This window comes from Zingiber officinale, chromosome 1B (genome assembly GCF_018446385.1).
Source record: "Zingiber officinale cultivar Zhangliang chromosome 1B, Zo_v1.1, whole genome shotgun sequence".
NCBI lineage: Eukaryota > Viridiplantae > Streptophyta > Magnoliopsida > Zingiberales > Zingiberaceae > Zingiber > Zingiber officinale.
The window spans coordinates 88,959,128-89,031,216 of NC_055986.1; the positions used below are offsets into that span (position 1 = coordinate 88,959,128).

The 72,089-nt window shown below is 38.6% G+C and overlaps 2 protein-coding genes across 2 annotated transcripts; both read right to left on the bottom strand.

Annotated features, from left to right (window-relative positions):
* Positions 1 to 13,178: 13,178 nt before the first annotated feature.
* LOC121969400 (actin-related protein 7-like) lies at positions 13,179 to 18,326 on the bottom strand. Its single transcript, XM_042519498.1, has 7 exons — positions 18,164 to 18,326; positions 17,793 to 18,011; positions 16,958 to 17,097; positions 15,878 to 16,124; positions 15,577 to 15,760; positions 13,583 to 13,650; positions 13,179 to 13,502 (listed from the first exon to the last, which is right to left on the bottom strand). Exons 1-7 carry the CDS (start codon positions 18,239 to 18,241, stop codon positions 13,350 to 13,352), a joined length of 1,089 nt encoding a protein of 362 aa, XP_042375432.1. The 5' UTR covers positions 18,242 to 18,326; the 3' UTR covers positions 13,179 to 13,349.
* Positions 18,327 to 20,215: 1,889 nt separating this feature from the next.
* On the bottom strand, positions 20,216 to 23,012 carry LOC121977133 (cadmium-induced protein AS8-like). The gene is made up of 3 exons (XM_042529716.1): positions 22,908 to 23,012; positions 21,132 to 21,378; positions 20,216 to 20,638 (listed from the first exon to the last, which is right to left on the bottom strand). Exons 1-3 carry the CDS (start codon positions 22,956 to 22,958, stop codon positions 20,361 to 20,363), a joined length of 576 nt encoding a protein of 191 aa, XP_042385650.1. The 5' UTR covers positions 22,959 to 23,012; the 3' UTR covers positions 20,216 to 20,360.
* Between the last annotated feature and the right edge of the window lie 49,077 nt (positions 23,013 to 72,089).

Below are 72,089 nucleotides of genomic sequence, written 5' to 3' on the forward strand. Positions count from 1 at the left end.
AATTGATTAATTGGATTAGAATTTAGTTTGGCTAATTGTTGTATGATAGAATTAGCTAAACTAGACCTTATGTTTAATATACAGGACCTTGACGCGAGACGAGTATTTCGGAGTCAGATTGGACCTTTCTTTTTTCGGAGGCGGGTACTTTGACTTATGTCTTTTGATATGCATGATAAAGTGTCTAACATATAGCAAGAATTGTGTTTCCATTTGATTCGGTTGGTCACTACATGATCTGTTACATGTTGTTTGTTTATTTATTATGCACTGCATGTTATTATTTATCTGACCATACATGCTTTCGATAGTGACCCAACCATGTGATACATCATGTTCAGGACCTAGGGTTTATATGATACCCTATCTATTTGTGTACCTTCCATCCGATACATTGACTTGTGGTACACCTTTTATTTATGTATGGATCTTGCTATGCTATTCATGAGATTGGCATGCTTAGTATCATGCATCATGTTTGCATGTTGTGCGATTGTCGGCTCCACTATGGTTGAGCCCATCGCCAGTTACATGTACTGCACACACCACCACCACCCATGGATTAGTGGTATATCAGGCAGGTGTGTGGCGGTTCTGCTGTTTGGCTTCGTTGGTCAGGTGACTCAGCGTGGTAACCGGCAGTCAGTTTCGCTCTGTTTGGCTCCGTTGGCATTTAGTGTAGCAGCGTGGTAGCCGGCAGATGGTGGACTCTGTTTGGCTCCGTTGGTCAGGAGACTCAGCGTGGTAGCCGACAGAGATTTTTCCTCCCCGTCATTGTGTACCGGGAGATGAGAGCATTGAGCTCCCCCATTTATGATTTGGGGCCAGAGGACAGGAGTACTCCGACAGCATTCCGTCCACTCAGTCACTGTCAGGAGCAGTGATGTCCGAGTGCACGGTCACCATATGCATTTATTGCATTTTATTGTTGTGATTGCTGCACTTATATGCTGCATTTGTATGGATGCATTTGATTGACATGCATACAGGATTATGATTTTCTTCGGTCTGACGACCTGTTACCTTTGTACCTTGATCCCGATTAGTACAGTTATCTCCTGATTTCGTTTCAGTTGCATTTATTCCTTCTCGTATTCAGGAGACTGTACGCATGATTAGTGTTGTCTGTTATTTGTTTTATTATGCATATCAGTTGTACTTGACTGTTGGACTCACCCCGCCTCCATTGTTGATGTCCCGAGCAGTTCCAGTCGCTGGCCCCCCATTTGCACGTAGAGCCAGTTCTCTACTAGTTCGTTATTTGTTTTTATTTGGCCTTTTTCTATATCAGACTTTGTTTAGTATTGTCTTTGGATTTTTCCTATGAATATTGTATGGAGTGATACCTTTTGATGGATTTTTGATATGATATTAGATTTCATTTTACTACGTGCCTGCCTGGACGGCAGAAGAGGTGAGTTCGTTAGATTTGAGCTTTACGAGTGTAGTGGAATAGGGTGGATTTCGACTCAGAGTCCTATTGTTATTGATTTCTATTATTAACTGCGTGGTTGTGACAGCCAGATGCTGAATATCTTTATAAACTGCGTGATGTTTGTTTTAATTTGTGTTATTATTCCAGCCGCATGTGGCTGAGGTGTATAGTGCTTGTAGAAAAGTTTCAGATTGTCCGCCGTACAGGGGAGATGCTGCCGAAATTTCTTCGGACAGAGACTCCTCCGGGGCGTGACAATTTAGTGGTATCAGAGCAGGTATACGATACTTGCTGTGTGTTCTGGATTTATACGATCTTTGTTTTCGTATTATGGATACTTTGAATAATCTGATATCAGTTTATTGGGTATCAGCGCGCCAAAGTTTGGCGATATTTTTTTGTTTTCGTATGTTGGATGTTTGGGATAACCTGATACCAATTTATTTGGTATCAGAGTGTCGAGGTTGGCGATACTTGTTTGATTTATTTTCGTGTTACGGATTTTTGAGATTTGGCTGATACCAATTTATTGGTATCAGAGTGGGTTATGACACCTGCTTTAGGTATTCTGGATTTTTGGATTAGCCCAAGTTTGCGAGTCAAACTGGGTAGTTGTTTGAGTGACATGGATTTTTCCATTACGATTGTGTTTGGATTTCCGTTTTGGATTTATATGGATTTCCGGCGATTTTCTCGTTCGGAATTTTGAGGTCAGAAGTTGGGGACTGGACAGCGATGGAACATCTCCATACGGCATATAGGTATGATATTTAATTTTATAGTTTATGACAGGTATTAGCATTCTTTATTTAGTACCTGTCTGGTTGCTGTAGCACATATTACTTGTGATGGGTTAGCCATTGAGGATGGTTGACCTTAATAGAGATAAAGGATTATAATCTCTGGTGATTTTTCTTATCATACCATCAGTAGTGTTAGCTTCTGTTACTACTCATTGGAGATGGAGGCACATACTAGCCTCTGCTATTGTTAGCTGGGTAGTGGATGAAACCTACATATTCCTGTTGACTTAGCCAGGAGAGTTTTATACTCATATCTTTTGGATATTAGGGTACCAGGTACGATGGAAATTGATCATTGGGGGTTACCATGTTTGATCATTGTTGAGAATGGTTTGAGGTTGAGGGATATTGTGAGATCAGATATTATGATATGTTGATTTCTAATGATTTATGAGAGTAAATGTTATGTGGTTGTCTGATGATCAATTACTAGATATTTGTTTTGATGATCTATTAGTGGATAACTATTTTGATGATTTATATTTGGGTTGTCATTGATGGTGACATAGTGAGTGTCATTTATGATATTCACAGGTTTGATGATTATGGTTGGTGATCAGATTATAAATTGGGTGTTGGAGAGTTTATGGTTGAATGTGCCTATGAGATTTTAATAAATCTGGTTGGTTATGGATAGTTAACAGAATGAAAAAAAAATTGATATATGCTTCCTCTGATATGAGACTATGTGGATAAATAATGATTGATGTTTTGAATGCTAACTTGCCCTCATGGGGAGTAGAGATTTATTCATCTGATATAGTGTGGGCTGATGTTTTTGAGGATGAAGATGAGAGTGTCTTGATGTTCTTAAATTCTGATTTTTTTTTGGGTCGTACACATTTATACATATGATATTATGTGGTTGGATATACCTTAGTTGCTTGTGGAGGATTAAGGTATTCTTGATTAGTTAGTAGATGAATGATTTAGTTTTGTTGGTTGATCAGTAGAGGATTGCCATGATCTATTTTTAGAGGTTCGAACCTTTAGCTTATTTGTGCTTAGTTATGTATCTAGAGCACCTTTGAGTACATGTTTTGTACTGACGTGGAAAGGACTGATTTAGTCAGAAATCATTTTCAGCTTGGATAGTTTATAAAGGATCGATGTATCCTATTCCATGAAGACTTTGACCGTGAACTGTATATACCTGGTGGGATAACTTAGAGGGTGCATTGGAATATGCGACCCCGCTGATGTAAGGAAGTGTAGAGCTAATTGCTTAACACTTATGAGATACAATCGTTACTAGTGTAAACTGGGAGAGTACATTTGGATTTATGATGATAAAAAATTTTCCCATTGGATATAGTCTTGGTAGTGTATGACATTGACTGGCAATGTTGTACCACGGTGTGTATATTTTTCTTGTCTGATACCAGTTCCTTTGAACCTAGAGCAGGGTTGTTACTGGATGATTAGGCTGCTTTATTTTGGGTTGTTTTTGATTGATGTATTCATGCTTGATACATATGCATGAATTTTGTTTAGATATACCGGTAACCCATGAGTGTTGGTAGCATAAGGTTGGTCTCTTTGATTGAGCTGGTATGCTGATTTTGCATATATATCATGATTGTTTTGGGTTGTAGGAGTCCTGTGGTAGACTGTCCATTTGCAAGTAGTATATGTATCCATGTTCTGATATGATTTGAAGGTTCCTTGTGGATTATAGATATGTAGTTCGGTGTATGTATCTGGAGGTATTATTGAAGATAGCTTGTTGATTAAATCCGAGATGTAGTATAAGTACATCGGTGGTGTTTTGATGGAGGCATTTTGTCGATTTAATCTGAGTTGTGATATGTACATATGTGTTTGGTGTGATATCTGAGGTAACTTTTTGATTATGTTTGATTTGTGAGTGCACCTGAGTTTAGTATGCTTTATTGGAATTATATGTTGGTTATACTCTTGGCATAGGTGAAGATATGTCATGTGAGTGTTGTTTGTGGTGTATTGTTGATTTTACCTACATTGATTTTTGCACACGTGTTCGGTATGTATTGTTGGAGGTATCATACTGAATATACCTGAGTTGTGAGTATGTTTGGTGTAAATAATTGGAGGATTTTGTTGATCATACATATGTTGTGTGAGCATGTGTGCTAGGTGTATACATTGGTAGCAGTATGATGATTCTACTTATACTGAATGCAGAATGTGGAGTGACTGCATTATGTCATTTGTTGAATTAACCCATCAACTAATTTTCCTATCAGTGGATGACCCACTAGGATGCTGATAGAGTTAATGATGGATTTGATTAGTTACTAGGTTGTTATTGTTGGGATCTTAGATGCGGCTAGAGAGGGGGGTGTGAATAGCCGACCCCAATCTTTCGCGTTTCTTCCTACGATTAGGTTAGTGCAGCGGAAATACAACGTAGAAAGAAAACAGGAGAAGAAAGACAAACCATATAACGAGGTTCAGAGATGAACTCCTACTCCTCGGCGTGTCCGTAAGGTGGACGAAGCCTACCAATCCGTCGGTGGATGAGTCCCCGGAAACCCGGCTAATAGATACTCCTTGTGGGTGGAGAAACCTCACCACAATCTTTGCAACAGCAATAGGAGTACAAATAGGAACAAGAAAACAAGAACAGAAATGTAAACAACACTTGCTTGCCTTCTTGAAGTCAGCAGGAACCCTGGTGAAGCAGCAGCTTCTCGGATCCAAGCCTAGCTAGAAAACCAGCAACAGGAAGAAGCTCACGCGAAGCTTTAGCACCCAACGAGCTCAACAAAGCTCAGCAGGAAGAAGAAGCAGAAGCTTCAGGCAGGAGAGAACTTCCAGAAGGAAGAAGAAGTAGCTTTAAGAGGAAGCCTTCACCGAAGTCCTGTAGCCCTCTTTTATACCTGCGAAGAAGAAGAGCAGAGAACTAGCCGTTGCGTAGCAACGGCTAGAACCTGGACCGATCAGGCTTTAGCCTGATCGGTCTGGGGCTTGCCTGATCGGTCGCGGGGACCGATCAGGCCCTGTGCTGATCGGTCCCCAGACCGATCCCAGCTCTCCCAGCCGTGAATCTGATCAGTCCTCGGACCGATCCCAGCGTCCCTGATCGGTCCCGGGGACCGATCAGGCTCCATGCTGATCGGTTCCCAGACCGATCAGTAAGCCCACAGCCAACGTATCACTGGATCGGTCTGCAGACCGATCCAGAGCTTGATTTTTGCCCAAACCAAGTCTCAAACCTTCCAAACCAATATCCGGTCAACCTTGACCTATTGGTACTTCATCCCTAGCATCTGGTCACTCCCTTGACCTGCTAGAAATCCTCGCCAAGTGTCCGGTCAATACCTTTGACCTACTTGGACTATTCCACACCAGATGTCCGATCATCCCTGATCCATCTGGATTTTCCCTTGCCTGGCTTCACTCACCCGGACTTTCACCTGGCTTCACTCACCAGGATTTCCACACTGCCTAACATCCCAATTAGGACTTTCTCACTGCCTGGCTTCACTCACCAGGACTTTCCAATTGCCTAACATCCCAGTTAGGACTTTCCTACTGCCTGGCTTCACTCACCAGGACTTTCCAACTGCCTAACATCCCAGTTAGGACTTTCCCACTGCCTGGCTTCACTCACCAGGACTTTCCCGTGCCAAGTCTCCATACTTGGACTTTTCCAGTGCCAAGTCTCCATACTTGGACTTTTCCCGTGCCAAGTCTCCATACTTGGACTTTTCGCGTGCCAAGCTCCCTGCTTGGACTTTTCCAGTGCCAAGTCTCCATACTTGGACTTTTCTAGTGCCAAGCTCCCTGCTTGGACTTTTCGGTTGCCAAGTCTCCATACTTGGACTTTTTCCCGAATCCGGTCAACCTGACCTACGGTTGCCCCAATAATCTCCTAAACATCTATTCTTGTCCCATATCAAGAATACAACTCTTCCACGAGTGTCAAACATCAACATGCAACTCAACTAGGTCAACCTTGACCTAAGGTTGCACCGACAATCTTCCCAAGTCAAACATCAAAATACAACTCGAGTCAGGTCAACTCGAGTCAGGTCAACCAGGTCAACCTTGACCCAAGGTTGCACCAACAGTTATATCCTAGGCTAACCACAGCGAATTGTGGTAGAGAGATCTTGTACAGTCTCTAGCTGGATAGTTAGGTGCCTTGGGGTACTTAGGTATTGTTTGGTGGTGGAGCGTTGCTCCCACATATCACGGATTGTTGGTAGCGGAGCATTGCTCCTATATTATTTGCAGATACATATTTCAGATTATTTGTGGTGGAGTGTTGCTCCCACATATTGAGGATTTCTTGTGGTAGAGCGTTGCTCCCACATATGTGGTGTTTCCTGTGATGGAGCGTTGCTCTCACCCCGGAGGATTTATTCTTTGGTGATTTATGTTATTGATGATCAGATTTTTTTTGATTTATTATTGGAGATCTTATGGATAGGAATGTCTGTGATACTGACATTATGTGTATTGGCTTTTGCCATATAGGCTTACAGTGCCTTAAATATTTTCAGGAACTCGATGATCCTGGTATGTCGAGGATGTTTGGATAGGTGTCCATTATCTTTGTGGACGATGTTGTGATCTATTACGGATCCGAGGTGAGTCACGTACACTACCTTTGCATAGATCTAGAGATGATTCGACGAGAACATCTATATGTGATTATCAGTAGTGCTGGTTTGGATTGTCTTTTGTTATGATGTTTGGAACACACGGTCACCAGTAGGAGTGTACCGTGGTTCCACAGGAGATAGAGGTTGTTATCGTTGGGAGCAGCCGAAATCAGTGTAGGAGATCCGCAGTCTTTTGTGACTCGTAGGATATTACAGACCTTTCGTTGAGGGTTTCTTCCGCATAGCTATGCTACTTTCACGCGTGACCATGAAAGGCGTGAAGTTTACTTGGACTGAGGATTGCAAGACCAGCTTCTAGGAGCTGAAGCGGAGACTAGTGTCGGCTTTGATTTTTGGTTTTTACCTTCGGAAGAGGACGAATTTGTCCTCTACACCGACGCGTCTCTACAGGGTATGGGTGCTGTTCTGGTGCAGCACGGTAGAGTATTCTTATATGCTTCTCGATAGTTGAGGGAGCCTGAGAAGAAAATACTCAGTTCATGATCTGGAGTTGGCCGCTGTTATTTTTGCCCTGAAGATTTGGCGGCAGTACCTGTATGATATTACATTGAGATTTTCACTGACCATCGGAGTCTCAAATATCTGTTCACTCAGAAGGAATTTAATCTTCGACCGAGGAGATAGATGGAGTTCCTGAAGTATTATGATTGTACCATTAGCTATCACCTGGGAAAATCTAATGTGGTTACCGATGCACTTAGCTAGAGGTCCAGAGGGACTTTAGCTTGCCACCGAGTTGTGGTCACAGATTTGATTCAGGATTTCTCTGAGTTAGACATTGAGGAGCAGGGACAGACAGAGCAGGGTATTCTTGTTACCATAGTTGCTCAGTCGTCGATCAGGACGAGAATCCGAGAGACCCAGTTGTTGAGACCTCATAGAGCTCAACGTGAGGCAAAGTGGTCCATATTATCAGACAGAGGATGTCAGAGGCATAAGACTGTCAGACGTGTTATGCTAACCGGAGTCGGAGACCCTTAGAGTTCTCCATTTGCAACCAGGTATTTCTACGAGTTTCACCCACGAAAGGGGTGAAGAGATTGGCCTCAGATGTAAGCTAGCTCCGCGATACATTGGACCTTTCCAGATCTCGGAAAGGATTGGAGCAGTAGCTTATCGGTTGGCACTATTGCTGTCCTTGGCAGGCGTTCACGCCGTATTCCACGTATCTACGCTGAGGAGATACGTACCGGACCCGACACATGTGCTGACAGATGTCTCAGTTCCTATTCAGCCTGACGTCACTTATGAGGAGATTTCGGTACGGATTCTCGACCGGAAAGAGCGTCAGTTGCGGAACAAGACTATCCGGCTGGTTAAGTCGGATGGCAGCATCATTGGGATGAGGAGGATACTTGGGAGCTCGAGGATACGATCCGAACTCGATATCCCCATCTTTTCACTTGAGGTATGTGATATAATTTACTGTTCAGCAATTATACTTCTGTCTATTGTTAGTACTTGCTGATGGTAGATAACGAAATTTGGGGACCAAATTTTTACTTAGTGGGGGAGAATGTAAAATATCGAAAAATAGGCGAATATTAATAAGGGAATTTTTCGGAATTTTTGGAAATTTTTCAGGAATTTTTCGGAGCTCGTACGGACGAGTTAACGGGGATAAAAACGGGGTCTGGGAAAGCCTGTTTAGATTTCCCATTTAAGCGAGGAAATGTTTATATTTACAATTCCTTTTTCCGTTTCTTTTTCTTTTTATTATTTCTTCGTTTGTTTTTCTCCACTGCCGAAACCCACGCCCGCGCCTTCCTTCCCCCCTTGCGCCCGATCCTTGCCCTAACCGGCGCCGCAAACCCCACTGCCTCCCTCTCCTCAGCCCGACGCCACCACCGGCCACCCCGTGCCCTCACCGTAGAGGTCCCAGTGGCGCAGCCAGCCCCTCTTCTGTGCGCTGTGCCCTAGCGTCGACGCCCCATTTCCGACGCCACAGCGTCGCGGCCGGTCGCTAGCCACCCGAGCTCTCGTCGCCGGCTAATTCCCTGTGCCCTAACCGCCAGCCACCGAGAGCCCTCAGACTACCGCCGACTCATGAACCGAGCACCATCGCCGGCAGCCCGAGTCCCTCCCAGCAGCCGCCGAACGCACGTGCCCTAGATCTTTGGGTCCACTTGATCACAGCACCAGTTGGTCTTCTCTCGCCGTTGCTCGTTGCTTTGGTTCATCACCACAGTAGCGTTGGAAAGGAGCTTACGAATTTGGTTTTGGTAAGGTTTGGTAGGTACTAGATTAATTTCGTGTTCTATATGGATGTTGAGTGACTGAGCATTTTTGTCTCTTGCTCACCAGGGGTAACCAGTGTTGAATCTCAATCTGGTAGTGGTGAATTGTTGGTCTTTTCTTGATCCGAGCAGCGAGGTGAATTTCCAGCAGGTGAGGTATTGATTTTAGGAATTTAGGAATTTGATCTTGTTGTAGCGTATACAGATTTAAAGGTTAGGAAATGAAATTGGATTCGAATTTATTATGTTAGGCCGGATATATATGTATAGACCTTGATCAATTGAATGGTAGAAGGGTTAAGGGTAACGAAGTTAACCCTAATTGATTAATTGGATTAGAATTTAGTTTGGCAAATTGTTGTATGATAGAATTAGCTAAACTAGACCTTATGTTTAATATATAGGACCTTGACGCGAGACGAGTATCTCGGAGTCAGATTGGACCTTTCTATTTTCGGAGGCGGGTACTTTGACTTATGTCTTTTGATATGCATGATAAAGTGTCTAACATATAGCAAGAATTGTATTTCCATTTGATTCGGTTGGTCACTACATGATCTGTTACATGTTGTTTGTTTATTTATTATGCATTGCATGTTATTATTTATCTGACCATACATGCTTTCGGTAGTGACCCAACCATGTGATACATCATGTTCAGGACCTAGGGTTTATATGATACCCTATCTGTTTGTGTACCTTCCATCCGATACATTGACTTGCGGTACACCTTTTATTTATGTATGGATCTTGCTATGCTATTCATGAGATTGCCATGCTTAGTATCATGCATCATGTTTGCATGCTGTGCGATTGTCGGCTTCACTATGGTTAAGCCCATCGCCAGTTACATGTACTGCACACACCACCACCACCCATGGATTAGTGGTATATCAGGCAGGTGTGTGGCGGTTCTGCTGTTTGGCTCCGTTGGTCAGGTGACTCAGCGTGGTAGCCGGCAGTCAGTTCCGCTCTGTTTGGCTCCGTTGGCATTTAGTGTAGCAGAGTGGTATCCGGCAGACGGTGGACTCTGTTTGGCTCCGTTGGTCAGGAGACTCAGCGTGGTAGCCGGCAGAGATTTCTCCTCCCCGTCATTGTGTACCCGGAGATGAGAGCATTGAGCTCCCCCATTTATGATTTGGGGCCAGAGGATAGGAGTACTCCGACAGCATTCCGTCCACTCAGTCACTGTCAGGAGCAGTGATGTCCGAGTGCACGGTCACCATATGCATTTATTGCATTTTATTGTTGTGATTGCTGCACTTATATGCTGCATTTGTATGGATGCATTTGATTGACATACATACAGGATTATGATTTCTTCGGTCTGACGACCTGTTACCTTTGTACCTTGATTCCGGTTAGTACAGTTATCTCCTGATTTCGTTTCAGTTGCATTTATTCCTTCTCGTATTCAGGAGACTGTACGCATGATTAGTGTTGTCTGTTATTTGTTTTATTATGCATATCAGTTGTACCTGCTGACTGTTGGACTCACCCCGCCTCCATTATTGATATTTTCAGGTTGATGCTGTCCGGAGCAGTTCCAGTCGCTGGCCCCCCATCTGCATGTAGAGCCAGTTCTCTACTAGTTCGTTATTTGTTTTTATTTGACCTTTTTCTATATCAGACTTTGTTTAGTATTGTCTTTGGATTTTTCCTATGAATATTGTATGGAGTGATACCTTTTGATGGATTTTTGATATGATATTGGATTTCATTTTACTACGTGCCTGCCTGGACGGCAGAAGAGGTGAGTTCGTTGGATTTGAGCTTTACGAGTGTAGTGGAATAGGGTGGATTTCGAGTCAGAGTCCTATTGTTATTGATTTCTATTATTAACTGCGTGGTTGTGACAGCCAGAGGCTAAATATCTTTATAAACTGCGTGGTGTTTGTTTTAATTTGTGTTATTATTCCAGCCGCATGTGGCTGAGGTGTATAGTGCTTGTAGAAAAGTTTCAGATTGTCCGCCGTACAGGGGAGATGCTGCATAAATTTCTTCGGACAGAGACTCCTCCGGGGCGTGACAATGACCGTAGAGGCCGGGGTCCAATCTTGATGGAAGATTTCATCACCCTTTGCTAGACCTTCGCTCATGCATTTACTAGTTTGAATTTTTACACTTACCTCTTTCCATACCCGTAGGATCAACTCTAAGGGGCTATTGATGTGGCAATTCTGTATTTTTAGAGGTGAGTGAGGGTTATCTCCTGGGACAGAGTGTCATGGTTAGACTTTCCAGTGATAGATCAAGTATCAAGAGTTTGAGACTCAGTTGTGGCGTATTATTAGAATTTTTTTTCCTTAATAAGTAGCGAACCTGAAAATGTTGGTGCTTAGGATGAGTCTCCATGTATATTTCCTTAATTTACCTAGATAGCCAGTGAAAAACTTTCATAGCATCGGACCGGCCACTCCAAGTTCGATGTTACCTAGTTAATCATTTTTTTAAAGGTGAGTGAGGGCATGTGAAAATTTTCCATAAGATTGGATTAGTTGCTTCAAATTTGGTATTATCTAATTCATCAAGTTTCTTTTAGAGATGAGTGAAACATATCATCAGGGTTACAGGGTAGTCTCAAGATTCCTTGAGGCCCTAGGCAAAAAAATTTATTCAGTGTGAAAGGACAGGGTTATCATCCAGATACCTACAATTCCAAAGGTAAAATTTTTCATAATTTATTTTCTTATAAAGTATATAGGGTCATCCTAAAGGTGTCACTAAAATAGCTACTACATCTTTTACTACAATAGAGGTGAACGAGATATGAAATAAAATTAATCGTGTTTAGCATGAACTAAAATTAAGTTTTTATAGTTTAATTATTAAAATAAAATTGAAAAATTATAGAAAAATTTAAAAATAATAAATTATTATAAACTTTGATTAATTATAATGTTGACAGAAAAAATTGACATTTTTTATTTTGTTAAAACATTAGAAAATTTAAATTATTAAAATTTTCATTTTTATTAAAATTTTAAAAATATATAATATTAATAATTATTATAAATTTCAAATAAATAATAAGACATATCAAAAGGCTGCATCGAGCTCGATTGTAATCTTATTTTGATGTTTTTCCCCCAACGATAGGTTGATTTAATCGACTTTGATCAAATGTTATTTGGGAATAATTTTATTATTATAAAAGTTTAGACTGTAAGACGTTCAAGTTGGATAAACACATGTATGATGTATTTGTATCAAGTTATATAAATTTATTACAATTTAATTTCCGTCAAGCGGTTAACGCGTATTTGCCTGAATAGATGTGCTTACTGAACTTGTAAGTCAGCGGTTCAGCGGTTCGAGCCTCGCTGTTGGCGCGATTTATATTGAGCGATGAAGAGATACAGTGTGAAAGAGGGTCTTTCAACAACCATCTGACCATCAGATGATCAAAGACATCCGAGCTCAAATTTTTCAGTTTTTTTTTTTTTAACTTTTTAATGAAATTAGTTAAAATGATATTATCCGAGCTCAAATTTTCAGTTTTTTATTTACTTTTTAATGAAATTAGTTAAAATGATATTATCGTATTTTATATACTTAAAAAATCTATATAAATAATGCCATAATGTATAGATAATTTTTTAATGTTGATCTTTAAAAAGTTTAAAAATAACTTTAAGTTTGTTGGATGTAAATTCCTTTTGTACCACAACTACATTTGGTGATGCCACATTCTTTGATCGCTTATGTTTCACTGATTGGTACTGCCAATTTGTAATGCAGTGCAATTTGATAAAGAGGATCTCTCAGTCTGCACCATCAAAATCGTCTCCTCTTCGAAATACCAATTTTCTTTGGTTGGCTTTCACATCAGATATGGCAAGGACTCGAGTCATTGAGTTCCATTCTCAAGTTTTTACACTAATCATTCATTTATTCTTGTGCATATTTAGAGGATATTGTATTTTTTGCATGCAAATAAGTTGACTTTGTACTTAGGATTGTACAGATTTATATCTTGTCCAAACGAAGAAAAAAAAGGGAAATGACAAACAGTTCGTTCCACAATAGTTCAATGATAGATAGACTCTAATTCTACAGTACATTCCTCGTCGTTGCCAATAGTAAAATAGAGTTACAAACATAAATTATCTAAATTAATAGATGAGCCAGGTTAGAAGCAATTTTTTATGATCAGTTGTGGGTGGTCATTGTAATCTCCCTCCGTGATTTGCTGTTTCTAAGGAACTTTAGCCGATGATGCGGCAACAATGACGCTCACCCAGAGTGAGTTCAACCAGGCCTAGAAGCATTTTTTATGAATGATTGTTGGTCCCGTCTCATCGTAATCTCCCCTGGTTACGTGCTGATTCTGTGGGAAAACAACTTTAGCCAATATGGCACCGCCCATCCAGGCTGAGTTCTTTGATAAATTCTCTGGCATGTATTCTGGGGGCTGAAGGAACAAAGAAATGGTTAGTGGAGTGTCCAGATGATGGAATATCAAAATGGGAAGTGCAGATTGTCAGCAGATACCTTTATGAGAGATGGGCGGATGGACGAGGAGCACAAATTTGCTTCTTTCTGAAACCGTTCTTCAAAACCTAGAAATGGCAAATCCGTGGCTAAGATCCTCACAGCAATATATCGATCATTGAGGCTTACACGAGGCCTTCAGGTACATAGCAAGAACAGTTATTCCATTCCCTATATGTTTGTGCAAGTTGATGAACCAAGTGTATAGGGTTTTTTTAAATGAGCTGAGCGAACCAAAGAAACTAAATGGGCCAAACAAACAGAGTGAATTAAACGAGCCAAATAGACAGCAGGAACTGAAGGGTGAGAGGGGTAGCAAATCAAGTGAGCTGGATGGGCTTAACAGACCCAAGCAAACCAAGTGAGTCAGAGAGGCCATATGAATTGAGTAGCCTGGATGGGTCAAAGGACTAGGCATACCTAGTGTATCAGGCAAGTTGATTAGGCAAACAGGGGGGAAGGATGAACGGGCTAACATGCAAAACAGACTAAACAAATAAGGCAAGCTGGATGAGGGATCATATGACCCATGCAATGTTACTTATTGAATAGGTCAGATGAAGCAATATTTATTAACTAAAGTGATGTTTTATAAAAAAAAGGACAGACGGGTGTACAAAGCTCCGACTAATGTGGGATCCCGGAGAAAGATCTATTATACGCAGCCTTTCCTGCATTGCAAGGGGCTGAGCGACTCGAAGGCGTAACCACTATGTCACAAGGTAACAACTTTACCATTACACTAAGACTCCTTTCATTGTGAAAATTTATTCTTGTCTTCATCTCCATTGAAACCAACACAAGAATGAAAATGATCATTCTATTTGATTTCATCAACTGAAATTAAACGGATATATATAAGCAGAAGACGACGCCAGAAAGGTCTATCAAAGTTGATCATGAGGCAAGCATGGCATAACAGAGGTCAGCAACATCCATTGTAGTTGATTGTGAGGCACGAAGGCCATGATGAGGAGTCTAGTAAGGACTATACAAGCTTACCATGGTGGCAGTAACGGTGAAAGAGTGCAAAGCTTTGCGTAAAATTAGCAGATTTTGAGGTTGGCAATCAGGCTCAACTCCTACAAATCTGAAACATTTACCCAAATGGCAGTTTTGATAGCTGAAAGTGAGGAGAAATCACTAGTGCAATCAACTTCCTGCTTGGTAAATCTTGAAACTGGAATTTGATAGAAAATATGATGATGATTAATGAGGATTGAAAGCTCTGAAAGATGGAATCTGAAGGGAAAGGAAGATAGGGAAACAAGGAAGCAGAAAGAGAAGGTGAAAAGTTTTATTTGTGCCAAAGAAGAGAAAGGGAAAAGATGGAAATAAAATGAAATTACAAGATTACCCTCTTCATCAACCATGGGTCTCTTCATCACATAGTCAAGCAATCTCCCCCCATCTCTTATTCGGTTTTACCAAGTGATAGCTCTTAAATCCTGTTTATGTTCTGGCATTGTTGATTTTCTATCAAGGCTTTTTTTTGTTACCACCATCACTTCATTGTTATGATTCCATGCTATCCGGAAACACCATTAAGGGAAATCGTATATTATAGCGATTTATTCAAAAGAATACTGGTGTTTTATTCATACACCAGAAATAAGTTAAATAACTAGTAAGAAGATCGTCATAGGAAATTGCTGAAAATTTAAAATTCAAAGGCAGTTTTAATATGGAACAACAGTGAATATATTGAAAAACAAGATAGAAAATCCAAATTAAGAAATAAAGGACTAAAACATTAAGCAACATATTAATTTATCATCGATTCTTACAGAGACTAGAATGAGCACCAACCTGGAGACAGCAATTGAACAGGTGAAACTACCAGAATTAAAAATCAACTTGATTTTGCAGAAATAAATGATTCTTGCAATAATGTGAGAATGGAGATGCGTTGGCTCATAAGGTACCATTCTACTTAAGGTTAAAAGTATTCTGGAATAATGAGAACAGAACATCCAAAGAGCAGGAATGCATACCAGTCATAGATGTTGTACCACCACAAAGCATTGTATTTTCAAGCAATTGACGAAGGTTCTCAGAAGAAACACTTGATATGCTGTGAACCAACTGCTCAACTATCCCATACTCTTCTATACCCAAGGTAGATGGTTCAAATAGAGCTTCTCCAACAATATAGCCCTCTCGTCCAATAGTTATAGTCTATCATATGAAAGATGTTGAGAAACATAGTGTCTACAGAAGTGGTTAGGAAAGAGTGCAAAGGCGCTAAGAAATGGACATATCATCTCTATGACTGAAAATCAACTAGCAACAAACCTGTCCATCAGGTAGGGTGTGAGTCTCTGTTGGGCATTTGGTTTCTGTTTCTTCAAAGGAAGTTTGATCTTCTGCACAACAGGCATATTGCTCTTTCAGCTTCTCCACCTCAGAAATGTCAATCTTGACTAAGGGATTAGATTTCTTAAGTTTTTGTGCTAGTAAATTAGTCAAATCAATTCCACCAATCTGAAATCTTTTTGATGCTATGTGCTGGACAGCACCTTCGCAAACTAGTGCAATGTCTGTTGAGATTGAATGTTCATATTAACAACACAGTTGACAGATAGTTGAGAATCATAGAAACAAAGTGTAGATACCATTACAAACATTAAAAACAAAACAAAGAAATATTGAATTATCTCAGAATGAATTCAGATTGCTCCACAAGTCCATGGCAGGCACCTAAGAGGGTCTCACTTTCTCAATATGCATAATAATTAGTTCAGTTTGAGATTCAGAGGAATGATTTCAATCTTAAAATCATATTTAAATTCCTATATATATATGTGTGTGTGTGTGTGTGAATTCAGACATGAATTTGCACTTTGCAGATGACTTAGGAGACTTTCAGAATGGTGAATTATGGAAATGTGACCAGAAATATGAGAGTACATTAGTAGAAACTAAGGATCTGAATTCTGAACCATTATGGAAATTGAAAAAAAAAAACCTTTACAATACTCAAGGAAAGGTTAGCCAATAAAATGTACGAACAGACAGCATAGACTCCTCAAAATTTATCAGCCAAATTTGGGAGACTAGACATGTCGTAATAGCTTCCTTGAATCAGAATAAATTCAAAAACAAGCTACAAAAAGATGAGAAAAAAGGTCAATTATCCCCATCTAACTGCCATTGTGGCAGCACCGATTTGTTGCATAGTTACATCACTTATAGTGGTAAATAGTTTAGGGTGAGCAAGGAAAACAAGCTTAAGTTGTCTTTTTGCATAAGAATGGACTTGTTGATAGCCAAAAATTTTAAAAAACTAATCTATAAACCAATGAAAATGTAGTCCTTGCAACTATGTATAACAATAATCAGGCACTAGCAACTAGTTCACACTAATTGAAAACTATTTTCCCATGGCCAATATCAACAGTGCATCCAGAGATGCGTCCAACAGCATAAAGTGATAATACCACTTGTTCAGAGGCATAAAAGCCTGAAACATTGAACGTTTCAAACATTAGTTGCACTAGTTGTTCTCTAATAGCCTGCAAAAGCATGCCAATATGTACATGAGCAATAAATAAAATTAAATAAAAAACAGTTAGTTCATTATGTAAGTTCCAGGTGTGGCCAACTTGGATTCAAAACACTATACTAAAACTAGAGAATATTAGCTCATTTTCTCAATGGACGATATTAAACATACATAATATGTAAACAAACATGAAGAAATGAAGACAATATACCAGCATAAACATTTTCCCAATATATCAAGAAGGAAACTAATACAACAACAACAATAACAACCAAGCTTTATCCCACTAGGTGGAGTCAGCTATGTAGATCATTTTACGCCATTGAACTCTATCTCCTATTATATCATTATCTATAATCAGACAAGTATGCACATATGATGGAGAGTATTAAGTTTTGTCAATATTGTATCAGTTTCCATTGCATAACACATAACCTTAACATTAGAAGCAGAAGTACATGCAAAAACATAAAAAAACACTATTATAAAGTTTCTGTGTAGAAAACATCAAATTTCTAAATTGCATATAGCATGGTTCAAAGTCTCCATCTTGAACAGATACTGGTGTGAACTCAAAATGTACACTGAATACAATTCAATAAACTTGTGTACTGCTCCAATCTGTCAATTAATCAAGAATAGATGGTGAATAATCAGGAAACATACTTTCCTTGAAAACCGCACACAGTGGTTGCATTCACAAACCTTCGGGGTGAAGAGCGGCTCGGCGAACAGAATCTGCCCTTCATCTCCAACCTCCCAACCAAGGTCAATGTAAAGAACATGCCGAAGCAAGTCTTCCATGGCATCCCAGTCTCTGATAAAACCCCTGACCACAGGATCCGCCGTCACCTCCTCAACCATCGATACATCGCCACCACCATCTCCATCCTCCAGCACGCGCTTCATCTTGGTCGGCATTATCTACATCATGCTCCAAAAGAAATCCAAGGATGAGGATATAGTAAACCAACAAACCCACCCGGATAAATACCACCAAAGTCAGCTAAAATTGAATCAAAGCGATCATATGAAGAAGAAAACGGAAAAACAAATAGAATCGTCAAAATGCTAACCAAGGCGGGATCTTGATCGGGTGAAGCGAAGCCAATCTTGAGCAGCTTGGATCCAGCATCAACTATCACCGCCTCCATCGATTTGGAGCAAGAAATTTAAAGCCCAAAGCTTGCGATTCCACAACGATTCTTGGGGCAGTAAAACCCTAGTTCGAGATGCCCTCGCGTGTCACGCGTCGGCGTTGATCGTTTACTCCCTCTCATTTCAGCAGTTCACTTTTACAATTCTGCCCTCACATCTTTTAATCGTGCTTGCCCGTCATCCGACGTTTTTGCAACTCTACCCTTGCATCCGCCATTAGATTTCCAAGTACGGAATTTTTCTTTCAACTGCGGGATGCTAGCTTCGAGATCACTCACCATTAGCATTTCTCGAATTTTCATACCACTAAATCGATGGTCCATATTTAATATTATTTGATGTAATATTTTTTAAATATGAATTTAGTTATCCTTACCGGTATGATGCAACGGTTAATACGTAGACATCTCCGATCGTTAAAATTTTGAATGATTTTTTTTAAAATTCTAACATGTCACATCAATATTATAAAAATTCATTGAAATATTCTCAATCGTTAAAACTTTGAGTGAGATTTTTTTTTTATAATTCTCTCCACATGTAGTTACATGACTCCATGCATATTACATCAATTTCAATAAAAATTTACTATTCTCTCCACAATTAAAAAAAAAAATTACATACAATTTTTTCATTTAATATCTTTATATAATTTTCATTTGACATTTTAATTAATTATAATCTTTAATTTAATTTATTTATAATTAACAATTAATAAATTAATTAATTTATAAATTTTAATTTAATATAGTTTATCATTTTATTTAATATTTAATTATTTTATAAATTTAATTTAATTATAGTCATTTTTATATATTTTTTTTAACTTATCTCAAATATATTTATTTTTAAAAGAAAAAAAATATAATTTTAATTATTACTAATTATTTATAAATTGAAATATTATAATTAGCTCATCAAATAATTTACTTTTAAATTATTTAAAAATGATCAATCATATACATTAATTATTAGCTCCATCTTCAAAAGAAAAAAAAAATAAATTTGAAAATTCAATTAAAAATCTCAATCTCACCTACGTAATTATAAAAACTTTTTTAATGAGATTTTTTAAATTTACAAATCTTTGATAAAATTTGTATTGGAGATGCTCTAAAGGGGTGTCATGATTCAATGCTCGTTTAGAATATGTGCTGGTGTTGAATTTAATGAAAAAATTTAAGTTGCATGGTCGGAGGCTTAAGTACTCATTGATAGAAAAAGCCCGTTATTCAGTGTTAGACGGTCTTATAAGGATAACGAAGAGGCAGAGTCCACTGTTAATAACTTATTATATTATTTTTATGATTCACCGTGCAGATCAACGGAAAACTTATATAAGATGAGACTCTAGACTCATCGCCTTCTAGATAGGAGGTAAGAATGGACACCTGCATTATTAAAAAAATAAAAATTTAATATTGAACTAAATTACATATTCTTTAAATTAATTAATTAACTATTTACTTCAAAATTTTATTTTTAAAAAAAATAAATCTATTAAAAATATATATATATATTTATATATTAGTTAAATTCTGCACTCACTGTTTAGTGTAATCTTTAAATCCGTAAACTAATTTTTATGATAATTTTTAACAATCAAGAGTTGAATCCAGGAGACCAGGAATGAACATATAAAACATAGAAGAAGAATAAAAAGCATTAACTAATCTACTAAAAGTTAATTTAATTAATTTGAATAATCATTAGAGGAAAAAGATAAAAAAAAAACTATACAATCTATATGTAAATGACAATTTGAAGTGCACAAAAAAATTCATACTAAAACTTAATTTTAAGAAAATTGTTTAATAGAATTAAAAAAAAAAACTTGAAATAGGAAACAATGAACATGCATAACACATGCTTAAAAAACAGCTGAATTGCATCAATCTAAACTAAAAAAAAATAATAGATGTTTCTGTGCTTAATTTATTAAAGACTTCAGAATTTTGTAGGTCTAAATATCTGCAAATTAAAAAGAGAAATTGATGGAACATGTAGCTCCATCTTGAATTTTGCTGCCTCTACACTTAAAAATTTTCATACAAATTAGCCTTGTATACCAAAGATGAAGCACACACATCCAAAGATTGAACACTTGCAATCTGCTTATCGATCCTTTGGAGGCTGCCAGACATTCTGTTTGAAGGCTTCTAAACACTCTAAAGTAGACTGAATCTTCTTTGATACTACAGTGTTAAGTCTGTTTAACTCAGTTCCCTGTACATGAATATTTGACTTGAGCTTCGAGAGCCTCCGGCTAGTTTCTTTCCTCAAAAAAGATATATGAGGTGCAACAAAGTTCAAACTATCCTCTGCGACGCCCTTCATGACGATAAATGTGGAAGACTTTGCCATGTCGAAAGGAGCAGCCTTTGTTGTAGTAGCTGAAAACATTCCTCATCATACATTTCTAGTCCATGTCAAGTATCCATTCTTATCTTTCGTAACTTATACCATGAATTAAACAAGTTCCAATTGGATAAAAGATTACTGCAGCAGTTATAAAACATAATGTGGAATCGACATCTCAGATATTGTTCCTGTTCTACACTGATTGTTAAGTTACTAGGGAGGCCTTGAGAACAAATTGCTATTCTATGTTTGGTTAATGTATCGATTCCAAGATCATTTACTAGTAGAGAAAATATTATTACCAAAGGCTACCATGACCTATCGACTATTACCATTCTTACATATCCAAAGTGAGAGATTACAACACTGAACATACTAGCATAAAAAAGATGCACAAAATGGGTATAGGTTAGTTCTGTGGTGGGGGTTATTCACTTCATAACCAAAAGATTGATGGACTGTAAAGATATAAAATGATAAGGGGTTAGTTACACTTAGGAAAACAAGACAAGGATAGAGACATACCATTGTATAGGATTTGAAAAAGGTCATTGCGGGGAAGGCCAACACCGATACCAGCCAGAGTAATGCCCACGCTGAATCCTACACCACAGCCTGCCCCGACATATCCAATGACCTCAGGACCAAAACCAGGACCCCATCCCACGCCACATCCCACACCTATGCCCATTCCCCAAAATGTGCCAATAGTGGGGTGTACAGGATTCCATCTCTCGTACCTCCTGAAGAGCCCTTTAATTATCATAAGAAGCTGCAGGAAGAGTCAATTATTTGATGCTTGTCTTTCAAATAAAGAACCACAAAGGTGAGACATGATATTAATGCTTTTGTTAGGAGGAATCAAGTATACATGATAAGTCATTGACATGATCTATCTAAGAAGAATTAGTTATATATAATAACTGACATGGTCCAACTAAAGGTTCGATGTATGGATATGGAATTAGTTTGCAGCAATCAGAACTAATTGAGTTCCACCAAATTTATACTCATGATCAACAAATTTAACCAATATTGAGGCTACGCTTGATTGACTTAAATGTATTACTCTTTCCTTCCCAGTTTAGGTCCTTTTATGCCTCTTTGTTATTTATTTGGTGATGATTTTGTTTGAATAAGAAGGATGCAAAGATTAACTAACTCATACCATGGCTTAAGTATATGCCATTTTATTAGGGGTGCAGATAATTCATATGGATGTTTTTACACCTGTGTAAACACAAATTAATCCAAACACACAACCATGAGCTCCAGAGACATCATCTTTGGCACATTGCTTCACCTCAGATTGAGCAAGGACAACTAGAAACCTGAGTATAGAATCCATAAAAAAAGCCTTTGCAGACAATCTGTACAGGCTACCAATCGAAGGCACTGATTGACATCCAAAATGAAAACCACATAACAGTGATGTTCATCAGGGATCATAGAGCAAGAAGAAAACCATGTTTCATATGGTAAAATTTCTCCCATATTATAAGATTAAAGGGGAAGCTTCATCATCACTCTCTCCGTCATAAAACATATCATTAGAAACTGGGGCAATACAAAAAAATTTCCCACTCTAAGCAATTAGCTACAGTTACCCTTCTTCAAAATATATAAGATTCCAATGTGTACACAAACGACAAACAAATTCCACCAGTATATCAGAGAAGTCTTCTGGAGAAGTAATCTATCTTAATATACCACTTCGTAAATGATCAAAAACTACAGTCTTACAGAGCAAGAACATTTTTTTTTTCAAAAAGAATTTGCAATTTCGGCAAAGTACTTGTAACATTAGAAAGCTGGTAATCTGGTATCAATCATACCACCGGCACAAACTCATACATATGAGATGATTCCCAAACCTGAACTCAATGACATAAGGTTATAAATATGACATAACAATATAAATAATAAGGGATAATTTACTTAAAAATAACAATTATAAACAGAATAATCAATGTTAAGACAGAACAAGACAAATCTGTGTTAAGAAGAAAACACAAACTCAATGAGAAGGTTGTTAAAGGATAGGACATTATTCGTTCCCCATTGACCTCAAAGAATTAGGAATCGTGATATAACTATCATCTATACATTCCCCATTTGTATTATTAGTATCCTTCATCTGTAATAGTAATGGTTCTAGCAAAGGGAACAGGTAAAAATGTATTATCACAGGCTAAAAAAGTAACCTTGGAACAATTGAGATAAAACACGGATGCGGTTCACCTCAATAAGGAAAGAACAAATCAGGGTGAAGAAGAGAAGCAAGAGGGATCTACTGCTCACCAGACTTAGATCGACATGGAGACCTCTATCCTTGGATCGTACCTGGGTCATGCGAGAGAGTACGCATATCCAAAGGGAGGGATTGACAGAGGATCCCTTGCCGCCATTCTTATCCGGGGACACTGGTTGCCCTGGGGAGTTCCAGCTTCTTCCCTTGTTTTTCTTGTTCGGTAAAACAACCCTCGATCATCCTGTATTTTCTAAATTGCCCTCCACCTCGATTATATTATTTTTAGTAGTTTTAAAAAAATAAAAAAATGTCAGTTTAAATATTAAGAATTTTTTTTCCTATATTTTAGATGTTTTCTAAAATTTTATTTTTTTAGTTATTTTATAAATACTTAAATTCAAATTATTGTAATTCAATATTTTGCCTTTATGCAATTTACCTCAAATTTTATAGAGCATATTTTACCCATGATTCTTTCATTTTATTAAAAAGATGGTGATTTATTTGGTGTATAATTATTAATAAATGCACGTAATTTATTTTGATTAATTAGCTTGGTCCTTAATCTTGCATTTTAAGTTCTTTGAACTAAAATATTTTATTTATCGGCATGTCAATGCCCTCGTTGCCTTGCCAAGACGAATAAACAAACATATGAGCTAAATATTATATAATTCATAGATCTTAATTATTAAATAATACAAAACTTTCAATTATAATTTAAATGTAACCATTGCCCTACTTTGTTAAACGCGTCGTATACTTCAACTTAGGCAACTCATAGGGCACCTAACGCACCAAGCTCTAGGAAGTTGCTCTGTACCAATCGAATAACGTTTTTATGTCATTGAGTTCTTCACTCAATGTTCCCTACTCTAGAGTCCTTCAAACTCCACAAGAACTTCATGTCCTCGAGTCTACTAAAAGTGGCAACTCATAGGCACCTCTTTTTTTTTTTTTAATCATTTCCTATAGTCTAAATGATTTGATTTCCGTTCACGACTCCCGTCCGTAATTCTCACAAATATTCGGACACTCCGCATATCTAGTCAAGTACGAGATCGAGTACCATATTAAACTCTTATATATATATATATATATATATATATATATATATATATATATATATATATGCGGAGTGAGAGAGAGAGAGAGAGAAATAATTGATATACTGTAGACCGTTTCCTACGGATTCGTTCATGCCCTAGGTGCCTCTATGCATTAAAGGTACCTTGGGCAATTTTTTTTTTAGCAGCATTGAAGCTCTTGAATCAAATCTAGGGGCCTCAATTTATTTTTTTTAATTTTGTAATCTTTTCTAAATTTTGAAACCTTAAATATATATATTATACCAAGTGAATACTTTTATATATATATATATAGTTTAAACACTATAACTCAACCGCTAAATCTTAGAGGTAGAATCTAATTGGCTTAATCTCATAGCTAAAAAAATAAAAATATTATTAGGCATCCTAAATATATACCCCATGACCACGTAAATTTTTTTATTTTAATTTATTTTATCTTGAAAATTATAACCCAACCCTTAAACTCTAAAGATAAAATTTAATTGGCATAACCCTGGAGCTAAAAAAAATAAATAAAAAAATATATACGGTATTGAATTGAGGCGCTTGGATGAAGTCCAGGTGCCTTAACACCATAATTTAAAAAAAAAAAAAAAATGACGAAGGCACCTCTAATACATTGGAGACGCCTCGAGTCAGGTCCTGACAAGTCCGTAGTGGAAGGTCCGCAGTGTAACAAATTCACACACACACATATATCTAATATTGTGGTGCGAGTACAACATATTATTTCTATACTTAAGCAAAAATGTAATTATTTCTAAATATAGAAACAACTTAAGAACCAACAATATATTTTCTATAGCCAAATATGTACTCCCAATAATATAGAATAAACTCAATATGAAAGAAGAAGAAAAAGACCTGTTATTCAACCAAGAGCTAAAGTCGAGCCCAAAACAACTTATTACTTATGAAAGATCCCGTCAAAGAAACCTATCTAAATAAAGATAAACATGTTAGAGAATTTAAACAAAAAAGACATGTTAATACTATAACTTTTTTTGCTTATAATAAACCTAGACATTTATCTTCTGCATGTTCAAATAGGAAAAACTTGTATACTTGAGAAGCCAAATTAGTCTTTTGTACTAATTTAGACTTAGTAAAAGTTCAATTTGATGTCTAAGATTCTTCTTATATCTATTCCCTTATCTCTATAGATGACATGGAAGAAGTAGCATCTTCCTCCGATTATAATCTCGTTAACACCTTTCTCAATACCCCTTACCGGTTAGCTGATAAATATAGAAGAAAGATAGCAAGTGTGTAAGTTTGTTTTGTGTTCAAGGTTCTATAAGTATTTTGTGCAAGGTTTTTGCATTGTAAGTATTTTCTTTTAGTCATTTCCTTTGTAATTCATGTGCGTGTAACTTCCTAGTTCTTTATGATAGCTTAAAACTTTTTCTAGGTTAAAGAAAAATGTTGCAATGCTAATGCTCTTAACCATAACGTAGTACAAGCTGCGAATGCTCTTAATTGCAGTGCGCGATGTATGCTATCGATGTCTTATGACTTTTAACAACTTGTAGTTGTGCAAACATGCGATACACGCTGTGGATAGCATAATTGCGTACTACGAAAAATCATATTTGTTATAGTGAGGGTTCTAGTGTTAGACCGGGAGTTTTGAAAATTAGAAATTTTGTGCTCCTTTTGGAGTTATGTGTTTAAGTTTGTCATTGTTTTCATTAAACTTTCAGGGTTATGAGTGAAGTTTATGGATGTCTAGTGTCAAAGTACTATTTGTAATGTTTTTAACAAAACTAGTCTTTGTTTTAGGATTTTATGAGATTTGGGATAATTCTGTAGGATCGGAGAAAGTGCTAGAGGGAGGAAGGGGTGAATAGTACTTTATGGTTTTTCACTTTTTCGTAAAACTCGAGAGTACGTAGTGGAAATAAAAATAGAACAAAACAAAGCTAATATCTTTGTTTTTACTTAGTTAACAGTCCGACGATTGTCAGTCCAAGGTCCACACTCATTGAGTGTTTATGTTGGTCAATTCACTAAAAGGTCAAAGGATTACAAAGAGATATTACAAATTAAGTGAAAATAAAAATGTTACCGATAACTTTAAATGAGTAGAAACTTTGGTGTTGGTTGTCAGAGCAACGTTTGGACGTCATAACAAAGGTTTCAAAGCAGGACCTGAGTATAGAAGTCATAGAGAAGGATTGTCCTGAGCTGCCAGTCGAAGCTTTCTTTTATAGGGCATTCCGGGCGCTTGGATTCCTTCCAGGTAGCTGGGGTCAACCTAATATGATCTGTCTTCCTTGGCGGTTATCCACTTGCTGGCATTTGGATCCCTTCTGGGTGTTTGGGTTGCTAACGTGGCTGCACTTCAATGAATCTTTATCTGAGTTGCCTCTATCCATTCTCGGGTGACTAAATCCCTTCCAAGCGCTTGGAGTCTAACATGTGTTGGCCAACTAGGATGTTCCAACTTAGCTACTCGCATGACTAGATTCGAGCTATTCCGGGCGCTTAGATCCTTTCTGGTTGCTCGAACCTCCGAGCGCTCGGATCTATTTCAGGCGCTTGGAATACCCTAACTCCGACTATTTTTTCTGCATCATAGAGTTATCACAATAGGCATAATAAATGATATAAATAACTGAATTTATTTTGACAGTCTCATGACTATCTGAGACTAACTTTTGGATTTTAATGAAACCCTAGGTCAGAATGATGCCTATTATTCCCTCAATGGGGAACATATCCTCACCTACTTCTCTCAAAAGAGTTTATCTATTACCAAACATCCAGTCCTCCTAACCTTCTTGGACTTTTGCTTAGTATCTGATCTTAACTTCTAAACTTCCTACTAGATGTCTAATCCTCAACCCGCCTAGACTTTCGTCTGATGTCCACAACCCCAAGGACTTTTGCTCGATATCCTTGATCTGCCAAGACTTCTGTTTAGTCTACCCGACCATGACTTCTTTGCTCAATTCACTTGACCAGGACTTCTTTACCTAGCCTCAACTAAGACTTTCCTGCATACTTAGTTAAGCTTGTTAGATCATAAGAGCCCTAACTTTAAACCTTTGTTAATATCAAAATATAAGTTTGATTAGCCAATGCTTCGAACACAACAAATTCTAGCCACTTGTGAAAGATAGTTTTCACATTTTTGGTCTCACTAGCGAGCCTCACCTATTAAGAAGTCTCAGGAATCTTGAGCCTTAAGTTTTCACCTTTACACTGGTAGAGTTAGGACTTATTGTGAGCTTCCATCTCTTGCTACCCAACTTAGACCTGTAAGTACCCCGGGTTAATTTTGATGTGATAAACTAGGTTAAGTTACATCCTATCTATATTTGAACCTTGTAACTAATTGTGCAGAAATTTAGAAACATAAAAAGTCAAGCGGAAGATGCAGCTAGCGAGAAGAATGACATGAGAAGGGAGTTGACGGGTTCGATGTATTCGAAGGATAAGGTGTCGTGGAAGAGTACATCGACAGACAAGAATGATACGCACAACGGTCCGAGGGATGAGAAGATAGGGAGGAAGACTGCTCGAGGAGAAGGTCAGAGTTAGGTTCGGGTGAGCTTAACTCTAGACAACCGGAGCATCACCCATGCGAAGAAGCGAAGAAGACCAGCCTGGTCTACCTTATGGATGACATCTTCCAGCCCCTGGAAGGCGCCTTCAATGTTTCATGGAAGGTGCCTTCACTAGCCGTTACCTAAGGATAAAGTTTTATCCTCGACGGATAAAATCTATCCGATAGTAGGTCCCTTGGACTACTTTGAAGACACCTTCAAGCTATGGATAACATTTTCCAAGGGCTATAAAAAGACCCCTGGAGGTAGGAAATATTTAACAACTCTTGTTTTCATTTTATGGTATATTTCTGAGCGTTCAATGAGTGTAAGAGGTTTCTCCACCTTTAACGAAGGAGACTTTATAGTGCTTTTTTTGCCTTAGATTAATAATCACCTAGGGTGTAACCAAGCAATTCTTTCACCTCTTTTATTTTTAGTTGTTCAATTTTTTTTATAATTGTGCTACTAATCTGATTGGAAAGATCAGGAAATATTTAGTTTTATTTTTTGTAAGCAATTTACCCACCTCTTGTCGGCCCCGCTATACCAACAAGTGGTATCAGAGCCAGAACGTCTTAGAAGGACTAACTACCGACTAAAGTACTGAGACGATGGTTGGACCAAGCATCTACCCACCAAAATTAGAGGGAGATTTCGTGTTATGGAAAAAACACATGGAGGTATTTTTCAAAACTGATTTTGAAATTCTTTTGATAATTAAATATGACTTTCTAGCCCCCAAAGACCAACAAGAAAAAGAAAAAGAAGAGTATTTCTGGACCAAGAAGGAGCAAACAAACTTCATAGTAAATGGATGAACTGAATTCCATCTGTTGAACGTGCTACCTCTACAAGAAGTTAGCAGAATAGGCACCTACGAATCAGCAAAGAAATTTTGGGAGAAGTTCCTGAAGCTACATGAAGATACGTCCAAGGCCAAGCTCACAAAATGACATCTGCTCTGGAACCAACTGACCAACCTCTGGCTGAAAGAAGGAGAGTCAGTAGCATAACTTCACGCCAAGCTGAAGGAGTTAATCACTAGACTTATGAATATCAGAGAATAGGTAACAAATTGAGATTCTTTAAGGTATACGTTAAATGCTTTCCCTAGGACACAAGATTTGAAATCTATAGTAGACTCCTATTATATTTCAAAAGATCTAGAGGTAAATAATTTAGAGAGTTTATTTTCTATTTTAGAAGTTTACGAATCTAGATGTGCAAAATTAAAAAAAGGAGCCCAGTCAGAACGTTGCCTTGAAGGTAATGTTGGAGCAATATAGGTGCCCTAGGTTTTGATGTTTGGGTAAAAGTTTAAGTTATGCTTATTGTTGTATTTGATATGCATTGTAAGTGTGCAGGATATAAGTACAACAAGGAAAGTCCAAGTGTGATCTTTGCAAAGGAGAAAAGTCCAAGAGGAGTCTTGGTAGTGTAAGTCCAAGTATGTAGCTAGTCTTGGCAACATAAGTCCAAGTATGACTTGGTAAAGGTTGAAGTCCCAGAAGCACAATTTCATGGAAAAGGAAGACCTGACAATAATGACAAGGCCGAAGGAAGCTCTTGAAGGCAAGGCATGAATGATGGGGAAGCATCTTAGGGATGCAAGGTTGATGGAGGAGGCTAGAAGGCTAAGTCTAGGTTGGTCGGGCAAGGACGAGTGCTGAGTGAATGTACTCGGGGGTTAAAATCTTAGGTTTAGGGTTTTACTATAGCAGTATTGTAGCAATTACTATAGTAGTACTATGGCAATTGACTGGTAGCGAACAGAATACCTCTGTTCGCTCAACCCATGTGGAGCAGTCGACTGATACTTTCATCAGTCGACTGGTATCGAGCAGTTGGCCTGTAACAGTCGAATTCCACTTAGGACCAGTTGATTGGTATTTTTACCAGTCGACTGGTGGCAGAAAAATAACTTGGTGTTTTCCTCCTGAGCTCTATTTAATAGAGCTCAGAGTGCTTGGGCAAAGTTGATGAAATAAAAGTGGTTAACCCCTACTAGTAGTCTTCTAAGCTCTTATGTGTGATCCGTTTGTACGTGGTCAAGATTGTGGTGAGATTTCTCCACCCATAAGGAGATTGAGCTAGCCAAAGGTTTTCTGGGGAGTCATCCACTAACGGATTGGGATCATCTACCTTACGGACAATCGTGGAATAGGAGCTCTAATCTCTGAACCACGTAAACACCTTATGTTGACACAGCGAGGTTGGCAAGAGGGCGCAACATCAAAAACAAAACCTTTCTCTATTTTTACAACTTAGATCAATAGCAATATCACAATTATAGTAAATTGAAATGAACAACTATTTAGAAATAAAAGAGGTAAACAGATTTGACTTGGTTACAACCTAGGTGGTTGTTAATCCAAGGCGGTTGCAAAGCTCTACTAGAAATATCTCCTTTGTGTAGGCAGAGAAGCCTCTTACACTCTTTGAAAAGCTTATAAAATCTCTAGGAAATGATTACAGTAGTTGTTCTCAAGTTGTTCTCATTTCCTAGGTCCAGGGGTCATTTTATAGCCCCTGAAAAATCTCATCTGAAACTTGAGGGTGCCTCCAAAGGGCATAGAAGGCGCCTCCAGCGAGGCAGTAGCGGATAAAGGTTTATCCATTACTAACGGCCACTTCGGCCAGGTCGAGGGCGCCCTCCATAGGCATAGAGGGTGCCTTCCATGCTTATGAAGGGTGCCCTCCACTTGAACATGGTGGAGGCGCATGGGGCTTCTCGAAAGCGCCTTCAACCTCTGTTAAGGGCACCTCCAGCAGGTTTGCTCAGCTCCTTTTGCTCTCCTACTGCTCCGATCGCCTGGGTGATTACAGCCAATCGAAATAGAGCTCACTCGAACCCAATTTCTGGCCTTCTCCTTGAGCAGGCTTCCGCTCTGGCTTCTCGTCCCTCGAACGTCGCATATGTTCTTCTCGTCCATTGGTGTACTCTTCCATAGCACTTCGTCCATCGGATGCACTAAGCCCGTCGGCTCCCTTCCCGTGCCATCCTTTTCGCTAGCTGCGTCTTTCGCTCGATTTCCTGTGCTCCTAAGCTCTTGCACACTTAGACACAGGGATTAAAACAAAACAGGACCCAACCTAACTTGGTTGATCACATCAAAACAACCACAAGGTCCAACAATCTCCCCTTTTTTGATATGCATCAACCCAAGTTCAAGTTAGGGTAACAACAAACAAGTAGTAATAAAAGAAATTACAAATAAAATATTTTAAGTATAAAGTTTGCAATAAATAAATTGCAACACTAAATATAAGATAAACTGATTTGAATTCATAATTTGAAAAAAAAAAAAAATCCTAACTCCCCCTACTCCCCCTAAACTTGTGCTTATTTCTCCCACTTTGATCACATAAAAAAAATAGGGTAAAAATATGGAAATTTAAGCTTTAGGAAAAAACTTGATTTAATAAAACAAGTAAAAGAAATTTAAAATAATTTCTAAGTTATAGAGTTTTTCAAAAATTGATAAACATTGAAAGTATTATCTTAATTAATTTCACAAGCTTATCAGTTTATCAATTAAATATTTAATTCAATAATCAGCTTCCAGACTATGGCGAGACATTAGGTCTTCTTGGTTATTGGATCATCAACCACTTCTAGACAAAGCCTTTAAAGAATTTAAACATTTAACCTTTTTGAAAGCCTTAGAAAAAAAAAAAAATTTAATCTAAGTATGATTTTGGAACCCAATATAGGTTCCTTCCTACTGGATTAACTAAAAATTTGGAGGGTAGATGATTTTTTAGAACTCTCCTTATTTGTCCCTGGTAATGTCTAATATACCAATTTAGTCTACTATAAATTCTAAGTTTTGATTTTTGAAAGTTATTTAGTTTCAAGCATGCATGGTCATTTTTTAATTTTTCGATTTCTATTTTCAATTTTTCATTTTCTAATTTTAGATTATCATACAATTCTAGAGGACATGCCTTTGCTAAGTTCAATTTTAACTCAACATTTTCCTTTTCTAATTTCACTAGATCTTTGATAAGAATTTTAATAAAATTAAATAACTGCTTGGGAAATATAGCACATACCTCACTTACCTCATTTTTTGATGCTCCCCCTTTATTGCTGCTTTCTTCCGATGATCCTTCCCCTTCATCTATGCTCATCTCTGAGTTAGTCTTATCTTTTTTTTGATGGATTGCCATTAGGGCTAGTCCGGCGTATGCTTTGATTTCAGATTCGGAGGATGACGACTCGTCCTACATGGCTTTGAGATTATGTTTGGGCCAAGCTGACTTCTTATTCTTTTCCTTGTCTTTGTTCTTCAGTTTCGGACAATCATCTTTGATGTGCCCTTCTTCATTACAATTATAGCATCGGACGGTCCTTCTATTTCGAAGATGCTTTCTCATATGCAATTTAAATTTATTAGATTTAATAAATTTATTAAACTTTCTTACCATAAGAGCCATTTCAACTTCATCGATGGATGCTTCGGAGTCATGATCTTCCGTCTTTGCTTTTAGGGCAACATTGAGATTTATCTTTTCTATTTCTTTAGGATCTGCAATTCGAGATTCGTGAAATTCAAAAGTGGAAAACAAATTCTCTAGCGTACTTACCTCAAGATCCTTAGAGATGTAGTATGCATCAAAAGGATGTCCATTCTGAAGTTCTCGAGAAGGCGTTGAGCGCATACCAGATTGAATCTTGGTTTGTTACCAATTCTCCGAGATTGTTTAACTGAGTAATCAGTTCCTTGATTCGTGCTTGGAGTTGCGCTACCTTTTCTCCATTGTTCATCCTCAGGTTTGTTAGCTGGGTTCAGAGGATGACTCGCCTTGCTAACTTTGCTTCCGAGGTGCCTTCGTGAAGTTCTAGAAACTTCTCCCAGAGATCTTTGGTGGAGTCGTAGCTGCCGATTCGATTGGCCTCCTAGAGTGGAAGAATGTTGAGTAGATGGAATTTTGTTTTACTGTTCACCACGAAGTCAGCTTGTTCCTTCTTCTTCCATTGATATTCTTCTGTATCTTTCGGAACTACAAAATCATATTTCATTATTAATAGAATTTCGAAATCTATTTTGAAGAATACCTCCATCTGACGTTTCAATTATGTGAAGTCTCCCTCGAATTTTGGTGGGTGAATGCTTGCACTGGCCATCGTTTTGATCTTGATGCTTCAGTCGACGGTTAGTCCTTCTGAAACGGTTGGGCTATGATACCACTTGTTGGCACAGCGGGGCCGGCAAGAGGGTGCAACGTAAAAAAAAACAACCTTTCTCTATTTTTCCAACTCAGATCAGTGGCAATATCACAATTATAATAAACTAAAATGAGCAACTATTTAGAAATAAAAGAGGCAAATAGATTTGACTTGGTTACAACGTAGGTAATTGTTAATCCAAGGCGGTTGCAAAGCACTATTAGAAATTGTAGGATCGAAAGCGCTAGAGGGGGGTGAATAGATGATGTGCGTAAATAGTATCATCATTTATGCATGTTTTAGCGCACATTCATGTAGTTTATGCATGTATATTAATTGCATGATTGTCTCTTTCATCTCGTATTCATTATATATACTCTTTTATTCGGATATCTGCTCTTTTTTTGGTTTTGTGTTGACAAGGATGACTTTCGGAGCTTGAACAGGGATATTCGATGCACCAGAACAAGCCAGACAACACGGTCGTGCAACCCTGCACGGTCGTGTGGCCAAACAGGAGAAGAACATTGCATGGTCGTGCGACCCCGCACAGCCGTGCGGCCAAGGCAGAGGCAATTCAACACACGGTCGTGCAACCCTGCACGGCCGTGCCACCCCAGCAGAGACAAAGCTTTGCACGGCTGTGTAACCCTGCACGGCCGTGCCCAGGAGACAGAGCCCAGAGATCACACGACCGTGCCCCAGGAGGTGAGCCGTCAAGGAGAAAAGGATCTTGGAGCAATTCTACACCATTTTGGACCGCCGTTCAGCGAACTTCCACCACCACATCGACTCCAGAAGCAGAGAGTTGGATCCGAAGGCCACTCTTCGACATCCGATAAGCATATTCCATCTTACTTGTTGAGAATTATATGTTTGTCCATACTATATTTTAGGATATTTCTCTAGCATTCATGGAGTAGATCCCTTGTTCTGGGATTAGGGAGTAGTCATGGTACAGATTGATGTAAAACTCGTATTGTGTTTATACTTGTTGGATGAACTTTCATGCTTTGTTTCAATTGCTAATTGATTACTTTTGATTGTGAAGAACTTGTTAGTTTTGTAGAGGATTACCTCTAGATCGTATACCCGAGGGGCCCTAGTGACAGGGGTAACCCGTTCACGAACATCTAGGATAGTTCCTTGAGAGGAAAGGCAAATTCTCCCCAAGGGAGAGAGAGACCAGGCTTAGCTTTACTCACTATTCTTAATTTACCAGGTAGAGTCATGTCCTCAAGATTTACCGAGGTGCCCTAGTGACAGGGGTAAACCGTGACAGGACTTCTTAGGGCATTACCCTATTCTGACGCTTAAGAATACCCGCTTAGCTTCCGGTAATAGCATGAATAAGGACAACGAGAGTAAGATAAAACGAGACACATCAATACTATCACGACGAAACCGACCCCCTAGAACTCCTCATCACAAAGTGAATATTTCGACCTTGCGACTCTCGACTCTCTCTCTTGACCTTTCTTTTTTTCCTTAGCTTATTCATGACCATTGGTAGTCTAGCTAACCATAAGTGAACGATTGCTAGTGCTTATAGCCAGTCCCTGTGGGATCGATATTTTTTATTACTGACGACGAATCCATGCACTTGCGGAAGCGTAACAAATTTTTGGCGCTGTTGCCGGGGACTGTTCGCATTAACATTAACAAATTAGTAATTTAGCTAATCTAAACTTGTGAATAGCTTTGGTTTTTTCCATTTTCATAATTTGAAAAAAAAATCTGTATTTATTTCTTGTTATTAGTTTAAGGTTCAAATTTTCTTTTTCTTTATTTTTTCATTCTCTTTATTGCTCTTAATCCTTCATTTTTTGTTTTTTTTTCTCCCTCATAATTTTTTCTTGAATATCCATGAGCACTAACATGTCAAGCAGGGCTTCAAGAGAATTTTTCACACCCATGAGCACAAGATCTTCCATTGATGAATATTATAATTCAGAAGATGATCAATTTGAGTTCCTTTGTGGAGTGTGTGGTAGCACATCTCATCCAGCTGCTATTTGCCATTTTTTCCAAAAGACTGCTATAACTCCGTAACTTCAGTGTTTGGGTCAACCTCAACATCAAGATACCTATGAACAAGCTCCTGATACTTATGGCTATGACTGGGAAGATCATCAAATTCAGAACCTTCAACCCCAGCTAATTCTAGAGTAGAGTGAGCAGTCACTATTCCAACAGGAGATCTCTAACCGGCCTCAACATTACAATCAATTTAGGATGGACCATCAAAATTTGGACTACAATTGTATACAAAATATTGAGCATATTTCTCAAGTAAATCAGAGTCAGTCAGAGTGTCAGGATGACTCATCATCAGATGGACCACATTATTCACTACCAGATGAGCTGACTGATTGGGAGGACTCCCAAGACTCAAATACTCCTACTCCTAGTCAGATGAAGACCACAACACAAGATTCTGAAGAGATAATGGTACAATGGGGGATCCTAGCTTTACGACTAGTATTACAAATTTCTAATAAAGTTGTTAATCCTTCTACTGATGATATTAGTGTTAGTAGACTCTTCCCCACTTATGATGATGATGTGGTAGATAAAAGTATAGGGGCATGTACTATGGAAGAAATGTCTCGAGGATCACCTCTCTTGGTCGCACAACCAATTGACACTATGGAAGTTGAAAGAATGGAATTGGTTGATGATAAATGTGTAGGGACTTGTGCAATGGAAGCAAAGCCCCAAGAATCACCATTTTTAGGAGCACCACCACTTGAGTCAGAGCTAGAACCAGTGCTTAATTCTAAAGAAGTCACATCCACATGTTTAGAACTTTCAGGTATATCTCAACAATGCAAGGTTAGTATTTCTAGCGATCCTTTGGAAAACTTTATAGAGGTACCTATAATTGATTTTATTGAAAGTGATTTAATTTTTGATACATACTCAGTTCATCTTAATAAGGTTCTAGTTCTATCTAATATAGCATGCTTGGGAGAGGCATGTTTTTCTTTTGGGTGTGCATATTTTCATGAGGCCTATAATTGGAAGCTCGATCTGAATCGTCTTTGACCTCCTTAAAGAATTTCCAAGAAGACGAAGATGGAGAGAGTTATTCTTCACTTTTTGATGAAAGCTCCCTCCATAATAAGAGCCCTTGGTAAAAGGGTTCTAAAATATCTTACCCCTCTAAGAGCGAGATTTAGATGAATCTAATGAGGTGGTTGAGCTAATGACCTTAAACAAGAGCTTCTTGGGACGCAACCCAAGTTCAATCTTGCTTTTATTTTAGTTTTAGTTTATTTTTACTTCATTGATAATAAATCATACCCTCTTCTTAATTTTTCTTGTCTATCTTACTTTCGTAGATTTCAAGGTTGTGGAGGAATGTGAGCATTGGATAGAGGAGTATCTTGAAGCATATGAACGTCAACCATTTGAAGCTCATCACTTGGTAACTTCTCTAAACTTCATAAATTTCCTTCACATTACATTTCTAGTTTTCATCGGGATGATGAAAAGTTTAAGTCTGGGGGATGCTTGGGTTTAGTTTAGTGTTTGTCATAGTTATTAGTTTTTGCACATTTCCTTTTTTTTCTAGTTGCATCCTACATCATAGTATGATTGTTTGCTCCTTAATGCAAAATACTAGCACGTCTATTCTAGATTTTATGTGGTTCATGTGCTAGTATGTTTAGTGATCTATCTTTTTCTATCTATGATAGCATGAAGTGAGCAATGTTTTTACTATAAGAGTTTAAGTATTGGCCTTGTTTTAGGACCTCTATACACTATGCCTATTTTTAACGGTTGATAACTCTAAAATGGTCATGATTCATATAATTAGACTAGTACTTGTGCTTTTATGGTGACCTCTCAACTACATTTTGGTTACGGGATAAACTCAGATCATGTAAGCTCATTTGGAAAAATCAATCCTCAAAAAAAATAAATTTGAAGGTTTGTTCAAGTTTGATACTTTGCAAAAATTCAAAGAAAAAATAATAATAATAAGGGATAAAAAAATAGTTGTCATGAGTGGAAACTAGCAATTCACCCCTTTGAGACCGAGTTAGGTTACTGGGGAAATAAATGCTATGTTTCTTTTGATACTGAGTATTCCTTTGAGACCATGTGTAGACGATGCATAGCATTTTTGAGGGGAGCGAACCTTGCGTGTGACAGGTAAGTGCCTATCGCCGAAAGTATAAGGAACATAATTTTATGACGATTGGACTAGACTTAGGGATTGAAACTTGATAAATTTAGGCCACTTTTGCACTAAGCACGGAGGACTACTACTTAGGTCATTTTCAGACTATTTTTGTATCTTGCTCACCAATGAAATCATTTGATAGGATTAGATTGATTTGCTAGAGGTTATGATGCACTATTTAACCACATGAATCTAGATTGCGGGTTTTGCTTGAGGACAAGCAAAGGTTCAAGTCTGGGGGTGTGATGTGCATAAATAGTATGATTATTTATGCATATTTTAGCGCACATTCACGTACTTTATGCATGTATATTCGTTGCATGATTGCCTCTTTCATCTCGTATTCATTATATATACTCTTTTGTTCGGATATCTGCTCTTTTTTTTATTTTGTGTTGACAGGGATGACTTTCAGAGCTTGAACAGGGATATTCGATGCACCAGAACAAGCCAGACAACACGGCCGTGCAACCTTGCACGACAGTGTGGCCAAACAGGAGAAGAACATTGCATGGCCGTGCGACCCGGCACGGTCGTGCGACCAAGGCAAAGGCAATTCAGCACACGGCCGTGCAACCATGCACGACCGTGCCACCCCAGCAGAGACAAAGCTTTGCACGGCTGTGCAACCCTGCACGGTCGTGCCCCAGGAGACAGAGCCCAGAGATCACACGATCGTGCAACCCTGCACGGTCGTGCCCCAGGAGGCGAGCCGTCAGAGAGAAAAGGATCTTAGAGCAATTCTACACCATTTTGGACCGCCGTTCAGCGAACATCCACCACCACATCTACTCCAGAAGCAGAGAGTTGGATCCGAAGGCCACTCTTCGACATCCGATAAACATATCCCCTCTTACTTGCTGAGAATTATATGTTTGTCCATACTATATTTTCGGATATTTCTCTAGCATTCATGGAGTAGATCTCTTGTTCTGGGATTAGGGAGTAGTCGTGGTACGGATTGATGTAAAACTCGTATTGTGTTTATACTTGTTGGATGAACTTTCATGCTTTGTTTCAATTGCTAATTGCTTACTTTTGATTGTGAAGAACTTGTTAGTTTCGTAGAGGATTACCTCTAGATCGTATACCCGAGGGGCCCTAGTGACAGGGGTAACCCGTTCACGGACATCTAGGATGGTTCTTTGAGAGGAAAGGCAAATTCTCCCCAAGGGAGAGAGAGACCAGGCTTAGCTTTACTCACTATTCTTAATTTACCAAGTAGAGTCATGTCCTCAAGATTTACCGAGGTGCCCTAGTGACAGGGGTAAACTATGACAGGACTTCTTAGGGCATTACCCTATTCTGACGCTTAAGAATACCCGCTTAGCTTCCGACAATAGCATGAATAAGGACAACGAGAGTAAGATAAAACGAGACACATCAATGCTACCACGACGAAACCGACCCCCTAGAACTCCTCATCACCAAGTGAATATTTCGACCTTGTGACTCTCGACTCTCTCTCTCGACCTTTCTTTTTTCCTTAGCTTATTCAAGACCATTGGTAGTCTAGCTAACCATAAGTGAACAATTCCTAGTGCTTATAGCCAGTCCCTGTGGGATCGATATTTTTATTACTGACGATAAATCCATGTACTTGCGGAAGCGTAACAATAGCGCTCGTGACTTTCACTTTCGTTTCGGAAAACTATCGAGTAAAATATACAGCGAAAATAAATAAAACAATTACAAACACACGAACACCAAGGGTTTTACTTGGTTTGGAGCTTGAGACGACTCTTACTCCGAGGCCCATGCTCGTTGAGCGTTTACTTTGGGCAATCACTATTAGTTCGGAAAATTACAGTTTTGAATTACAATATTAAAGTAATAAAGAAAATTATACCGATGACTTAGAACAGTAAACTTGAAGCTTCTGGTCATCGAGGTTGAGTTACAACTTTATCGGATCAATCTTTGAGCAGCGCACAGAAGAATGATTGTCAGATTTCGTTGTTCTCTTGCTGCTGGTTGTACTGGGCTTAAGTAGCCCCTGGAGGGTGCCTCCAACACCATGGAGGGCACCCTCAATCCTGCCGAAACCGCAACATGGACGAGCTCCGAACTGGTCGCTGCTTATCCGTTTGAGGGCGCCTTCAAGCTCATGGAGGGTGCCCTCCACCCAGCATCCAGGGCGCCTCCAGCTCCATGGAGGGCACCCTCTGCCCTGCTGTGCGGAGGTCTTTAGTAGTGCACCTGAGGCACCTCGAAGCTCCATGGAGGGCGCCTCTAGTATTGTTTATCCGAGGCAAACGTGTCCAATTCCCTTCCTGCAAAATACGTTAGTCCTAGAAACTAACCATACCCTACAAAATAAAGTTAGTACAATATAGACATGGTAAATAAAGTATTTAACAGTCTCTAGACTATCCGATTCTGATGTCAAATTTCCATCTGGAAACCCTAGGTCGAACCAACGCCAACTGTTCCCTCATCGGGGAACGCATTCTCACCTACTCCACTCAGGAGAGTTTTCCTGTTGCCAGTTGATCCTCCAGACCAACTGGACTTTTGCTCAGCGCCCGAGGCTCTAGGACTTTCTGCTGGATGTCCGTTCCATGACCCAGCCAGTCTTCCACCTGTTTCGCGACACCAGGACTTTCCACCTAGAGTCCCTAACTCTAGGACTTTTGCCCAAAGCCCTCGACCCGCCAAAACTTTCCACCTAGGGTTACCACCCCGTAGGACCTAGGGTTACCACCCCCTAGGGTTTTCAACCTACCTAACCGCAGCTAGGACTTTTGCCTAAGTACACTTAGGATTTTTCTACAAACTCATTCAAACATATTAGATAACAAATTACCTTAACTTTGAACCCTTTTCCATTATCAAAACTTAGGTTCGATCGTCGGATGCTTCCTGTACCAACAATCTCTTCCTTTTTGATTATGGCAACAAAATTCAAAGTTAAGTAAAAACATAAAATCATAGCATAAATGTAACATAGCTATAGCAATTTGTTTGTTGTATCTCCACCTTAATCACTTTGCTATTTAACTTTCACTTTCCTTTCCCCCTTTGCCATATATCAAAATACCACTTCAAAAATAATAGAGAAAGGAGTGTAAGAAAATTAGCTCCCCTGAAAGGTAGCTTTTATTTAAATATAGTTTTGCAAGAAGAAGCAAAAATTTGAAAGAGATTTAAAAGATTGAAAATAACTTAGCTTTAAAGGATTTTAAAATAGGTAAGTACACGCTTTAAAAGAAGTTGATTAAACACTTAGCTTTAAAAGTACTCATCTTAAATAAAAGTTCTGATAAAAGCGCCAGCTTAGTTAAGTATTTAAAAAAACTTTTGATAAACACTAAGCTTAAAAACTAATTTTACTTCAAAAATTAAATTCAACAATAAACTGAAAAAAATAATTTTAAATAAACACTAAGTTTAATAATAATTTATTTTAAACATGAAAAATAATTTCATTTTAACACCAAGTTTAAAAATGACTAAGTTTTTAAAAATAATTTTAAGTAAAGTCTAACAAAAAACTTTTGTTTAAAAAAATATGAACTTGGTTTAATTTGAAAATCTTTCTTTTACTCCCCCTTGATTAATGCCAGTCAATTTTTGTAACAAAAAAAAACATTAAAGTCCTAGAGTCCAAGCATGAGTGACAAAATATCTACTTTCAAACAAATGTCTAACCCTTAGTTACTAACTGTTTTACCATGAGGTAGCAACTTTCACTTGGTTAGTTAAATTAAGTAAGTGTTCTAGTTAGTTTGACTAAGCATGGACAACTTAATTTGATAAATATGAATTTGATATTTAATGCCCAGACTTATATTGATGCACAGACATAAACATTCTGAAGTCCAGACAGTACCCTATACATCTCACACCATTCTAAGTGTCTTTCGTACACAAGCAAGGTAATCCTAGTGTGCTTGTGAGATGCTCTGGCTGAAACCTAGGGGTACATGCTTTCTAGGGGGTATATACCTAGGCTAAGTCTAAATTTTGAAATACTAGCAAAAATGAAAATTTGAAAAATATTTTTCCTAGAATAAAAAAAACAACTTTGAAATAGTAAGTAGTAAAGAAAAAAATTTCTATTCTACTAAACACATCCCTATTTGTCTTCTAAGTGCAATGAACTCAAGTTCAAGTAAGAGTTTTATGAAAATGTTAGCCAGGTTTGACTTGGACTCAACATAGTTGAGTACAATGTCACCTTTGGCTACACGATCCCTTACAAAGTGATGTTTCACTTCTATATGTTTAGTCCTTAAGTGGCGAATTGAGTTTTTGGTTAAGTTAATTGAACTTATATTATCAATTGAAATTTTTGTATTTTTATATTCTAGTTGGTAGTCCTTTAAGGTGTGCATCATCCATAATAGTTGAGATGCACATTCCCCTAGGGCTATGTACTCAGCTTCAGTAGTGGATAAAACAACACAATGTTGCTTTCTGCTTGACCTAGAAATTGACAGCTACCACTTGTTTTTTTTCTATCTAGTTTGCTCCTGACATAGTCTGAGTCAGAATAGTCAATTAGGTCAAAGGTACAAGACCTAGGGTACCAGAGTCCTATATTTAGGGTTCCCTTAATATATCTAAGTATTCTTTTAACATTTGTTAGGTGTGACTCCTTAGCACAAGATTGGTATCTTACACACATACCTACTGCAAAAAAAATGTCAGGTCGACTTGTAGTTAGATAAAGTAGACTCCCTATCACACTTCGATAATATTTTAAGTCTACTGGTTTTCCTTCTAGATCAGAATCAATTTTAACATTGGTTGCCATTGGAGTATTTATATTTTTAGAATTTTTCATGCCAAATTTTCTAATTAATTCCTTAGCATATTTTGTTTGAAAAATATAAATTCTGTCTTTGGTTTGTTTAATTTGTAAGCCTAAAAAGAAGTTGAGTTCCCTAACTAAGCTCATTTCAAATTCACTTTCCATTAATTTAGTAAATTCTTTTAAAATTTTAGTATTAGTTGAACCAAAAATTATATCATCTATGTAAATTTGGGCTATAAATATGTCTTTTTCTAGGATTTTTACAAATAGGGTTTGATCTATTTGACCTTATTTAAACCCTTTAGATATTAGATAAATTGATAAGCATTCATACCAAGCACTAGGTACTTATTTTAGTCCATATAGGGTTTTTTTTAACCTAAAGACATGGTTTGGGTGATCCAAGTCCTCAAATCCTAGGGGTTGACTTTACATACACTTCTTCTTTGATAAAACCATTTAACAATGTGAATTTTACATCCATTTGATATAACTTGAATCCTTTATGTGCTATATAGGCCAGCAACATCCTTATGGATTCAAGTCTGGCTACGAGAGCATAGGTCTCATCATAATCTAACCCTTCTACTTGGCTGAACTTTTGCTACAAATCTAGCTTTGTTTCTTACTATTTCACCATTATCGTCCAATTTATTTCTAAATTCCCATTTAGTGTCAACTATGGTTTTGTTTATGAGTTTAGGTACTAGTTCCTAGACCTAGTTTCTTTCAAATTGGGCTAACTCTTCTTGCATTACTAATATCCAATCTGGGTCTAGTAGGGCTTCTTCTATAGTCTGGTAGGATCGAAAGCGCTAGAGGGGGGGGGTGAATAGCGCTCTTGGCTTTCACTTTCGTTTCAGAAAACTATCGAGTAAAATATGCAGCGGAAATAAATAAAACAATTACAAACACAAGAACACCAAGGGTTTTACTTGGTTCGGAGCCTGGGGAGACTCCTACTCCAAGGCCCACGCTCGTTGAGCGTTTACTTTGGACAATCACTATCAGTTTAGAAAATTACAATTTTGAATTACAATATTAAAGTAATAAAAAAAAATTATACCAATGACTTAGAACAGTAAACTTGAAGCTTCTGGTCGTCGAGGTTGAGTTACAGCTTTGTCGGATCGATCTTTGAGCAGCACATGGAAGAATGATTGTAAAATTTTGTTGTTCTCTTGCTATTGGTCGTACTGGGCTTAAGTAGCCCATGGAGGGCGCCTCCAACACCATGGAGGGCGCCCTCAATCCTGCCGAAACCGCAGCGTGGATGAGCTCCGAACTGGTCGCTGCTTATCCTCCTGAGGGCACCTCCATGCTCATGGAGGGCACCCTCCACCCAGCGTCCAGGGCGCCTCTAGCTCCATGGAGGGCGCCCTCTGCCCTACTGCACGGAGGTCTTTAGTAGTGCACCCGAGGTGCCTCCAAGCTCCATGGAGCGCGCCTCGAGTACTGTTCATCCGAGGTAAATGTGTCAAATTCGCTTCCTACAAAATATGTTAGTCCCAGAAACTAACCATACCCTACAAACAAAGTTAGAACAATATAGACATGATAAATAAAGTATTTGACAATCTCTGAACTGTCCGATTCTAACTTCGAATTTCCATCCGAAAATTCTAGGTCGAACCAACGGCTACTATTCCCTCATCGGGGAACGCGTCCTCACCTACTCCACTCAAGAGAGTTTACCTATTGCCAGTTGATCCTCCAGACCAACTGGACTTTTACTCAGCGTCTGAGGCTCTAGGACTTTCTGCTGGACATCCGCTCCATGACCCGTCCAGTCTTCCACTTAGTTCGTGACACCAGGACTTTCCACCTAGAGTCCCTGACACTAGGACTTTTGCCCAAATCCCTCGACCCGCCAAGACATTCTGCCTAGGATTACCATCCCCTAGGACTTATGGTTACCACCCCCTAGGGTTTTAAACTTGCCCAACCGCAGCTAGGACTTTTGCCTAAGTACACTTAGGACTTTCCTGCAAACTCATTCAAACATGTTAGACAACAAATTACCTTAACTTTAAACCCTTTGTCATTATCAAAACTTAGGTTCGATCGTCAGATGTTTCCGGGACTAATAGAAATATCTCCTTCGTGTAGGCGAAGAAGCCTCTTACACTATTTGAAAAAAGATCAAAAAATCTCTAGGAAATGATTACAGTAGTTGTTCTCAAGTTGTTCTCATTTCCTAGGTCCAGGGGTTATTTTATAGCCCCTGGAAAATCTCATCCGAAACTTGAGAGTGCCTCCAAAGGGCTTGGAAGGCACCTCCAGTGAGGCAGCAGTGGATAAAGGTTTATCTGCTGCTAATGGGCACTTTGGCTAGGTTGAGGGCGCCCTCCATAGGCATGGAGGGCGCCTTCTATGCTTATGGAGGGCACCCTCTGCTTGAACATGGAGGAGGCACATGGGGCATCTTGGAGGCACCTTCAACCTCTATTGAGGGCGCCTCCAACAAGTTTGCTTAGCTCCTTTTGCTCTCCTGCTCCTCCGATCGCCTGGGTGATTGTAGCCAACCGAAATAGGGCTCATCTGAACCCAATTTCTGGCCTTCTCCTCGAGCAGACTTTCGATCTAGCTTCTCATCACTCTAACGTCGTGTACGTTCTTCTCGTCCACTAGTGTACTCTTCTACAACACTTCATCCCTCGGGTACACCGAGCCCATCGGCCCCCTTCCAGTGTCATCCTTCTCGTTAGCTGCATCTTTCACTCAACTTCCTGTGCTCCTAAGCTCCTGCACACTTAGATATAGGGATCAAAACAAAACAGGATCCAACCTAACTTGGTTGATCACATCAAAACAACCACGGGGTCCAACACCTTGTGTTAGTGTTTGTTTTGGTTTGTTGCCTTTCCTTATTATTTATAGGATTTAGCTTTCTTCTTGTTAGTTTGTATTTTATTTTCCACCGCGTACTAACAAGTATAGGAAGTGAAAATTTGGGTGAGACACTATTCACCTCTCTCTAGTGAACGTCAAGGTCCTAACAAGTGGTATTAGAGCTAGGTGAGTTCTTGTTGGACTAATCACCAAGGGAGTGAGTGCTAGAGGAAGATGGAGTCCGAAAGACCTCTAGGATGGGATATCTGGATCCTAGCTCCGTACGAGAAGGAGGACTTCGGATATTGGAAGTTGTGATTGGAGACATGGTTCCAAATGGATTGGAACTATTGGATGACATTGGAGGAGCCATTTAAGACTCCAACTGACAAGAAGGGAAAATGTCTCCAGCCTTGGTATTGGACCAAGGAGCAAAGGGAACAATTGGATGTGGATAAGGAGGTAACTAAAATTTTAATTAATTTATTACCTCCTAATTTGGTATTGAATGTAGGTGAGTGTAAGAGTGCTCATGAGCTTTGGAGCAAGGTGATTCCGCTCCATGAAGATACTACACAATTCCAAGGAGTGGAGGAGCCTAAGGAGAAGGGCTCATTAATCCAAGAGGAGAAGGACCAATCGGTTGTTGACACGTGCTCAATATCCGAGGAAGAGAAGGAAGATGAGGAGGTATCATTCACATCTTCAAGGGAGGAAGAAGTGGAACTGTCCACATCTTCAAGTGAAGAGGAAGAAGAGCAATTCAAGGAAGAGGAGATCTTGGAAGCTCAACCCTCCATCTTAACTACCAAGAAGAGTACAAAGGACTACATCAAATGCTTTGAGTGTGGTAAGATGGGGTACTACAAGAGTAAGTGTCTTTCGCTTAAAAAGGTAAAGGAGGTAATCCCTAAACCCGATAAAGTTTCTTTAACAGCTAACGTGGATTGTAGGGATGGAGTCAAGGAGAAGAAGCACATTAGGTGTTTCACATGTGGTGAGTGCACTACAACAAAAACATTAAAAGACAACGGTTAAAAACCGTTGTCATAGGCCCTTCAAACCCGTTGTAACTGACACTGTTGTTAAATGTGCGGTAAAAGACAACGGTTTAAAACCGTTGTCTTTGACCACATTAGACAACAGTCATGCAACGGATTTAAAGTGTTGTCTTTTAATACCAAAGACAACAGTTCTGCAACAGTATATAACCGTTGTAATTGCCAGTTTTGCAAAAATTTAATCGCAGATATACTTTTAACAACATATACACTGTTGTCTTTCTTCAAAATTTAGTTTAAAACCATTGTCTTAGAATACTTTTCACAACGGTTAAAAAATCGTTGTCTTTATACATTCAGTTGCATGTCTATATATATGTACTTTTCACAACGGTTAAAACCATGGCTATTGCACACAAACTGGTACAACATTTATACATTCACAAAAATAGTTTTCAACATATATACATTCGATCAGTTGTCTTTAATTTATATATACATCTTGTCTCAACCAAAAACCGGTACATGTGTACATTCACTTAAGTTTATAAACAATTCTATACAATTACTACAAGCTATCCAAACATGACCACAAGTAGTATCCAATCATGACAACCACAAAAGATGAAACCACAAAATTAAGTTTATAAGACCACAACCATGTAAATTAAATTGTCCTTTTTCTGAATAAATCAAGTCAGGATCGGATGTGCAATAATCTTCACGTACTGGTTCTTTTTTTGCATACCCAGCTTGCAAACCCAGCAATTTCTCCCTGTTATGAAAATAAAATATAGTTAAAGCCATAGAAAAAGAGTAGAAACATGCATGTATAAACTGGTAATCATTGCAAACGTTAACTGATAATTAAAACGGATAATCTAATAAACCACTACAAACTAAAGTGATAATTGAAACAAATAAACCCCAAAAGTAGAAAACTTATCAACAGGTATAAACAATTATAAACTTCTTGCAGCTTTGCATCTTTTGCACAGTGGAAACCAAATTGTGAAGTACATAAATCTTGACCTTCTGAAATGTTGAAGTAAAAGAATGGTCAAATAAGCACGAGAAACGTTGTCGCTTCACATTTTCATGAGTAGACAAGCAAGTGAACATGAAAAAAGTTGATGAATATTATATAAACTTGACATTATATCTTGAACCATGTATTATGTGAAAGCAGCTAGAATAGCTAACAACAGCAACAGAAAGATGAAATCATAGAGGATCGAAGTCATGTACCTTATGTCTCAACATTACAGCAGCAATACTCTAGTAAGATAGCAAAGCTTGAGGATGTATAGTTTGCATAAAAACCACAAAAAATCTCAAAGAAATATACGAAACTAGTTTCAACATTATTTCTATAAAAAAGCCAGAACAAACTAATCCATTAAACCATCTAAACTGTTAATCACTTTATGCAATCTAGAATATGATTTTCTAAACTGATAATCACTACCACCTAAACTGAAACTCTTTACTGAAACTCTTCACTGAGACAAGACTTGAAATGAGGGTGCAATTATACAAGTAGAATTTCTTCCTTAAGAAATCAACTTGACTATATCTGCAGTTGGAGAAGGGAAGAGATGAAATCAGATTTGAAGATTGGTAATGGTACATAGCTTCACCAATGCAATAAGTGGCATATCTTGAGTTAGATCTCATCATCATGTTAATTCCAGACAGAATGGATCTTATTCCTCCATCAAACTCGATGCAAATCTATATCTTTGATAATATTAACAATGAACACCAATAAGGAGAATCAAATAGTTCGGGTTGGATCAAGCTAAGCTTAGACACACTATTCAGAGAACAGAAGCTTGACATAAATTGAACAAAATGTGATTTATATTGTGATTTTAAGATTGTTTGGGATTTCATGGACTCTAAAAACATTGTGATTTTTTTTCGGTTTGAAAAGAAGAACTATATAAAGAGAGAGAGAGAAGAAATACTGAAATGAGAATGAGTTTGCCTTGTAAGCATTATAACTTTACATACCTAGTCATAAATACTGAAATGTGTATTAGTCATTATATAACTTTACATACCTAGTCATAAATATAGTCTTGTATGCATTCTGCCCACTCGGAACGCACTTCATCAATTTCTTTTCTAGAGTACTGCGTTTTGATGAACTGTGAACAAAGACATAGATTAGATTAGTAAAAAACAATCAAAAGATGATATATAAATGTCTAATATCATGTTAAAAACAAATTGTAAATGTCTAATATACATGTTTAATTGTTTATAATTTAATCATAAGTAGACATGCATACCTTTATTATTTCCCATGTAACTTGTTTTTTCCCTTTGTTTTCCTTGGTTGAATTAAACAATCTTATGCTCCTTTATACATCAATAAGAATGGACATATCAGAGTTTTACTAATTAATCATAAGTAGACATTAGCAAGGCAATCCACAACCTAACAAAGTTCATTCCTTGCATCAAAAACACCTGCATCTTAAACAATTCTCCTTTTATATTCCGTAGTCTCGAAGAATAACTGCATCTTCTTTGGTGAAGCACATCTATGGCTTTATACCAAAAACATTACCCTGAAGGCCTCCTTTCTCGAGCAAAACTCCCAGATCTGTTTACAAGCAAGTTTGGCATAGTAACAAGAAGTTTGTTAAGAAAAAGTGGAGAAACATACCCTTGAGTTTTTCAAACAAGACTACTGTCTTTGCCTTGGTAGGCATCTTCTCCTTTCTATCGGTCACAAGTTCTACTCCCAACATCAACCCCTGCCCTCTAACATCACCGATGACTAAAATAAGACAACAAGCAGTGTGAATGAGAAAACCAACAATCCTAAGTGGAATTTTTAGTCGATTCTCGATTTTTGAACTCTCTTTTCAATCTTTTTTCAGAAAAACTTTAATAGTCAGAATTGTCTATGCAAAGTATCATCTCTCCAATCGTGCAAAGGACATTGGAGGAAAGCTGAATCAGATCACTTGTATCTAGCTGTATTCTACAATGAACTAAAATTTGAAAGGGTGTAGAAAGTTACTATGGTACCCAAAAAGTAAAATAAAACATGGAAACTGAAGTACAGTCAAGTTAGAACCTTCTATCGTTTCTAGCCAACAAGTACCAGCACTTAATACCTTAGGTTCCAGCAAGTCGATATAAGTGATGCAAACCTCCTCATCCTTTTGTATTGGCTTTATGCTCCTGACTAGTACTCTCGGACCAATATTAGAAAATCCTGAATGATTTGCCCATTCGGAGCGCACTTCGTCAATTTCTTTGTTAGAGTAAATTATTTTCATGAACTGCTAAGAAACCCCGATTATATTAGTAAAAAAATCAATAATGAAGAAGCAAAATTAAATAAAAGAAATTATTTAAGAAAATTAAGAATATGCCAAATATTACCATTGAGATAATTGAATCTTTCGCACGGGTAGCATTTCCTTCAATAATTTCTTTTATAAATTTCATCACATAAAATCCACATTGTTTCGCATGAGGTTGTCGAGGACCCTATGTTAACAAAAAATTGTCAATGAATAATACACATTTAAATAATTTTTAATTAATCACAAGTAAACATATGTGTGTGTATATAATATACAAACCTTTACAACTTCACACATAGGCTTCGTTTTCCCTTTCCTTTCCTTGTTCGAATTGAACAATTTCAAACTTCTTCGTACAACAAGAGTTGACATATGAGTAATAAATTACATGCTTAATTAAAAAAAATATGTACTCATATCCACTACATATTTCTAGTCCTCATAACGATTATGATTGTTAAGTGAATCGAACAAATAAACCATCTCCACATAAGGGTCGATGACAGTCAAAATCCAATGACAACTGAAAATTAATTGTAAAAAAATTTCAACAATTACCAAGAGAAATGTTCATATTGATTGGATCGACTAAGTTAAAAAACAAACATAAGGTCATTTTTCATTGTTTATTCTCGAGTTGAATATGTCCATACAAATAACAATAACAACCAAACTTGTCCTACTAGGTGGGGTAGTTGTATATGTCCATGAAGTGAGAAATGATGTATAAGAATATTTTCCTTGGAAAAAGACATTGTCGATGACGTGGAGAAGTTTTAATAATATCTTAACTAGGAAACAGAAGTTTAGTAGCCATAGCATTTGAAGAAAATAAATAAAAAATAATACAAATATAACTTACATGGTATGTAAAGTTGCTGAGAAATTTGACATGGTAACTCCTGGAATTTATCCCTCAAGCCTGTTCCTGTCTAATCGTAACTCTACAAGATTCTTCAACTTACCAAGTTCTGGAGGTATCTTACCAGTCAAACCATTAGAATGAAGATCTCTAAAAAGAGATGAAAAAGGGAAGCCAATTAACGCAAATTAGCCACCAAATTCACTAGCGTTCAAAATCCAAGCAGTGATTACTTTGTACAATTTTGTGATGGCAGTTAACTCTCCAAGCATAGGAGGTAGGACCAATGAGTCTATTTACACTCAAATCTAACAAAGTAAGGTTCTTCAGCATCCCTATTTCCATTAGAATTCCACCTAAAAGCAAGTTATTTCCCAAATACCTACAGAATGACAGCTAATCTTCAAAGGAAGGCACGTAACATGAAGAACTAGGTCACAAGAAACAAAACCACAAACGGGCACAAATGGACTAATGTGGTGCTTAATTCCTCAAGATGATTGTAATTTCAAAGTTAACAAGGGAAATTTTTAACGAATATTAGTGCAGAACATGTAAAAGAATTATCACTGCAGGATATGACCAGTGAAAAATAGAAGAGTGAGTTGTGAAGTACCTTGTAATATGACCATTGAGTCTGATCTCCAACTTTGTAAGAAAGAGGATTATCACTGCAGAATGCAAGGTTAGCAGTAGAGAGGTACAAAACCCCCATTATGGGGCTAAATGATGTCGATAAATAACATGCATATGACTTCTTGAGTTTCTCTCCTGGAAGTTTCTCAAAAGTCTGATGAAATACCTTTTCATAGCCTCCTTCACTTATGACTTTAATTGTCTGAGCAATCCTCCCCATGGCTGCATCGGTAATGCTAGGGCCAGTTTTCACTGATCAAGAAGGATTATTAGAGAAAACAAACAACATAGAAAGGTAAACATAAGCAGGCATAGCAATTGTCAGAGAAAGGATGATGATCACTGGAACAAGTGTTCATGAATGAGATCTGAGAAGATCAACTTTTCAGATCTCAGGGGAAAAAAGTCTTTCACTTACAATGCTGCCAAAAGTTCCCGGCCAAATCCTCTTGCTGCGGAGGTGTGCTTTAAAAAGAGCCGCAAGTGAGAGAGTCTAGAATAACCCTTTTCTTGCTGGCTCGATGGAGAGGAAAAGGAAAAATAGCTAGGGTTTGGGAATGTGAAGGAGAAAACACAGTGCCGAAAAGATATTCGGCGAGAGGGAAAGTAAAACTGTGCACGAGGGGGGAAAAGACCAAAATCAAATACAACGGTTTTATCAAAATTGTTGTCGTAGCCCCTAAAAACGCGCTTAAAGACAACAGTTTAGAAAACCGTTGTAAAAAGTGTTGTTGTTTTAAAAAAAAATCACTCAATGACAACATTTTTCACAAAACCGTTGTCTTTTATATTTAATGGGAGTTCAAAGACAACGGTTTTGTCAAAAACCGTTGTCTTTGATCAAATTCACAACGGTTTCTCTTAAAACCGTTGTCTTTGGGGTGTTGTCTTTTAACGTTTTTGTTGTAGTGGTGGGGGCACTACCACATGAAGTGCCCAAGGAGAGGAAAGCTCAAGAAATTAGAGAAGTTGAAGAAATGGGAAAAGAAGAGGAGCTCAAGTCAAGTTGGAGCTTCAAAGGTAAAAGGGAAGATAATCCCTATTTTGAAGTTTAATCCAAGTTCAAATTCCTTCATGCTTGATAGGAATATTGAAAATTATGTACCCATGCATAAATATGGATTTAGGTACAATGATAGGAATAGGGTTAACACGGTAGATAACTCTAGAAAATCATGTAAGCTTAGGCCTAACAAGAAATAATCTACCTTTCTTAAGGAGAGGAAGGTGGTTGAAAACCTAGACATTAATCCCAAGAAGGGGAGATATATGCCTCGGAAGGTGGGTAGGTCTAGGAATGTCCAAGGTGGACAAGTTCACACTAGGGTTAAAACCCTAGAGTTGAAAAATCAAGCCTTGAAGTCAACGACTGAGGAAATGGAGAAAGTTCTAGATAGATTCATTATTGGACCTAAAGGACTTGACATATATTTGAGTGGTCAAAGACCCAAAAGTGTCAAATTGGGTCCCTTCTATGCCAAGAGGAGGTCAAGTGCTAGGGTGACATGTGACAATGGCAAGGGAGGAGTGATAAAGGGCAAGGAAGAATCATCCAAGGTCCATGATAAGAAATATGCAAGGGTTGCATATGATTATGGAAAGGATGAGGTGCCCAAAGTTAAGAAAAAGAAGTCTACTAAGGTACACCATGTGGGTGTAGCCATGGTAGATGAGTCACCTAGGGAGGTGACTAAGGTTAAGAGTCCTAAGGTTAGAAAAAGCCTTTGGACCCATGGTAGATGAGTTATCAAATGTGCCAAGTGATTTGAAGACACACTTGAGTCTCAAATCCAAGAAATTGGTACAATTGAGATGAGTATCATGCATGGAAATATGATTTGGGGTCATATTGCATGAAAATTAATTTTTGATACATAGATGCCATATAAATTAATGCTAGGGATTCATTATGATTTATTATGGGCAGATACATCAAGAGAAAGCCAACACTATGACTTTAGGTCAAGGTTCAATTGAACTATTTAGCTAGTTTTGGATTATGTGTCAATATTGGGATCTATGATAAATATATTTTTTATATATTTTTTCCAAGTTGACATTGGTAAAATAGACCTCTCCATATAATTGGAGAATTTTTAGAGGTTTGTGGAATTTCTGGTGTATTTTAGAAGTTAGGTCAGAAATGTTATTTTTGGTTGAAATAGGGCGCCGATCGACTATAACATTTACCAGTCGATTGCTCAGTCAACTGATACTTTTACTAGTTGACTGGAAATACTATTCATGAGCACAAAATATTTCTATGAGCTCATTTTGATAAGGGTAGTCGACTGGGATTAATGGTAGTCTACTGATACAGTTTGAAAATATTTTTCAATATTAGAAAAATGACCAAAAAAGTGGTGAACATGTATGTAATCTTATGGAGGATTAATGTATGATGTTAGAGGTTAAAGAGTCCAATAATTGGGATATTGTTGGAGCTCTTTTTGATATATGACAAAGGGGAAGAAGTGTTGAGTATAAGTGGGAACCTACACATTCTTGCAAGAAAATCTAGCTCAAGAGGGAGCTTAGGTGAAGGGGGAACAATTGTTCACTTATTGGTAAAGGGGGAGAAGTTTAACTTTACAGGAAATCCTAGCTCAAGGGGGGGGGGGGGCTTAGGTGAAGGGGGAGCCTAGGTTTAGGTTCCATGACTTATGCATGAGTAGATATGCATGTTTATTTGCATTGTTATTGCATTTATGTTCCCTAACTTAAACGAGTTGCCAAATATCAAAAAGGGGGAGATTGTTGGAGCAGTCTAGGTGCCTTAGGTTTTGATATTTGGGAAAAGGTTTAAGTTATATTTATTATTGTATTTGATATGCATTGTGAGTGTACAGGATATAAGTATAACAAGGAAAGTCCAAGTGTGATCTTCATAAAGGAGAAAAGTCCAAGAGGAGTCTTGGCGATATAAGTCGAACTATGTAGTCTTGGCAACGTAAGTCCAAGTGTGACTTGACAAACGTTGAAGTCCCGGAGGCATGACCTCTTGATAAAGGAAGACCTGACAATAATGACAAGACTGAAAGAAGATCTTGAAGGCAAGGCGTGAAGGATGGAGAAACATCCGAGGGATGCAAGGTTGATGGAGGAGGCTAGAATGCTTGATCTAGGTTGGTCGGGCAAGGATGAGTGCTGAGTGAATGTACTCGGGGGTTAGAATCTTAGGTTTATGGTTTTACTGTAGTAGTTACTATAGCAGTCGACTGGTATTTTTATCAGTTGACTGGTAGTGAATAGAATGTCTCTGTTCTCTCAACCCATGTGGAGCAGTCGACTGGTATCGAGCCGTTGGCTTGTAATGATCGAATTCCACTTAGAACCAATCGACTAGTGTTTTTATCAGTCGACTGGTAGCGGGAAAATAGCTTGATATTTCCTCCTGATCTCTATTTAATAGAGCTCAAGGTGCTTGGGAAAAGTTGACGAAATAGAGGTGGTTAACCCCTTGATATAGTGATAAAGGGGGCCTACCAAGTGTGGATTAAAGGAAGAAGATAGCAGTCGACGTGGAGGTTAAAGTCAAGGAGGCCAACACCAGAGGACCAATGGGCTCACTAAATGGTAGCCGAGTGGAGCTCTACATCAAGGGCCGACCGGGCATCAGTAGCCCGATCGGTAATGGGATAAGCCAAGCGAAGGTGCATGTACATGACTAGATCACTATTTCGGTCCGTCATGAACATACTATCTAGACTCGTCATCGTAGGGAAGAGCAGTCGAACAGAGGGATACTCGGCTAAGTAGAGGAGTACTCAGCCGAGCGGCTATCCCGCTCGGCCGATCGACCGGAACACTGACATGTATTTGGATATACTTTTAGGAGATGGCGTCGCCGACACGTGACATGGTCTATAGGCGGATCTTATGATGGACAAATTGGAGGATGTGCCCACAACCAATTGGAAAATATGTCCATGACCACGTGTCTAGGATCAATTAGTGAACATGTCCGCAACCAATGGGAGAACGTGCCCATGCCTCAAAAAGTGCACACGTAGCTCACCAGGGTATTATATAAAGGGGGGGTGTCTATACACCGGCATAGGTACGCGTAATTCATTTTTTGCGCTTGTGTTACTGTTGTTCCATCTTCTTCTTCATGCCAGTGATTGACTTGAGTGTCGGATGGCCAACGCTGGGGACCCCTTCCTTGGCTCGACACTGATGTTTCTCGTGCTTACAGATCGGAGCATTCTCTACATCCAGTTAACGTAACAGCCATATCTTCAGCTTTCCGTCTCCATAATTTTCAGACAGTATTATATTGGCGCCGTCTGTGGGAACATAGCCTGAACCCGAAATGCAAAGATAGAGGATGCTGGACGACTCACCATGATTACTTTAATAAAAGAGGAGCTGGATGCACTGATACAAGCCCGAGTGACAAAAATAGTGGAGCAACAATAGCAACAGGCGCTGGTCGATTGCCATGTGCAGGAGCCCGCAACCTCAGTACTAGGTCATCCAGTCAGATATGGAGACTGAGTAAATCATATATCCGTTCAGTGACATAGTAAGAAGCTGGTCGGTACATACGGAGACACGCCTCATGCTCCGATCCCCTTCCATCGAGCCCTATTCCACATTCCAGCAGAGGAGCTAGTCCAAGAGGATAAGGAACGAGGATCCTCCTCAGACAAAGTGCCTGTTCGGGACACACATAAAGGGAAGGCACCAAGGAATGATGATTCACCCGAGTGGATCAATCAACAGTTTTCTCAGGGAATCTTAGACGACCCTCTGCCAAAACATTACACACAGTTGACGATGGCCGAGTATAATGGAATGATAGATCCGGATGACCACCTTACCCAGTCTGATAACGCGGCCACACTTCATCAGTACACCAATGGGGTGAAGTGTCGGGTCTTCCCACTACACTTTCCGGGTCAGCGCAGTGTTGGTTTAGATGAATGTCGATCGGCTTGATTCATAGCTTCAAAGACTTCCGAGCGGTATTCTTACACTACTTCGCTAGTAGCCGTCGTTACCAAAAGACGAGCATCAACCTATTTTCCTTGAAACAAGGGTCTAAGGAGGCACTGAAGGCATACATCAAGCGCTTCAACTAGGTGACCATGGATATTCCATCGGTCTCCTCGAAAATATTGGTGAACGCCTTCGCTCAGGGGCTCACCAAAGGAGAGTTCTTCCGCTCACTCATCCAGAGGCCACCGAAGGACTTTGACCACCTATTCAGGAGGGCCACGGAGTCCATAAATATGGAATAGGCCCAAGCAGCAAGAAGAAAGGAGGCATTGGCCGAACCCATAGGATGACAGGAGAGCCTGAACGACGACCACCTAGTAGCCATCAGCCACCCAAGGAGCCCTGAGCGGGAGGTGTACAGCAACACTAGGAGCCCAAAATGTTGGCTGTACAGTATGCGGCAACCAGTCACCCAAAGGCGGTGAAGGAAAAGGTATGCACGCCAATGTTTTGCTCATTCCATCAGTCGACAATGCATAACATGCACGATTGCTACGATCTGACACCAATTTCGAGCTGTTCGGCTCCTCGAGGATATCACCGTAGATCACCATCACCCGATCGACATAAGAGTCACCGATCAATGGAGCGACAAGATGGCGATCGAGTGGCATCTAAGCGGCGTCATCATCATCCTCAAAGGAAAAATAACACAAGTCCTGCCCGAGCTTCTGGTGAGCGGACTAGGACCTCGGCTCGGGAGGAGTGTTAGAGTGTATACTAAAAGCCTAATTTTTTATAAACATTTATTTTAGAAATAAAGAATCATATTGGTCAAATGTCTACATTTATATGCTAAGTGCAGTTGTTCAATTAATTTATATTGTAGATAACATGGTGTGTGGTGTCACACACAGAAGATCATGTTATCAGTTCCTTATAAATTATAAACAGTAGTTCACGACTAAGATGGTTAGGAACAAATCATTGGTATAGTCATAGTATAATTTGGTATTAGTTTATCTTGACTATAAAATTACACTAATACACTCTGAGTGTATTGAGCAGGACCATTTGAGGTAGTTTCTTTTTATACTGCCTAAATAAAAGAACAATACCTCTGTTATTATGGAAGTGTGTGCTCTTAATCCTAATATAATAACAAACACATATACTTATTATTTATTTCTTTGATTTATCAAAGGGTGTGATTTAGCTTGATAAATCAATATGCCCGATAAGTTGGGAAATGATATTATTTATAGTGTGTGTTGTTGATTATAGAAGGAAACAGTGTCCTAGAAATCTAGGTTGATAATGTCCCCAAGAGGAGCTCATAAGGATTGTCATGTTAAACCCTGTAGGTGGACTTAGTTCGACACGACAATAAAGTTGAATGGTACTACTCTTGGACTAAGATATTAATTAAAGAGAGTTGTTAGTAACTCATTTAATTAGTGGACATTTGACATTTTAAACACAGGGAGATTAACACACTCATAATAATAAGAAGGAGCCCAAAATGTAATTTGGGATTGGCGTGGTAGTTCAATAATAATTCTTTAGCGGTATGAATTATTATTGATAAAATTAAGTTGAGTGTTCGGGGCGAACACGGGAAGCTTAATTTCATCGGGAGACCAAAACCAATTCCTCCTCTCGGTTCCTATCGTAGCCTCTTGTATATAGAGAATTATACCCACCTATACCCACCTTTATACCCATCCTATGGTGGCCGGCCAAGCAAGCTTGGAACCCAAGCTTGGGTCAGCCAAAGCAATTAGGGTGAGCAAGTTGTGTGGCCGACCCTAGCTTGGAGCCCAAGCTTGGTGTGGCTGGCCACATCAAATTAAAAGGATTTTATTTTTTTTTAAATTTTCTTATGTGGATTCGATGGTTTTAAAAGAGAGTTTAAAATTTAAATCTTTCCTTTTATAGCTTTCTATAAAAGATTGAGAAAAGATTTGATATCTTTCCTTATTTGTAGATTGAAATGGAGATTTTAATTTTGAGAAAACTTTCCTTTTTTGTAACCATATTCATGATTTAAAAGATAGTTTTAAAAATTATAAAATTTTCCTTTTATAAGTTTCTACAAAGGATTAAGAAAAGATTTGATATCTTTCCTTATTTGTAGATTGAAAGGAAAATTTTAATTTTGAAGAAAACTTTCTTTTTTGGAAATCATCCACATGTTTAAAAGAAAGATTTTAATTTATAAATTTTCCTTTTATAACCAACCATGAAAGGAAAAATTAATAGAGAAATTTTTATTTAAAATTTTTGGAAACAAATTAGGAAGTTTTAATTCTTGTGTTATTAAAACTTTCCTTGTTTAGGAGTTATGAGGTGGCCGACCATGATATTTAAGAAAAGGAAATTGATTTTAATCAATTAAATTTTCCTTTTCATGGCAAAGATAATAAGGAAGGTTTTATTTAATTTTTCCTTATTTGCCAAGACCAAGGATTATAAAAGAGGGGGTAGGGGTGCCTTCATGGCTAACAACTCTATTCTATTTTCCTCTCCTCTTTCCCTTGGTGGTGGCCGACCCCTTCTCCTTGGCTTTTCCTCTTCTCTTCTTCTATGGTGGTCGGCGGCATCATCCCTTGGAGATTTGTGGTGGTGGCTGGATCTTGCTTGGAGAAGAAGGAGAGAAAGGAGGCTTTGTTTCTAGCATCCCTTGGAGCTTGGTGGTGGTGGCCGAAACTCTTCATCTCAAGGAAGAGTGCTTGGCCGAAACTTGCAAGGAGGAAGAAGAAGGGCTTGGGTGGTTCTCATCTCGGTAGATCGTTGCCCACACAACGTCCGAGATAAGAAGAGGAATACGGTAGAAGATCAAGAGGTTGTTGCATACAAAGAAAGGTATAACTAGTAATTATTTTCTGCATCATACTAATTTTTCTTTGTATGAATTCCAAACACAAGAGACATAATTCTAGGTTTCAAATTTGTGATTCGAGTTTGTGTTTTTTTGTTTTTCAAATTTATGATTCGATTGTTCTTTTTAGTTAAACCTATGGTTATATAAGGAAAATAAATATTAGATTTCATTGAAAGGCTTTGTCTAGGAAGTGGTGGTTGCTCCCATATCCAAGAAGACCTAGTGCCTCGTCATGTTTAACTTGGAAGCCGATTTTTGAAATTAATATTTAATTGAATTTGTAACATAGGTAGATTTGGATCAATAATGTTAAGCATCGTTTGTGATCCAAGTTTAAACCATTAAGAACAGATAAGTTAAATTTGGAATCAATAATGTTAAGTTCTGTTTGTGATTCCGAATTTAATTTCTAAAGAACACAATAGGTTGTTAGAAAAGGTTCGACACTTGTACAAAATTTTTGTACAGTGGAACCGGTATGATCTTCCTAGGACCAACCAACAATTGGTATCAGAGGTAGGGTTTGCCTCTGTGTGTTTGGTTTTCAGTTTAGATTATGCACATGTCATACATAATTTAGGCAGGATAATAGTAGGATATGCTAACTCTGTGGTTGCAGGCTCTAACTATTATGACTTATGGTTATTGTGTGTGATTGGACCCTTGGACATGTCAAGGGCATTTTATTGTGTGCATGATTGTACGCAAAGGACAGTGATAGAAAAGGCCATAATAGTTGGAAAATTAATTTCCATATTTATTGCTTTTATTTACTGTGATGTATGTGATGTGTGCTTGGTAGGTTAAAATTCCTCACCTTAAATAACTAAGTGGGAGATGGATTAGTAGATAAATTCCACGGTCTCCATTACTGGTTTGTAAGTGATGCGACAAACTTGCGTGTTGGCTCTGAGTGCCTCCCTCCCCATCGGATGAGTTTGTTTGCAGATCAATAGATCAAACTTTCTTTATGGATGGTTATAGGAAATTAATTAGGAGCGTGCGATCTTCCCCATTGGAAGGAGCACAATCTTATTTAATGGACTAAGTATCAAGTAATGATATACACTTAGGCACATTTAATAGTATCCTCCCCATCGGAGTCATTGCTATTATTTGTGTGACCAAAGGAAAACCAACTATTAATTTGTCATAAAGATAGGTTGACAAGATAATAAAATTAAAACCCCCTCTTACAAATGTTTGGTTTTGTATACGTTCACACTATCATGACATACAAAATTCACGGTGTATGAGGAAATTTTATTTGTCAGGTTGACAAGAAAATAAAATTAATGGGGAAACCCCTCTTATAAATGTTTGGTTTTGTATACGTCCACGCTATCGTAGCATACAAAATTCACGGTGTTTGAGGTAATTTTATTTATCATAAAGAGAGATTGACAAGATAATTAATGGGTAAAACCCTCCTCTTACAAATATTTGAATTTGTATACATCCACACTATCGTGGCATGCAAAATTCACGGTGTTTGAGGTGTTGCTGAATTTAAATGATATTGTTTTGAGGAATCAATATTATTTAAAATTCAAAGTTTTGACCAAATATTTGATCAAAGAAGGATCAACTATTAATTTTATTTGTCATAAAGTTAGGTTGACAAGACAATAAAATTAATGGATAAATCACAGGGATTTTGAGATGTTGGTCTTGACCAAATATTTTTGTGATTCTTAGGATTTCAAATGTTTGTCAATCCCCTAGTTGTTATACTATAGAATAGACTTAGTAGTCCTAATTATAATGATTGGAAACAAAACTAGGACACTAAGGTGGACAATCCTCTCAGAACTAAGAACAATAAAGATGTATTTTATTCATTAGTTGTTAAATGTTTAGTGGTGTTATCTATTGGTACATGATGTGTAGATACGGGAGCCACTGATCATGTCTGCAATTCATTGTAGAGGTTCCAGGAAACCCGACAACTATATGAAGGGAAAATCACCGTCTACATGAGCACTACTGCAAAAGTAGCAGCTGTTGCAGTGGGAGATGTTTATCCTCTGATAGGAATAAAATATAGAGAAATTGTCTTTACGTACCAAGTTTAGAAAGAACTAGATTTCAGTTTCTAAACTATTCAAAGAACATGATATTCTATCTATTTTGATAACAAAGTTGTTATCAAGAAAAAGAGGGAAGTTATCTGTTCTGGTACGTTGGTTGGTAATTTATATAAATCCAATAACTTCCACGATGCAACAAATGAAAATTAATAATACATCTTCTAACTCTAATAAGAGAAAGCAACCTTCGGAAATGAACCAATCATATCTTTGGCATCTAAGGCTAGGTCATATTAACTTGAGTAGAATTCAAAGGATAATAGCAGATGAACTTTTGGGTTCATTGGTGGTGGAAAACTTTCCAACCTCCGAGTCTTACTTGGAAGGAAAAATGAACAAGAGACCTTTTAAGTCTAAGGGGTATAGAGCCAAATATATGTTAGAATTGGTTCATTCTGATTTGTGTGGACCTATGACTATCCAGGCTAGAGGTGATTTTGAATATTTCATCTCTTTTATAGATGACTATTCGAGATACAGGTACATTTACTTGATGCGCCGCAAGTCTAAGTACTTTGATAAGTTTAAAGAGTACAAGGTTGATGTGGAGAAACGTTAAGGTAAAAGTATCAAGACATTGCGGTGAGATCGTAGTGGCGAGTACCTCTTAGGAGAGTTTAGGAGTCACTTATCAGAAGTCGGGATTCAATCCCAACTGACTGCACCTGGTACACCCCAACAGAATGGTGTGACAGAGAGAAGGTATATGACTCTTATGAAATAGTTAGATCAATGATGAGTTATTCAGAATTACCAAATTCATTTTGAGGATATACTATGGAAATGGTAGTGAACATAATACCTTCTAAGTCAGAACCCTCTACTCCCATAGAATTATAGAATGGTCGTAAGCCTAGTCTAAAGCATATTCAGATTTGGGGTAGTCCAACACATGTGCTAAAGGGAGACACTGATAAGTTGGACAGGAGTTCGTTTGTTTGTGGGTTATCCTAGAGAAACAAAAGGAGGTTTATAGTCCTAAAAATCAGAAGGTCATTGCAAGCACCAATCCCCGATTTTTAGAATAGGACTATGTAATGAATCACAAAGCCCATAAGTAAATTTGTTCTTAAGGAAATAATAAAGGATATGTCTAATCTAGTACCAACTATACAAGATGAAATATTATAAGAAACTGCAACACATATCACAAATGATGCACAATTACAGACAGTGCCTCGTCGTAGTGGGAGGGTTGTTAGACAATCTGAAAGATTCATGTTTTGGGAAAGTCTTTAGACTAGATCCCTGGTAAACATGAACCTAATTCTCGAACATATGACAAAGCACTCCAAGATAAAGATGCAGCATCTTTGCAAAGAGCAATGAATACAGAATTAGAATAAAGTCTGGGAGCTTGTAGAATCACCAAATGGTGTAAAAGCCATTATGTCTATAATAGAAAAAGAAGGACAGACGAGAAGGTGGAAACTTTCAAAGCAAGGCTTGTTGAAAAAGGGTATCAATTATGAGGAAACCTTTTCACCGGTAGTCATGCTTAAGTCTATCCGGATTCTTTTATCTATTGTTGCTCATATGGATTATGAGATTTGGTAAGACAACTTTCCATAAAGGAAGTCTTGAAGAAAGCATCTATATGAAGCAACCAGAGGGGTTTATTGCAAAGGGCAAAGAGCATCATGTATGTAAGCTCAATCGGTCTATGGACTGAAGCAAAGCTTCAAGGTCTTGGAACATCCGGTTTAATAAAATAATCCAGACCTATGGATTTATTCAGTAACCGGATGAGTCTTGTGTATACAAGAACTGTGATAGAAATGTGGTGATATTTCTTGTACTATACGTAGATGAAATTTTTGATAGTTGGAAACAATATCAAAGTGTTGTCAGAAGTAAGGGTATGGTTGTCCAAGCAATTCAATATAAAGGACTTGGAAAAATGTGCATATAATCTCCGGATCAAAGTAATAAGGGATCGCAAGAAAAGAATATTGTGCTTATCCCAAGCTTCATATATCGATACGATCCTAGTTTATTTTAGCATGCAAGACTCCAAGAAAGGATTTCTACCTTTTAGACATGGAGTAGCTTTATCTAAAGAGATGTCTCCGAAGACATAAAAGGAGATAGAGGACATGAAGGCAATTCCTTATGCTTCGGCTATCGGAAGCCTAATGTATGCTATGCATGAGACTGGATATCTGCTTTGCCGTGGGAATGGTTTGCAGATATCAAAGTAACCCTGGACAGGAACACTGGACTACTGTAAAACATATATTAAAGTACCTTAGAGGGCTAGAGATTATATGCTAGCTTACAAGGCAGATGATTTGCTCCTTGTGGGTTACACGGATTCGAACTTCCAATCAGATAGGGACAATAGTAAGTCGACATCGGGGTTTTGTGTTTACTTTAGGAGGTGAAGCCATAACAATGGAGGAGTGTTAATCATAGATGTTTTTCGGACTCCACCATAGAAGCTGAGTATGTGGCAGCCTCTGAGGTAGCCATAGAAGTTATATGACTCAGAAACTTTATGATGGACTTAGACATGATTTCTGGTTTGTCCAAAATTATCACAATTTATAGTAATAATAGTGGTGCAGTAGCAAACTCGAAGAAACCATAAGTCCATAAGGTAAGTAGACACAATAGAGTGCAAGCACCACCCAATACGAGATATCGTATAACGAGGATAAGTTGTTGCCGCCTAGATTGCATCAGGTGATAACCTGGGAGATCCTTTGACTAAGGCCCTTAAGGAAAGAGCTTTTGATGGGCATGTTGAAGGGTTAGGAATCAGATGTATGGCAGGATATATGGCATCATAGTCTTTTAGTATAAGTGGGAGATTGTTAGAGTGTATACTAAAAGCCTAGCTTATTGTAAACATTTATTTTAGAAATAAAGAATCACATTGGTCAAATGTCTATATTTATATGTAAGTGTAGTTGTTCAATTAATTTATATTGTAGATAACATGGTGTGTGGTGTCACACACAGAAGATCATGTTATCAGTTCCTTATAAATTATAAACAGTAGTTCACGACAAAGATGGTTAGGAACAAACCTTAGGAATAGTTGTAATGTAATTAGGTATTAGTTTATTTTGACTGATAAATTACACTAGTACACTATGAGTGTATTGAGCAGGACCATTTGAGGTAGTTTCTTTTTATACTGACTAAATAAAAGAACAATACCCCTGTTATTATGGAAGTGTGTGCTCTTAATCCTAATATAATAACAAACACATATACTTATTATTTATTTCTTTGATTTATCAAAGGGTGCGATTTAGCTCGATAAATCAATAGGCCCGATAAGTTGGGAAATGATATTATTTATATCGTGTGTTGTTGATTATAGAAGGAAACAGTGTCCTAAAAATCTAGGTTGATAATGTCCCCAAGAGGAGCTCATAAGGATTGTCATGTTAAACCCTACAGGTGGACTTAGTCCGACATGACAATAAGGTTGAGTGATACTACTCTTGGACTAAGATATTAATTAAAGAGAGTTGTCAGTAACTCATTTAATTAGTGGACATTCGACATCTTAAACATAGGGAGATTAACACACTCATAATAAGAAGGAGCCCAAAATGTAATTTGGGATTGGTGCGGTAGTTCAATAATAATTCTTTAGTGATATGAATTATTATTGATGAAATTAAGTTGGGTGTTCGTGGCGAACACGGGAAGCTTAATTTCATCGGGAGACCAAAACCAATTCCTCCTCTCGGTCCCTATCGTAGCCTCTTGTATATAGAGAATTATACCCACCTATACCCACCTTTATACCCATCCTAAGGTGGCCGGCCAAGCAAGCTTGGAACCCAAGCTTGGGTCGGCCAAAGCAATTAGGGTGAGCAAGTTGTGTGGCCGACCCTAGCTTGGAGCCTAAGCTTGGTGTGGCCAACCACATCAAATTAAAAGGATTTTAATTTTTTTAAATTTTTCTTATGTGGATTTCATGGTTTTAAAAGAGAGTTTAAAATTTAAATCATTCCTTTTATAACTTTCTACAAAAGATTAAGAAAAGATTTGATATCTTTCCTTATTTGTAGATTAAAAGGAAGATTTTAATTTTGAGAAAACTTTCCTTTTTTGTAACCATATTCATGATTTAAAAGAGAGTTTTAAAAATTAAATTTTTTTTTCCTTTTATAAGTTTTTACAAAGGATTAAGAAAAGATTTGATATCTTTCCTTATTTGTAGATTGAAAGGAAGATTTTAATTTTGAAGAAAACTTTCTTTTTTGGAAATCATCCACATGTTTAAAAGAAAGATTTTAATTTATAAAATTTCCATTTATAACCAACCATGAAGGGACAAATTTATAGAGAAATTTTTATTTAAAATTTTTGGAAACAAATTAGGAAGTTTTAATTCTTGTGTTATTAAAACTTTCCTTGTTTAGGAGTTATGAGGTGGCAGACCATGATATTTAAGAAAACGAAATTGATTTTAATCAATTAAATTTTCCTTTTCATGGCAAAGATAATAAGGAAGGTTTTATTTAATTTTTTCTTATTTGCCAAGACCAAGGATTATAAAAGAGGGGGTAGGGGTGCCTTCATGGCTAACAACTCTATTTTATTTTCCTCTCCTCTTTACCTTGGTGGTGGCTAGCCCCTTCTCCTTGGCTTTTCCTCTTCTCTTCTTCTTTGGTGGCCGGCGGCATCATCCCTTGGAGCTTTGTGGTGGTGGTCGGAACTTGTTTGGAGAAGAAGGAGAGAAAGGAGGCTTTGTTTCTAGCATCCCTTGGAGCTTGGTGGTGGTGGTCGAAACTCTTCATCTCAAGGAAGAGTGCTTGGCCAAAACTTGCAAGGAGGAAGAAGAAGAGCTTGGGTGGTTCTCATCTCGGTAGATCATTGCCCACACAACGTTCGAGATAAGACGAGGAATAAGGTAGAAGATCAAGAGGTCGTTGCATACAAAGAAAGGTATAACTAATAATTATTTTCTGCATCATACTAGTTTTTCTTTGTATGAATTCCAAACACAAGAGGCATATAATTATAAGTTTCAAATTTGTGATTCGATTTTGTGTTTTTTTTTTTTTTTTGAATTTGTGATTCGATTGTTCTTTTTGGTTAAACCTAGAGTTATATAAGGAAATTAAATATTAGATTTCATTGAAAGGCTTTGTCTAGGAAGTGGTGGTTGCTCCCATATCCAAGAAGGCCTAGTGTCTTGCCATATTTAACCTTGAAGTCGATTTCTAAAATTAATATTTAATTGAATTTGTAACATAGGTGGATTTAGATCAATAATGTTAAGCATCGTTTGCGATTCAAGTCTAAACCATTAAGAATAGATAAGTTAAATTTGGAATCAATAATGTTAAGTTCCATTTGCGATTCCAAATTTAATTTCTAAAGAACACAATAGGTTGTTAGGAAAGGTTCGACACTTGTATAAATTTTTGGACAGTGGAACCGGTACGATCTTCCTAGGACCAACCAATAAGGAGAAGAATCAAAACAACACCGCTCAATGAGAGATTGGAATGATCTCAGGTGGGCCAACCAGCGATGACTCAAACCGGGTGAGGAAGTCGCATGCTTGGCACCTAGAAATACACGCTGTCGGATGTAGCAAGGAAAAAGCTGAGGGGCTTGAGATCAGTTTCGGCCCCCAAGATTTAGAGGGAGTGGAGATCCTTCACGACAACGCCCTGATCATTCGAGCGGTAATAGCTAATTATAATATTCACCGAACATTTATTAATACAGGAAGCTCAGTGAATATTATATTCAAGAAGACATTCGACCAACTGTAACTTGACCAGAGTGATTTGCAGCCAATGATGATCCCACTCTACAGGTTCACAAGAAATGAAGTATTGTCGATTGGCTAGATTTAGCTGGCCATTTCTCTTAGATAGGAGCCACTCAGGAGGACAAGGATCACAAACTTCATTGTGGTGGACGCGTCGTCCGCCTACAATGTTATATTGGGCTGACCTGCCCTTAATAAGTTTCGAGTGGTGGTGCCCACTTTCTGCTAAAAGATCAAGTTTCCTATGGACAACAAGGTGGGCAAAGTAAAAGGCGATCAACTGGCAGCTCGATGATGCTACGTCAAGATTGTTAAGTCCGAAGTAAGAGCAGCACGGAAGGCCCCTTGCTTGGAAGTGAACGCCATCAGGGAAGAACCTCCTGTGCTAGTTTACGAGGAAAAGGAGGAACTTTAGATTCATCCCAGCCGATCGGAGGCCACCATCTTCATTGCTGCCGACCTGATAGAGGAGAAGGAGGCAGAGTTTGTCACCTGCCTTAGGCGAAATCACGACGTATTCGCCTGGTCAACCCATGAGCTCCCGGACATCTCGCCAAGTGTAGCTCAGCACGAGCTTTACGTCTGACCGGATGCTTGACGATCGAGCTGAGCAAATTTGACATAAAATATCAACACCGAATGATGATCAAGGCCCAAGCCTTAGCTGATTTTGTCACTGAGGTCCAGAACGTCGAGATGGACGTGACGTGGAAAGTATAGGTAGATGGATAGTCCACTCGGCAAGGAAGCAGGATTGACATTCTCTTAATCTCGCCATGAGAGGATAGGATGCAACTGTCCGTGCAGCTAGACTATTAGGCTACCAATAACGAAGCTGAGTATAAGGCTTTAATAGCCAGCTTGGAGGCAGCTCGACATGTTGGAGCAACAAAGGTCATCATCCACTTGAATTCTCAGCTGGCCGCTCGACAGCTATTGGGGACATTCAAAATAAGCAGCTCTCGACTTAGGCTATATGCAGAAGAATTCGAGAAGTTGAAGGCAAACTTTTAAGAAGTTGTTATATAGAACATCACTTGCTTGGACAACCAGATCGCGGATGAGTTGGCTAAGTTAGCCAGTTCATTATCGTCGATCGTGATAGAGCAGCCGATCGAGCAAGTCTCACTGGCGGCGCACATCGACAGGATGGATGGAATAAACTTCCCGAGCGACTGGAGGACCCCATTAATAGAGTTCCACCGATCGAGTAGCACTCCAGTTGATCAGGAAGAAGCTCGCCTATTGAAAAAGAGGGTCGGATGCTTACTCTGATCGGAGATCAGCTATATAAAAGAGCTTTCTCAAGGTTGTTTCTCAAGTGTGTCAGATCGGACGACGTCGAGTACATGCTTCAAGTAGTGCATCAGGGATCCTGCGGAAGTCACCCGGGCGACAGATCGCTGGCCCAAAAGATCTTGTTGGCGGGCTATTTTTGGCCCACACTACAAGAGGTTGCCGCTCAGACAGTGACCACCTGTTTGTTGTGTCAAAAATATCACTGTAGGACCGTTGGCGACCGGTTAGAAGGGGGGTTGGATAACCTGCAATCATAAAAACAAAACCAACCCTTCTCAAACTCTTAAACTAATACTTGCATAAAGAATAAGCAGAAAGTAAATAGAACATTAAAAGAAGAGGAACAAGTATTTACTTGGTTACAACTGATGTGGTTGTTAATCTAAGGAAGTTGAAGCCCTAAATACTCCTTCAGGCGGAGAAGCCTCTTACAACGTTGAAGCGCAGAAAATAAAAGCTTAACTCTAAATTATAGCACACAAGCGTTGGAAATGAATTACTAGAGTTCGTTGAAAAGCTTCTGGACCAAGGCTGTATTTATAGCCTTAGTCGGGGTGCCACGAAGGGTTCCGGGTGCCCTGGGGGGACAAAACTTTATCCCCAATGTTCAAATTGAGTCAAAGCTCAATCTTATGAAAAAGTCAACTCTAGACGCCCTGGTACGTTCTGGGCGCCCCGGTCAGCTCCGGGCGCCCCGAACCCAAAAGTCAACTCTGGCTGACTTTTTCGATCCGGGTCCTCTGCTCCGGCTCTGGTCGCCTCGGACCGGGTCTTCAACTCCGGATCCACTCGCTTGGGTGATCTCGACCATCCAGAAAAGGGCTCACCCGAACCCAACTTCCGGTCTTCTCGAGTGGGCTTCTGCTCCGGTTTATCGTCCCTCGGAATCGCCGTGTGTCTCCTTCTCATCCGCCGGCGTACTCATCTGTAGTCTTCATCCCTCGGATGCACCACGTGCTGTCCTTCTCGCTAGCTGTGTCTCTTGCTCATCGAGCAGTCTTCCGCTCCGGCTTTCGTCCCTTGGAACCACCGCACGCTTCCTTCTCGTCCGCCGGTGTACTCTTCCACAGCACCTCGTCCCTCGGACGCACCGAGTGCCGTCCTTCTCGCTAGCTACGTCTTCCGCTCGAGTACCTGTGCTCCTAAGCTCCTGCACACTTAGACACAAGGTTAGAAACACACAGGACCTAACTTAACTTATTGATCACACCAAAACAACATTGGGGTTCCAACAATCACAATATCCAACATTGACTGACTAAGGAGATGAAGACATCCATTGTGTCTTGTCTGTTCGACCTATAGGGCATGGACATCATTGGACCATTTTCATTGGCGATCGATTAGCAAAGATTTTTGCTTGTCACAATAGACTACTTTTCAAAGTGGGTGGAGGCCGAACCGATAGCCAAGATAACCAAACATCGAGTCATCAAATTCATATGGCAGAATATCCTATGTGGGTTCGGCATCCCTCGTCGACTCTATTGCTGCAATATCCCCTAGGTCAGGTTGACCAGGTTGACTAAGCTTGAGTTGGCTCAAGCTTAAGTCATGATATTTCAGTTTCGATGTTTGACAATACATGGAGATTGCATGTGCAATTGTCCGATTGAGGAGATTGTTGGAGCAATTTCCCTCTGGTTAAGGGATGACTAGTTTGATGTAATGCCCGAAAATTTTTAAAATTATTTTAGAAATATTCTATGATTTTTCTGGAATTTTAGGATATTTTTGTAGAATTTTTAGAGCAGCGGAAGTAGCAAAAACAAATAGAACCGTAAAATAGCCTACGCGGGAATTGAACCCGAGACCTATTTGGTCCTATGACTTATGGTGAACCATGGTAACCAAGTGAACCCAGCAGGGCCGTGCTGAAAGGAAAGGGGAATAATTTTATTTAAGTTAGAGTTGGGCCAAAATTACCACTTAATATAAATAGGGAATTATTAAGTGAGGTTTTATTTTTAACGTGACTTTTCCTTCTCCTCACCCTAGCCACGCCGCCCCCTTTCCCCTCTCCTTCTCTCGGCACCAACCACAAGAACCAACCTAGGGTTCCTTTCCTAGAGCTTCAAGGACACCTTCCGGCGACGACTCCGGCACGAGGACGTTTCTCTCCGCAAGAAGAACGCGTGGACGCAAGAGAATCGTCGAGAAGATCGTCTCCTCCGGAAATCTAGTGATTAGAATCGTAAGAAAATTCGAACAGGAGGTAAGAAACCCCTCACCTGCAGTATAAGTAGCTCTCGTGTGAATTTCATGTATTAGTTTAGTAATATGTAGACTATCGACACAAAGGATGAGAATTAGCGCATACCAAGTGTTCGATTTAAATTGTTTAGCACAGAAAAATGCAACTTAGGCATTTTAGTGGCTTAGATAAATGCAATAGAAGCATTTCATAGCTTATTGAGTCTTGCTCCAGCTTTTACAGGACCAGATGTCCAATGGGTGGGCTCCCACAGTCGCCTCTAGGTTTAGATAACCTAGTTCTGGGTTTAGACAACCTAGTAAAAGCAAGACAAGAATTTATTAGCTTATGTTCAGTATTTTACTTTCTGAGTGGCACTGTACTGGATTAGATATCCATTGGGTTGGACTCCCATAGTCGTCCCTAGGTTCAGCTAACCTAGTAACCCTACTAAATTCGGGACTTGCAAACCCGGGTCTAGTTAGGGATGCGCACACAGCAAAGTACAGTTGTCGGGCCCAAACTGCAGCTTGATTATTATTTTAATCTACTTATGAATATAGTTTTCAAACATCACAAATTAGTCATGTGAGTTCAGTTCAGCTTTAGCATCAGATTAGTATTAGCTTAGCTCAGTTTTTATATCAGTTTAGTTTTCTGTTGATACAACATGATAGTTTATCATTAGCTTTATTGCCATGATCAGTTTTACTTCTATGTGTTGTATGCCATGCCATGCTTAGCATATTCAGTATGTATTTCAATTAGCATGTTTTAAAAACATAATTTGCATCGTATGCATGTTTTGTGAGTTAGATGGTTTCTTACTAAGCTCTCAAGCTTACAGATACTATTTTCCTTATACTGCAGATAAAGGTAAAGGGAAGATGGACTAGTGGAGGCTAGAGGTCTATGCAGTGATGAAGATGTGTGTGGATGGAACTTGGAATAAAGATCTTAGGGATCTAGCAATTTTTGTTTAAATCATTGGAACTTTTTAGCATTTTACCATGTTTCGCACTTTAGTATGTTTAAATGCCAAGAACTAGTAAATTATGCACTCTACCATGCTTAGAACCTTAGTTATGTAATGTTAGAATGTTTTCCAGTCATTTTAGAACTTGTATGTGTGATTGAGACATGAAACAGTGCTGAAATCAGACTTCTGGAATGAAATCAGAAACCCCAATCGATCGGCTGATCGATTGGAGGCTTCTCAATCGATCAGCCGATCGATTGAGAAGTTCGTACCGTGAACAGTAGGCCTCTGGATCGATCAGCCGATCGATCCAGCAAATTCTGTCGCGAACAGAAGGCTCTGGGATCGATCACTGGATCGATTGGCCAGTCTGGATCGATCAGCCGATCGATCCAGAATATTGCCCGAGCACAGTAGTGTGCTGGATCGATCACTGGATCGATCCAATCTAAGCCCCACATACGGTAGCCACCTGGATCGATCAATGGATCGATCCGGCCATTCCAATCGATCCGCGGATCGATTGGGAGGCCTGATATCAGCAAGAAACTCTTAGTTAAGTTCCCTGACCATTGGGGGATGTAATACATATCATGAATTGTTTAGATTACACCCCTTAGCACATGTAGAACCAAGAAACGATGATAGTTTAGCAAAATTTTAATTAGTACAGCTTCCACACTTAGATTTAATGATGGTCATGGAATAGTTAGCACAGCATAATGTAAAGATCGGCCTCACAGCCTAGTTAGTAGGAGGCGGGTCGTTACAGAGTGGTATCAGAGCAGTTTCCATACTTCCTACGCACACATCAGCATTGAACCTGCAGCTTCCAAGTAAGAACATCTCTCACTTTCTTTATGTTTCTTGTTTCATGTTTAGATGTAACTAAAGCATGCTTGTTCATGATAGTAGTTGACATGATAACAATAGTTACTCCCTTATGATTGTGTTAGTCATGTATGTCCTCCATGTCTCTAGAGATGGCACGAGGACGCCCAGCTAGGAGGGCACCAGCCACTGAGCCCCAACATGAGGCAGGCAGTTCAGTGCCTCCCCCAGACCTGACAGCATTAGTGGCTCAGTTACAGCAGCAGCTAGCTGAACAACAACAGGAAATAGCCACCTTAAAGGCTAATCAGCAGAATACTCCCACAGTCACCCCGGAACCAAACGTAGCAACGCCAGTAGTCTTAGAGGTTCCACCAGTCCAGCCTATAGCACCAGTAGCCCCAGCAGCAGTAGAGGCAAAGAGAGAAGCCTATATGATCCAGTGGCAGAGAGTCAAGCCCGAGAACTTCTCAGGCACCAGTGAACCATGGGATGCACAAGCCTGGTTCAAAACACTGGAGAGTACGATGGAGCTTCTAGACTGGCCAGAACATGAGAAGGTGAAGTGCGCCTCCTTCTGCTTGACAGGAGATGCACGTATGTGGTGGGAGAGAATTAGAGCGAAGCGCCCAGTGAACCAGATGACATGGGCAGACTTCGAGAAAGAATTCTTCGAGGAGTTCTTTCACATGCGGGTCACCAACCGCCACTACGACGAGTTCACTGAGTTTCGTCAGGGCAACCTATCAGTTGAGGAAGCCGTGAAGAAATTCAATAGATTGGCTCATCTATGCCTTGAACTAGTCAGCACAGAGAAAGAAAGAGTCCGGTTG

Excerpts from the sequence above, each read along its gene's own strand:
- LOC121977133 (XM_042529716.1), bottom strand. The coding sequence starts at position 22,958 with ATGACCCAGGTACGATCCAAGGATAGAGGTCTCCATGTCGATCTAAGT. Across the intron at positions 21,379-22,907 it reads TCCATGTCGATCTAAGTCTG|CTTCTTATGATAATTAAAGG; the intron begins GTGAGCAGTAGA and ends CTCTTCCTGCAG. Across the intron at positions 20,639-21,131 it reads TTTTCAAATCCTATACAATG|CTACTACAACAAAGGCTGCT; the intron begins GTATGTCTCTAT and ends GAATGTTTTCAG.
- LOC121969400 (XM_042519498.1), bottom strand. The coding sequence starts at position 18,241 with ATGGAGGCGGTGATAGTTGATGCTGGATCCAAGCTGCTCAAGATTGGC. Across the intron at positions 18,012-18,163 it reads CCGATCAAGATCCCGCCTTG|ATAATGCCGACCAAGATGAA; the intron begins GTTAGCATTTTG and ends AGCATGATGTAG. Across the intron at positions 13,651-15,576 it reads TGGTACAACATCTATGACTG|GTTTTGAAGAACGGTTTCAG; the intron begins GTATGCATTCCT and ends TGCCATTTCTAG.